General features: G+C 51.6%; 1 protein-coding gene across 27 annotated transcripts; it reads right to left on the bottom strand.

Annotated features, from left to right (window-relative positions):
- Positions 1-17858: 17858 nt before the first annotated feature.
- PSEN2 (presenilin 2) lies at positions 17859-43826 on the bottom strand. Of its 27 annotated transcripts, none has more exons than XM_080824721.1 (13): positions 43732-43777; positions 41937-42087; positions 37895-37930; positions 33561-33721; positions 31050-31264; positions 29787-29928; positions 27587-27654; positions 26778-26998; positions 25997-26095; positions 23294-23377; positions 22863-22964; positions 19506-19624; positions 17859-18551 (listed from the first exon to the last, which is right to left on the bottom strand). In XM_080824721.1, exons 4-13 carry the CDS (start codon positions 33699-33701, stop codon positions 18396-18398), a joined length of 1347 nt encoding a protein of 448 aa, XP_080680847.1. In that variant the 5' UTR covers positions 33702-33721; positions 37895-37930; positions 41937-42087; positions 43732-43777; the 3' UTR covers positions 17859-18395. The 27 variants fall into 27 exon arrangements, with proteins under 27 accessions (XP_080680847.1, XP_080680831.1, XP_080680842.1 ...); XM_080824705.1 differs by lacking the exon at positions 43732-43777 and adding an exon at positions 36051-36189 and having other exon boundaries at positions 29787-29979; positions 31050-31342; XM_080824716.1 differs by lacking the exon at positions 43732-43777 and adding an exon at positions 36051-36189 and having other exon boundaries at positions 31050-31342; positions 41937-42085.
- Between the last annotated feature and the right edge of the window lie 27088 nt (positions 43827-70914).

Raw genomic sequence — 70914 nt, 5'->3', positions numbered from 1 at the left:
ACTAGAGACCACTGGTCCCCGCTTGCCTCTGAAGGTCAGACTGACTGTGGCTCCTACGACAAGCTGCGTAAGCCTCTGGGTTTGAAAGACAGACTCAACTTGCTGCTAATCAGGCAAATGGGGAATGAAGCCGGTTCTTCATTGGGGAAAACACAAGGCAGGATTGCCCCACACTCTGACACTGTGGGGCAATTCAGGCCTCACCTGACCCCGAGATCTCTCTGTACTGAGCTAACACTTCCTGCCTTAACAGCAACTTCTAGAACCTGTGCTCCAACTAACCTGGGCTGCCATGCCCGTTGGCTGCCATGCCCGTTGGCCTCTGGGTCTTTATTCTTACTGCTCCCCTGGCCTCCCACGCTCTCCCCTCACACCGGCAAGCCTCACACTCCCACTCACTCCCTAAGACCTAATTCCAACGTTACTGGCTACGTGATGCGTCTCTGGCCCCTCAGCCAGGTGCAGCCCATCCCCTCTAACTGTTACGGGACTGCATTTTCGTACGTGCGTGCCTCTTTTCCCATTACATCCAATAGTGTATTGTAGTTAGGAGCGAACTCATCTTTTTATATCTAATACGTTGTAAACTGTATGTTTTGATATTTCTCAAAGTGCCTTGTACCTAGGAAGTACCCCTTCTATTTAAAAAAAAAATTGTGGGACGCCTGGGTGGCTCAGTCGGTTAAGCGTCTGACTCAATTTTGGCTCAGGTCATGATCTCAAGGTCATGAGACGGAGCCCAGCGTGGGGCTCCATGCTCAGCACGGAGTCTGCTTCTCTCCCTCTGCCCTACCTGCTGCTTCTGGGGCCCGCTCTCTCTCTCTCTCTCTCTCTCAAATAAACAAATAAAATCCTAAAAAAATCGCTGTCAAGGTGTAGTAGGCATTGGGAGTGTCTTTCCTACACCTCTTGCACTCCCCCTCGCTGTGTAGTCACCACCAGTGCAAAGGCCTTGGCATCACCCAGTTCCAGGCATGGTTCCCTATGCCTAAACCCATCTCAAACCACTTGCCGCAGCGATAGGTTTTTGGAGGCTGAGCCGATCCGCCCGTGTATGGCATGCCCAGAGTGCTTGGCCCTGGGTGGTCCAACCAGAATAAATTTCAGGACTTGTGCTCAAGGGCTCCTGGAAGCGAAAGCCCCACGCTCCCCAGACTCGTTGTCAAGAAATTCCAACTAAGTTGTCGAGTTCCTGCAGAGCCGCTGTTTACCAGCATCGGGGACCAGGAAGAAAGCCCGCCTAGGAGGGAATCCGGACGATGGAGGAGGACAGGGCAGAGAGAATCCGAGAGACAGAGTTGAGCCCTGGTTAAAACCTACTGGAAGCTTGCCCTAACAGTTACCTTTGGAGCTGTGTTAAACAATAAATTCTCTCCATGGTTTCTCCTACTTGTCCCCCAAGAGTCATCCTGACCAGTGTACTGGGAATGCAGTACCGTGGTGAGTACTGTGGGCTCGCACACGTGTGTGTGCGTGCACACACACACTCACACACACACACCACCTTACTGGGAGGAAAAACCCCCCACACACCTCCTTTGGTAACAATTAATAAGACATGGAACTGATGTCTTTTAATAATTTCCTGTGTTAAAAATGATTTGGGGGCACCTGGGTGGTGCAGTCTGTTGGGCAGATGCCCGACTCTTGGTTTCCACTTGGGTCATGATCTCAGGGTCGTGAGATCAAGCCATGTAATAGGCTCTATGCTCAGTGAGGGGTCTCCTTGAGATCCTCCCTCTCCCTCTGCCCCTCCCTTGGGTTGCGCACACACGCGTGCGCTCTCTCTCTCTCAGATAAATAAATAACATCTTCTAAAAGAAAATGATTATGCAATTTTAACCTGAATTCTTAAGACTATCCCAGACTCTAGCAACTATTAACAAATTATAAATTTTTTTTCCATTAAAAAAATTAATATAGGGATGCCTGAGTGGCTCAGTTGGTTAAGCTTCTGCCTTTGGCTCAGGTCATGATCCCAGGGTCCTGGGATCTAGTCCCATATCAGGCTCCTTGCTCAGCGGGGAGCCTGCTTCTCCCTCTGCCTGACACTCCCCCTGCTTATGCTTTCTCTCTCTCTCTCTCCCTCTCTCTGACAAATAAAATCCTTAAAAATTTTTTAAAAATTAATATATTGTTTGTGACCCTTTTTAGTACTTAAAAGTAATCAAATCAGCTTGGGTTTTAAAGTTTATTTGCTTATTTTTAGTCATGTCTACACCCGCTGTGGGGCTTGAAACCGCTTCCTACTGAGCCAGCCAGGCGCACCCCAAAGTCAGTTTCTACCTTAATGTGAAGTTTGTACTTTTCAACATTTTCCTTAAAAGGTGAAATGGGGGGGCGCCCGGGTGGCTCAGTGGGTTAAAGCCTCTGCCTTCGGCTCAGGTCATGATCCCGGGGTCCTGGGATCGAGCCCCGCATCGGGCTCTCTGCTCAGCGGGGAGCCTGCTTCCCTCTCTCTCTGTCTCTGCCTGCCTCTCTGCCTACTTGTGACCTCTGTCTGTCAAATAAATAAATAAATAAATAAATAAATCTTTTTAAAGAAAAAAAAGGTGAAATGGGGTTCTAATACTTGGGAGGAGATAGTGACATTTTTCTTGACTAACCCCATGCCTTGACGCTATTTACAACTTTTTAAGATTTTCCCAACCTGCTTGTTCACTTGCTTTCTTGGCGCGTGTCCCCGGGCGTCTTCTCCGGGGGCCGAGCTCCTCGTGAGCTGGGACCACGTCTCGCATCTCCAGTCTCTTTCGTAACCCCTGCTGTCGGGAGCCCCAGCGCTTCCCAGGCGCCGGTGGATGGCCCGTGGAAATTTCCACAGCTGCTGCTCGGCCCCGGCTCCCCCCACCTGGGACCTGGCCTGCGAGTCCTCCCAGCCCAAGGACACTGAGCCTGGCACCGGTCAGGCTCTCAGTCTATTTATGACTTTTTATCTCAGGGTTTGTGCCTTGGTACTTTGCACTCAGGAAACCTCCCCCTCTCCACACCGGTCAACACGCACGCTTATCTGGAACAGAGGAGAACAGCGGGTCTGATAAACTCTCTCCCTCCGTGGCCGCCTGCATGGCCCCAACATCTCCAGGCTTTGAGCTGGGGGCCTAAGTCCTTTGATTGAAACGAAGGACGTTTCTGACATTCAGACGAGATAGCTTTAGGACCCTAACGAGCTTACTCCTGGATCTGTTTCTTTTTTTTTTTTTTTTTTTTTTTTTTTTTTTTAAAGATTTTACTTATTTATTTGACAGACAGAAATCACAAGTAGTCAGAGAGGCAGGCAGAGAGAGGGGGGGAGGCAGGCTCCCTGCAGAGCAGAGAGCCTGATGTGGGGCTCGATCCCAGGACCCTGGGATCATGACCTGAGCTGAAGGCAGAGGCTTTAACCCACTGAGCCACCCAGGTGCCCCTCCTGGATCTGTTTCTTAAGTGCTTCTCTTCACTGGGGAACGTTGATCTCCCTGGGGCGGGGGGCACGGAACCTCTTCCTTACTCACACCATCCATACCCCTGAGCTCTGAGCATCGACCCCTCAAGGGCTCTGTGGGAGCCACTCAGGGAAGAGCTGAGTCCACGAGCGCCCGGGAGCCCCCGGGCCCGGCGGAGCTGGCCCCTTTCTACCCCAGCTCTCTCCTCCCGGACATGGAGTGAGAACAAGGGGCCGGGAGCCAGAGAACCTGAGAACAGAGCAAAGCTCTGCCATGGCACCAGGACAGACCCTCTTGGGCCTCAGTGTTCTGAGGCGCCAAATACCTCACTACCTACCTAATCCTTGGTTTTACCTTATGATATTATGGGGTTTTTTTTTTAGCAATGGCTAGGTTGATGGCGTAACTCAGATGTCAGCTGAAGCCTCCCTAAATAAAATGGGTTCACACGTCCCCTCTACATCCCATGGGACTCCAAATCCTCCCCGAAAAGTTTGGCCAGAGCAGAAGGTAGAAGAAGGCTCCCATCCACGTGGTCACCTTTGGCCCTGAGCTCTGGCAGCCGCCAAGTCCCGTCAGCCTGTGGGCCGTCCTGCTCTCGGCAGGCTGTCCCCGTCCAGAGCCGGCCAAGCCCTTTAGGGGAATGGAGGAGCTACCTGACGGCTGCACCATTAGACCCCTCTGCTCCCCAGGATTCTTCGGCCATCCCTTCCTCTGAGGGCTTCTACCAGCTGTCTCCCCTCATGGGGTGGTCCAGTTTTTTCCTGTCCTCCCCTGCCCATTTCTGCTAAATTCTTGCCACAGGGAGAGTTCCATTTCTTAGAAAGCAGAGAAAATGAAGAGGAGCACCGTTTCAGATCAAATTCCACACAACCAGGGGTGTGTGTCTGTAAGGTGAAGTGAGAGAAAGCTCACGGTCATCCAGGAGTCTGGGATAGCCAGGGGAGGGCCTACTGGACGCTCCAGTGTGTGCCAAGACTTAGGACAGAGAATCCCACGATATTTGGAGAGAAGGTAGGTGTGATTGAGCTCATGATCCAAGAAGAAAGGAAGGACCACTCAAGCAGGACTAAATGAAGTTATAAATTGCAGATGGCCCCAAAGAAGGAAAACCACCAAACAGAACGGTAGGTAGGTGAATGGGTCGGGAGGTATGCACACCCGTTGGCAAAAGGGCTGGCATCTTCATCACGGGACTTCCGGGGCCGCCCTGGGAGATGTGGCCATTCCACAGAGCAGGTTGTCACAGGCCAGGCCTGGCAGTGGGTATGGGCTCTTCCACTCATGTGCCATCAGCGGGCGGTCAGTCACACGGCCACCCAACCGCGGGGATGTGGGGTATATAGTCCGGGTGTGTGCTCAGAAGCTGGAGAAGAACGCGGATTTTGTCCAGTGGTTGGCAGTCTCCGCCACATGCTCGTTCCACTGTCCTTACTAGGGTGAAAGAGACACCAGCGTGGAAAATGGAAGAACCACGTGGGGAAGAAGAACTGAAGCTCCGAGGACAGAAGGAGGCAGCAGGACGGCCTGGGATGAATGTACGGAGTGGATTCGAGACCTTCTGACCGTGGAAGTGCTGCTGGAGGACCGAAGAGACAGAGGGTCACCCTGATTTCAGAAAGGCTAGGGAACTGGGATCACAGAAGCAACCTTCTCGAACATTTGGAGGAAAGCATGGGCCGCAAAGAGCCAGCATGTGGTGCAGGCCAACTTTCTGTCCTCTCTTGCAAGAATTCACTCTAACGAGGTTCCTATCCTTAGACTTACTAATACCCCTTCAGGAATCAATGCCAATTATGAACAAAGCTATTTCGGTCCAAGACGTGTTATCGTCGCTTTATTTACAATAGCAAAAAAGTTAGATACAACCCAAAAGTACGGCAGTAGGGGGATGGTTGTGCAAAGTATTCGTCACTAACATAATGAACTACACCACGGCATTTAAGACTGTTTTGGAAGAATGTTTAATTAAAGAAAGTACTTATGAAATGCTGTTAATGCCAAAAAGTCAAGCTGCAAATGTGAGAGAAGGTACACTCTCAGAGACGAGAAAGATACCACCGCAGAAAGAAGATGAAGTTACGGTGCCGAACTGGGAGTGGTGGTTGTCTCCAGCGGCAGGTTTGCTGGTCATTGTTAATTTCTTCGACGCGCTTTCCTGCATTTTGCCACTGCGGGCATGAATGACTTCTACAAATAGAGGAAACAACAACTATTTTCCTTAAGAAACAATCACCAGGCTTGCAGTGCTGGGCAACGGCACGTATATGGGACCTGTGGATTTCAGGAGGCATCTGGCAAAGTCCGCCACTCTGGAAGTGCAACTCGATCTCTCTACGTACAGGTGGCTGATAAGCACGGAACGAGCCTCTTCAGTCTGGAGTTGGGTCTCCAGGGCCAGGAGCAGCCCCTGTTCTGCTCAGAATCTTTACCTCTGCATCAGGAAGACCTGTAGGTGTGCGCTGTCCCGTGTGGGACCCGTTAGCTGTATGTGACTATTAACACTTAATCAGGGATCCCTACACTTTATAACCCAGGTCTCAGTCGCACTAGCCTTATTTCAGGGACTCACGAGCCACTTAGGTAGGTACCACGGTCTGCAGCTTAGCTGTAAGATGCTGATCCAGGGGTAATGCCTATCAGTTTTGCAGAGGACACCAGGCTTCTCCTTCACCACCAGCCTCCCAGAAATTCCCCGTGGGCTGGTGCAACGACACAGGTTTAATCAGACGAACTTGAGCAGATGTAAACATACAATCTGGGGGCTCTAAAATACACTTGCTGGTGTATTGCAGAATTGTGGGGAAATTGATTTTGGTTAAAGACCAGCTCCATATAGATCTGTGGGGGTAATGCAGCTCCCCCAAACGATGCGCTCTTGGGCTGAATTAATGAAGTAGAGGGCTTGGAACAGGAGTCAAATCGGATGGAGAGTGTCAGTGTTTTTCCCTCAGTGGTGTTTTCAGAACTGGAATTGGCTCTAATGATTGAAGGGAAAAAAAGCAATTTGTGTCACTAGGCACTGCTATGGGTTATAAGCAGATCCCAGCTGCCCAGGACAGGAAAGCCTGGTAAAAGCTCAGCTGCTAGGTTTTAGGGCGCTGTGGCTTGTTTACCAAAACGATGAGTCACAGGGGTAAACGAAAGGGCGAGCCTGGTGAGAAGCTGCAAACCAGTGCTTGGGTTGGGGGTGGGGGACCAGGGGGCAGGGCAGAACAGCAGCCGGGAACCTGGTGAGGCTGAAGGTTCTAGAGCAACACCACTGGAGCTATGAAAAACAGCTGTCATCAGAAGTCTTGATGGGAAAATTTTGTTATTGTGCGTCAAGAACTTTCTATCCTGTAACCTTGTCCAAAAAAGGAAAATTCTTCTGTTTTTTGATAATGCGTGACTTCCTACAAGGGCAAGTGTCGTATGATAGTGGAGTGGACAGAATGGTGTTCGGTTTTGAGTATTACAGCGCAAAAGGGCTGCCGAGTTACCTAACGCAAAAGAAAAGGTGGATAAAGAGTGGATAAAGCTCCAGGAACAACGAAGACCAGAGGGTGTCAGAAGTGAAACTGAGTGTGTGCCCCGGGGAGGAACGGGAGGAATGGAAATCAGGCGGCAGCTTGAGCCAGGGAGGACTGTCCAGCAGGTGACAGGGGCAGTGGGAAGCAGCACTGATGGGTGGAGATTCCAGAGCCAGGCTGATCTGATTTTGCATCCTGGTGCTTTCTAGCCTTGTGACCTCGGGCAGATTACTTGGCTCTTCTAAACCTCAGTTTCTTCAGACTCAGGAGATAAGGATGCTTGCGTAGTGTTACTGTGAGAATTAAATACGATAAGGCACACTTAGTGCTTTTATGACGGCACCGGGTATGCAACAAACCCTGCTGCCTATGGTGGGGATAGAGCGCCTTGTCACTGGATGTCCCCACAGAATCATTATGATCACTAACGGGAAGAGTCACAGGACAGACTACTGCGTGGTTAGGAGGTGTTGTGCTGATACTAGCAACCCAAAAGTTAGAAGGGATCATGTGCAAAGGTCCTGTGGTTGATCAGTCTGATCAACTCTGGAACGATCAAAGTTGAACAGTTTCTTGACCCTGTGCCTTCTCTGAGCCTTTAATATATGACCTTGAACTTTAAATGCCCTGTCATCCTTGGCCACAGAGCCCTTTCTCACAAAACATACTGAGGGAAGAAAGCATTTCAAAGGCACTTTAGAAAACAGTGAAATCAATGACTTGAGGTCCTTTCTGACTCTGGAATCTGAAAAAGTTATGAATTTCAAATGCAGTTTCCATCTGAATGTTTCCAAGTTACTGTTTATTGAGCACTTACCAGGAGACAGGCACTGATTTAAGCCCTTTAGAGACGAAAAGCCATATGATCCTCCGGCAAACTCATAACATTCTCCCTCATTCCCTTTTTACTGGCGCCAGGGAGAGGGGATACTGAGACCAGGGTGAAGCCAGTTGGCCCAAGGTCACAGAGCTAACACCCAGTGGAACTAGGACAATAACCAGCCTGCTCCTTCAACCGACCCTGAGCCACTAGGCCATACAAAGGTGAGGAATCAGGCAGATGACTTGCTGCTTTCTAGTGTAGTGTTGGGCTAATTATATACAAATACTGAGGACAAAATCCAGCGTGGGGTTGGCATTACAGGCAAGAGGGAAGGAACGTGGCGTCGCAGCCGGGAGTCTCGGGCCTTGGAGACCTGTCTCACAGGTGTCAATCGCATGATCTTTGTACCAACCGACACTGGAGCGCGCTGTCCGGGCCAGGGAGCTGTACGGTTGTTAGGAGAGGAGAGGCCAAAAGGAGGGGAGGGGATTATCTGTGTGGTATGGCCACAGGCTTCCTTCCTCATTGCTAGAGGTGATGAGAAGCCCGGAGCAGCAGGTGGAACCCCGCAAGCCGGCTCCGGGAAGACTCTGCTGCCCCCGTGTGGCCATCCCGCGCGGGCGCCGACGGAACGGGCCGGCCCAGACCCGAGGGCCACTGAGCCGGAAACCCCCAGATGGAGGCAGAGGTCCTCCCACCGTTTTGGTTCAGGACCCCTGTACACTCATGAATATTCCTCAGGACTCCAAAGACCTTCTGTTACATGGAATAATTCTATCCTCTTTAGAAATCACAGCTAAGAATTTTTTTTTAAGTAGGGACATATCTAATTCCTTAAAAAATAACAATGTTTCATGTTAGCATAAATAGCATGGTTACAAAAAATAGCTGTATTTTGATGAAAAGAGTGGCCCTTAGTTATATTTTTGCAACATGAGAGTCTGGTAGTAAGACAGCTGGGTTCTCCTCCCTTTCACCTTCCATCCCTTCTAATACTGCGTCAGGCAGTTTCTGGAAAACTCCGGTGCTCACATTCATGTGAGGAGAACATACGGAGGAAGAGTATCTTAGCGTTATTATCACACCTCTTTTAACTTCGTGGGTCCCGGGACCACACTGGGATCCAGCCCTGACTGGGTCCTCTTCAGAGGAGGAGATGCTAGGAAGGGAGGCGGGCTGGTGAGGGGACAGCTCTCTGCCCCCCTTTCCTTTCATCCCTACTCACTGGCTTTCAGACTGAGTAGCAGCCCAGGCCTCTGCTCCAAGAGACTTCTGTAGGAACAGACAGTGGGGGCTTCGGTGTTTCTGGCATGGGTGTCTCTGAGGAGCCCAGCCTCCATGTGCCCTCATCTCCCTCCTCAGGCTTCCCTCCCAGGAGGTGGGAGAGCCCCACATGACACAGGGGACCCAACCCCTCCTGCTTGTCCTATCAAGACGTGGACACTCCAGAGTAGAGGTACAGGCAGAATCCAAGACCCCCCTGGGTTTCCTGCAGCCCCAGAGAGCAGCGCCCTTCCTGCATCCCCACGATGGGCGCAGAATCCCACAGACGGGCGGGGACGGAAAGACTGACGAGGTGCCACAGTTGGGACAGGTGGCTCCGGCGGTCAGAGGTCACCTCAGTTAAAACCAAAGCAGACCAATGACGACCAATCCAAAAAGGAAATTAAGAAAATAATGCCATTCACAATAGCATCAAAAACACTTAGGAAGAAACACTTAGGAAGAAACTTAACCACAGAGGTGAAAGGCTTGTATGCTGGAAACCACTAGAAGAAATTAAAGAAGATATAAATATACAGGTAGATACCCCGTGAGCATGGATTAAAGAACGTTAAGGTGTCAGTATTACTTAAAGCAATCTGTAGATCCAATGTAATCCCTATCAAAATCTCAATGACTTTTTTTTTAGCAGAGATAGAAAAAAATCCTAAAATTCAGTATCTCAAGGGACCCCCAAAGAGCCAAAACAAAACAATCTTAAAAAAGAAGAACAGAGACGCCCTACACTTCCTGATTTCAAACTTTCTATAAAGCTATTGAAACAACAGTGTGGACAGACCAATGGTACAGAACAGAGAACCCGGAGATGAACTCAGTGTGAAGGGTCAAAGAATAAGGCATGTCAGGACCACTGAACAGGGAAAGGACAGTCTCTTTGACAAATGGTGCTGGGAAAACCGGATCTCCGCATGCAAAAGAATAAAGCTGGACCCTAATCTTACACCATATGAAAAAATTAGCTCAAAATGGATTACAGGAGACCTCAAACGATAAGACTCCTAGGAAAAAAAACATAGGGAAAAAGCTTCATGACATTGGACTAGGCAATGGTTTCCTGGCCACGACCCCAAACACACAGGTGAAAAAAGCAAACATAAACATAGACAAATGGGACTTTATCATTCTGAAAAACTTCTGTGCCTCAAAGGAAACTATTAAGAGTGCAAAGGCAACCCACAGAATGGGGGAAAATACATAATTTAAAAAAATATTTTCTTTATTTTTTTGTCAGAGAGAGAGAGAGAAAGAGCACACGCAGAGGAAGTGGCAGAGGGAGCGGGAGAAGTAGGATCCCCACTGAGCAGGGAGCTGGATGGGGGGCTCGATCCCAGGACCCTGGGATCTGAGGTGAAGGCAGACGCTTCACCAACTGAGCTGCCCAGGCACCCTGGAAAAATACATAATTTGATAAGAAGTTAATACACACGGGCACCTGGGTGGCTCAGTTGGTGAAACGTCTGACTCTTGATTTCAGCTTGGGTCATAATTTCAGGGTTGTGAGATCGAGCCCCATGTTGAGCTCCATGCTGGGCATGGAGTCTACTTAAAAAAAAAAAAAAAAAAAGTTAATACCCAGAATATGCAAAGAGCTCCTACAACTCAACAGCAAAAAAATCCGATTTAAAATGGGCAAAGGACTTGGATAAGACATTTCTCCAAAGGAAATATAAAAATGGCATACGAACTCATGAAAAGATGCTTGACATTAGTCATCATCAGGGAAATGTGAACCCAAAGCACAAAGAGCTACCACCTCACAGCTGTTAAGATGGGCACAGTCAAAAAGAAAATCACAAGTGCTCGAGCGGATGTCGAGAAAGGGGAACCCTCGTGCACGGGCGGTGGGAATGCAAACTGGTGCAGTCGTTGCCTAAACAGTATGGAGGCTCCTCAAAAAGTTAGACGAAACTACCCCAGGATCCAGCCGTCCCACCTCTGGGTCTGTATGCAGAAGGACTGAAAGCAAGATCTCCAAGAGGTGTCTGCACACCCATGCTCACTGCAGCAGCATTCGCAGCGGCAAAGACGCCATGCAGCCCAGACGTCCACGGACAGCTGAACCGAGGAAGAAAATGTGGTCGGTCGACACCATGCAATGCGAATCAGCCTTCAGAAGGAAGGAGACACAGGCTAAGATACACATGAGCCCGGACGACACTATGCTGGGTGAAGTCGGTCAGTCCCCAAAACACGAATCCCACACAACTCCACGTATAGGAAGGACCTAGAGCAGCCAGGATCATACAGACAGCAGAATGGTGGCTGCCAGGGGCTGGGGGAGGGAAACAGGGAGTCGCTCACTGGGTAGAGTTTCAGTGTTGCAAGATGACAGAGTTCTGGAGACCTTATTCGCAACTGGGTGAGCTTCCTGACACTATCCCAGGGCAAGCGTGAGATGATTAAGATGATACGTTGTATGGGACAGGGGTGTCCCAGGACCCCAGGCACCACCCCCCCATCACGCAGGCGCTATTCCCAGGAGAAGAGAGCAGGCCACAGCCCACAAAGCTGAGCTGGCCAGTTTATTTTCTAACGCTGAGAAAAATGGGGCGGAAAAGTAAGAAAGTTACCGTAGCAGATGCTGGTGCTTGCCAACGTATGTAGAGCCTTCCGCACTCTGCTCTCATTCCTGCCTCACAACACAGCTCTGATTCTACTCAGGTGCCCATCCTGCCCCCATGAAACTCAGGGTCACGTCCCAACTGGTGTTTGCTGGCCCTGACAGCCCCATACTCGTCGCCTAGGGAAGAGACACAAATCCCACCAATGGGATTCAGGGGGAAATCTGCCTGGGGATGATTTTCACCAACCTCAAAAAATGACATGGGAAGGTTCATTCTTCCCTTCTCCGTCCCCTCGTCTCTGCACACCTGGCTCTGTGCAGGGGGGAGGAACGCTGGAGAGGGAAATGGGAAGAATGAGGGAATTATCGATGAGATTTCACTGAACTGAATAAACCAAATCAGACCAGTGCACCCCATTCTTGTCACGGGAGAGACACTCCCGACTGCGTCAGCCCCCTGGAGCCCAAACTAAGCCAAGGCTTCACTAGTTTAACCAATCTGTGACCCTCCACTAGGGCGTGAAGGTGCCTGCAGCCCAAGCGTCCAGAACACCTGACTTCTTCACACCTGCACACGGGGGTTGGTTGAGTCCCCCCACGTCCCGCAGCATGGCCTCCTGGAGTCAGGGAGGCCGGCCTCCCCACACACCCAGACACCCCCCCAGCTCTCCTCTGCTGCTGGTTTTGCCGCCCTCTTGCCTCTGGCCTGGGCTTCTGGAAACTAAAAATTCTCCCAGTGGACCAGACTCCAAGCCCCTTGTGACCAGACACTTCGCATTTCTGCGTCTTCACGCTGCCTAGTTTACACCAAGGATGGGAACGTTCTCTAGGATGAATCAGTTAATCGCCTCCTGCAAACAGATCAGATGGTGCCCAGAAGAGCCCCCATCCATGGTGACGAGTTCCCCTCCGCCCAGATTAGCCCCTGCAAACTACCCTGGACACACGGGGCCCCCAGTAGGGCCAAGCCTGGGGCAGCAAAGTCCTCAGCAGGAGGCCGGGGTAGGGAGAGCGCCCCCTGGGGGGAGGGTCCTGGCCTCGCTTCTCCCAGAGTTCCGTGTCCCTCATCCACCTTGTATTTCATTCTGGTACAGAATTCACTGCACGTTAGTTGACCACTGGAGCAGCCTTGCCCGAGCCTCTAAAAACCATTAAAGGTGACCTCAGGGTCACCTTCACAACAGTTCAAATCACTAGCCGTGGAACCACTAATGTGTGGGTGCTTAAGATTTTATTAGAGAGAGAGAGTGTGTGTGAGCAGGGGGAGCAGAGGGAGGAGCAGGGGGAGCAGAGAGAGAAGGAGGGGGGAGGGAAGAAGCAGGGGGAGCAGAGGGAGAAGGAGAAGCAGACTCCTTGGTGAACATGGAGCCTGATGTGGGGCTCGATCCCAAGACCCCGAGATCATGACCTGAGTAGAAACCAAGAGTCAGATGCTTAACCGACTGCGCCACCCAGGCGCCCCTGTCACTACTGTGTTTTATGTCTTTTGCTTTATGCATGAGAGAAACTGAGGCCCAGAGAGTGGAACTGGACAGCGGGTGGCGGCTATTGGTGGCAGATTAGGAATCAGCCTTCAAGGCACCAGACTCCGATGTGTTTGATTGTGTTCGCTCTTCTCTTGTTAGGGAACCGTGACTAGAGGGGAGTCCCACCTGCATGGTGGGTTTACTTTAGGAAAGCCTTCATCGCCTGATGAGAAGAGAGGGGGCCACGGGTTATGTGGAGGCGGGGCTTGTCTCCACCTGCCCCTCACCCCATAAGCTCACCTGGAGTGGGACTGGGAGAGGAAGCCAGGTGGGAGGGAGGGGGCACACCTGAGCAGCCCCGCCCTCCAGGTCCCCAGTGCACAGAGATGGGGTGGGGGTCATGCTCAGCACCCTTACTGGTTCCTCATCCACAGATCCCACCCTTGGCCATTTGAGAAGATGTAAGAGAGGGAAGGACGTGGTGGACCACTGCCATGACCGTGGAGAACACGGATGGGATTCCGGGAATAAAAATGACTTTGTTTTTCCTGGAGATCCAAGACGACATTGCCTGTGTAAAAAGTGTCAAGCCAGCTGCGGGAGGGAGCAGGTAGAGAGGAAGGGTTTGGGACGTTTTAGAAACAATCAGCTTTCCTCGCACACAGAATCCTGTAAGCGTGTCACAGCCAGCCGGACACGGGGTGGCAGTCACTGTGGAGCACAGGCGAACAGCGAGCCCCCCTGCTGCAGCTTGTCCGTCACAGTGACGACACCCCACTTAGAACCACATGATAGCTGGGGCTCTCGGACCGCTCAGTCCGTGGAGCGACTCTTGATCTCAGGGTCATGAGCTCAAGCCCACGTTGGATAAGGAGCTTACTGAAAATACAGATATAGAATTGTCCCCCCCCCCAAAATGCTGCGAAACTGAAAGGTAGGTTGTAGAATGTGGGTGGGGAGGGGACACCAAGGGATGGAGAGCAGAAGAGAACTGCTCGGAGAAGACCAGAACAGTCCGAGCAATCTGGCCGAGGTATCAAAGAAGAAAACTCCCGCAGAGTGAGAGCAGAGGAAATCCAAGCAGAACGTTTCCCGACTGTGAGCAGAGGCACCGCTCCCTCCGGAGGACGGCGGGGTTGTGGACCACGGGGGTGAGGAACTCTGGTCCCTGGCTTCTGGAGTCCTCAGTGCACACACGGGCAGGCTGCGTCCACGGCACTGAGTCTGGGGGTCCGGTCAGGTCACACCTCAGCTCCTTTCCCTCCCTCACCACGCGGATGCTGCAATTCCTATCCAGGTGATGTTAGCACACCTCCGGGTGCAGGAGGATGAAAGGTATTAACCACACGAACTCACGAAGCATGCGCCTGGGGGAGGGTCTGCTGCTGGCATCGCCTCTCTCCGGGAAGTCCGTGGCCACTGCCTCAGGCCCAAAGGCACCCCATGTCCCCGTCCCCCCCTGCCCCCGTCCCCACTCCTGGACTTCCTCGCAAACCACTGCCAAGCCCTCTGACCTTTTGCTCAGACTGGATCCTCCCTCTCCACCACCATACAAAGCTGTCTGGAGGTCCTGTGTCCTACACGTGATCCTTTCTGAACAGCCAAGGGGAAGGTGGAGATTTGCAGGGCCCTTCCTTCCCGGTAGATGGCCCAGGACCCTCCCTCCTCCTCAACTCAAAAGAAACCCCCATTTCCAGATCACAGGCCACAGGTGTGTTTCTACACCGGATGGCTGGTCAGCTTGCCCTCCGGGGGGCCTGTGCTGCCTGAAGCAGGACAAGCAGGGTCCGCAGGTTTGGACCCCATCCCGCATAACTGCAAGCCACGGGTGGGCACCCCGCCTCGCCTGGATGGCAGCATGGCTCACCTCCGTCTCTCTCGCTCCCACCTCGTTTTACTTCCAAGATGACCGTCTACCTTGGTCCCCCTGGTTACCACCCAGAGCCCATTCCCACCTCCAGGACCCCGGGAACGAATGGACATGCTCAGGAGGGGCCCCAAGCTCTCTTTTCCCCCAGGAACTTCTCTGTTCCACCCACTTCGCAAGGTGTCGGCCTGGGAGAGTTCACATACCTGTGGGACAGGACGTACCTACCTGTGGGCCGCTCCCCCGGCCCAGGGAAACCTGGCAATGTCTGGACAGTTCTACAAGATGGCACAGAAAGGAGAGGCTGTTCGATAGAGAGGGCTACAGATAGAGACAAATAAAACTCAGTCCCCCACCAAATACAATACATACACGTAAGTTTCATATGTATAAAATGTCCTTATAGGAAAATCAAAAATTTTTTTTTTTTTTTTTTAAAGATTTTTTTATTTGACACAGAGAGAGATCACAAGTAGGCAGAGAGGGAGGTAGAGAGGAGGAAGCAGGCTCCCCGCCGAGCAGAGAGCCCGATGCGGGGCTCGATCCCAGGACCCTGAGATCATGACCCGAGCCGAAGGCAGAGGCTTAACCCACTGAGCCACCCAGGTGCCCCGGAAAATCAAAAATGTTTTAAAGATTTATTTATTCGTTTCAGAGACGGGGGAGGGGCAGAGGAAGAGAGAGAATCTCAAGCAGACTCCCCACTGAGCACAGAGCCCTATGTGGGGGCTCGATCTCAGGACCCTGAGATCATGACCTGAGCTGAAAACAAGAGTCAGATGCGTAACCAGCTGAGCCGCCCAGGCGCACTGAAAATGAAAATTTAGGCTTTTAGAAAGACTCAAGGGTCGGGAAGGATCTCTCAGAGAAGCCTCAAAGGCATAAGCCACCAAAGATAAAGGACGGACACGCATAACAATAGAAACATTTAAACGTGACTTTGGCGCCACCACCTGGGAGGCACGTTCTAAACGCACGTCACTGACCAAACATTAGCATCTCTCCAGAACATATATTCTAACAGACGTAAATACCTATAAGGAAAAGGCAAGTTGTCCAAGTGGAAAGTGCGTGAAGGATGAACAGATACGTGAACTCGGCACAGCCAGAACATACCATGAGACGAGGCTCAGGCTCGGGGCAGACTCAAACCTCAGGGACAGAACACCCTCCTGATCAGCAAAAATGAAAAATCCGAAGATGCCGAGTGCTGGGGAGCGGTGGGGGGGATACTGCCAGAGGACAGAGGGTCCCATGACCTTGGGGAGCAAGCATGAACATGCCATCAGCGAGGGGACTGCACGCACTCACCCGGGACACCTGAAACAGCTCTCGGCGCAGTCTGATTCTAACACAGAAACCCCGCCGCACCCACGACATCTGTCAACAGCGTAACAGGTGCACGGCGGACGGTCACACAACGGAATGTTAAACAGCTCAAATAACTGAACCAGAGCGTCATTTATGTCCATGAACGCCTCAAGAACCAAATATGAAAATTTCAGAAGTCGTCAAGTGAGTATGGTGTGGAATGTGTTGTTTCTGTCAAGTGTAAAGAATGTGCCGGCACGCAGAGCTGTGCTGAACGTGGAGGGACAGATATGAGTTGTGTTCGGGACAGTGGAAGGTGGGTAGATGGCCCTGGGGCTGCAAATGCGACTTTGGGATGATAAGGTTTTATTTCTAAAAACAAATCTGGAGCAAATATGCAAAAACACTAGGACTAGTTGGCTGATGACATGGGGGGTGGGATGGGGCTTGGCACATGCATCCTGTTCTCTGTTCCTTCCAGAATATCTGAATCACCTTTCCGTCCTCCGCCCCCTGCCCCAGACTCTGTGTCAGGGTCCCAGACTCCCAGCCCCTGGGACAGCCTCCCCAGGCTGGGTCTCCTCAAGCAGCTGTTTCCCCCGAAAGGGCTTGCCCTCTGGGGCTGCTCACATTCACCGGCTTTCCCGTCTTGGCCCTTCCTCGTGGGCACCGTTCCTCTCTCCTTCCTGGTTGATCGCTGGGACATGGGGCCCCCCCACCCTCTGCTTGTGCCCCCAAATGTGGCTTGCAACCCAGCACCTTGGCCAGTCCTTTGACAAAGACGTCTCCACACCTAACAAATCAGAACTTATCAAAGCTCATCTTTGGGGGGACCCCCACCCCCCAACTACTGTTTTGAACAAATTGAACAAGTTAATCCCAGGTCTTCCTCCCCTTTGCCACCAGGGGCCAGCCCTCTTCTTCTGAGACTCCAACCTACTGTCGGCTTTCCGGGCTGTGATGCCATCACCCTGGGCTCTGACCATGACCATGAGTCAGTTAGCAACGGCTGGTGCCTGGATCCCAATCGCCCACACAGAAAACACCAGCCCCGTCCATCTGCACCTGGCCTCCAGGCCCCCACATTCCCTCCATGCTTCTACCAACAGTCCAAACTGTCAGAGCTGCAAACACGGGCCCTGCGTTGGCTCAGTGGCTGCCTGGCCACGCTGCCCTGCACCACCAGCGGCCACCAGCGCTGCCTCGAGCACCTGAGCCCCGGCCAGATGCATCACTGAGATTCTCTCCCTGTCCTGGGATGGTGGGGGCAAGAAAGGGAGAAGCCGACCGGTCCACGCCCCGGTCATGGAGCCCAGAGATGGACACGGGAGGGATGACAGTGGGTTCCAAATACTGTCAACACTGCCCCTTCCCGGCCTCCCACAGTGCACTGGTTTGCCAAGGAGTGATGCTGCTTGTCTTGGCTCTGCGCAGCCCGGCTCAGGAAGCCTTGGATGTGGAGAAAAGACGACAGACAGACATGAGCCGTGAACCGCTCTCCTTTGCAGTGGGGCGAATCTTCCCCCGTCCTCTCCCCACACATCCTCCCAGGCAAGGCCACGAGACGCAGCGAGCAGGGTCCACACCCACACACACGCCCAAGTCCAGCATTCCAGGAAGATTCACTGATTTATTGATATTAAGCCACTTCCCAGCAGTAACTGCTGGAACAAGAACAGGACTCGGTTTCTAAAGGTAATAAAATAACGATGACATCACAGACAAAGCGTTGGGGACGTTCCACGCAGGGCAAACTGGCTTTCTTCTCCTGCCAGAGCGGGCAGGTGCTAAGTGCCATCCCGAGCACGAGCTCCTGGTCCCTTCCTTCGCCTTGGCCCTCGGAGCATCCTGGGCTGTGGCATGGGGTGGGCGACCTCGCCACACCCTCCCCTCGTGGCCCAGCGGTCTTGGGCGCGTCCAGACCAACTCCTGGTGCTTCCAGCCAGTGAGCCGTGGTCAGACGACAAAACCACGAGCACCAGAAAGTTGGTTCTTCCTCTTCGCCAAGTAAACACGACACTTTTTTCTTTTCTTTTTCTTTTTTTTAAGGAAAGAAAAGTCTTAAAAATATATGGCACTAGAGTGTAGAACTACGCGAGGGCCCCCACGACAGCCTCCCATGGCTGCCAGCCCCGTGCCCGGCCCCATCAGATGTAGAGCTGATGAGAAGCCAAGGTGTCCATGAATGGACGCACCAGGTTGTCGGTGGAGAAGTAGAAGATGAGCCCGAACGTGATGGAGATGGGGAGGGCGGGCAGCGCCTTCTTGAACACAGCAAGCAGCAGGAGGGTCAGACACAAACCCTGCGGGACACAGAGGGGAGGGGGGTGGTGACCGCCGGTGCGGATGGTGGGCAGCGGCTGAGGTCCAACCCCCGGGCTCTGGTGCCAGCAAGGGGCGTGTCGGACAACAGCCCCGGACACCCAATCTTCCCAGGGCCTCTCAAAGCTCTGTGCTGTGCCAGAGGGGGAGCGCTCACCCCGTCTAACACCCTGCATGCTCACGCGGGAGCCTCCCGACTCCCAGACCACCGCCCCATCTGGCAACAGCAGTGACATGCGTGACCAGCGGCCTCCCCTTAAGGGACGTGTATTTGTAAAGAGCTGCACAAGCTCCATGGAAAGGCCGGGGAGGGTCTCAGCAGTCAGCACCTCGAGGAAACCAAAGATGCCCTGTGACCCATCCCCTTGGAAGTGGCCGCCCATCCTGCCCCGCCCTGGCCAACGGGGGCAGTGGTGCAGGGAGGGGACAGGGGACTAGAGCAGCTGCCCTGTCCCTGGGGAGGGCAGAGCTTCAGGTCAGTCTGGGGGTCTGCTACCCGATCCCTGACACGCCCGGGGACACCCAGTTTTACGGGGGTGGAACGTGGAGCACAGGCCACTCGGAGCCTCCACTGTCCAGATGCAACCTTCCTGGGCACTTCCCGCATTGTGGGTGTCCGGCCACACCGAGTCACCACTGGGGTTCAAAGTGACAGGGGCCCCTCCCTGCCTCACAGACATCATGAGACCACACACAGTGTCGGCCAAGCCTCTGCACGGCCACATGTGTGGTCCATGATGCCGGAGTCCCTCAGCCACACCTGCCCGGGCCGGACCCTTCTGTAAGCCTGGTCTCATCTCCAGGGGCTTCCTGGCAGCCCTGCCCAGCCCACAACATCCTGCCCCTCCAAGGGACAGCAGCCTCTGAAACTCTTCTTGGATCCAGGTCCCCCCCCAAACCAGGGAGACAGGGCAGGGTACACCCAGCCCACTCACAATGAGGATGGCCACGAAGCATGCCAGCGTGGTGTTCCAGTCCCCGCTGCCCGTGGCCGCCGCCTTGCCCACCAGCACACTGTAGAAGATGAAGTCCCCCAGGCCGAGCTTCACGCCCCCTGTGCAGGGAAGACAGAGCGAGCCCGTCAGTGTCGGGAGCCCCAAGAGGAAGGGGTGGAGAAGGCAGAGGCCAGCCCACAGCCTAGCTGCTCTGCCTGCTCCAAGGGACCCAGGGGACCCGGGACCAGAGTCCTGAGGCCCGTGGGGTCCAGACAGGGCAGGGTCACTGCCAGCCCACCTCACCTGGCCTCTGGGGCAGGGACTGGTTGCCGTGGAAAGCCAGCAGCCAGGGGGAAAAAGGGGCCGCTGGGCTGGGCCACCTGCCATCCAGGCTGTGAAAAGCTAGCATTTCTGACAATTGGGGTAAAACTGGTACTTGACACTTAGTTAAAAGAGCAAATAAAATGTACTTGCAGGGGTTGGTGGGAGGCTGTACAATTTAGGGCTAAGTAAGAAATAAGTTTTAGGGAAGTTAATTTCACTCCTCTCCAGAGTACAATGTCGCCAGCCCCTTGGGAGACCCTTCCTGGTAACAAGAGATAAGCGTATTTGGTAATTAGCTTATCTCCTGCAGACCGTAGCCGAGAACTGACAGTGCCCACGACACTTCTGTCTCCTTCGGGCGGGCCTGCCCCACGGAGTCCTCCTTCACAGGCCACGGCTCCAGGCAGACGTTTACCTAACAAGGCTGCCCGCACAGGCCTGCTGCCTGTCCGCCCCTCTGCTGCCTCCCGTGGCTCACAGGGGCTCCCTGGTCAGGCGAGACCCCCGCAGGCTGGCTCCAGCCCCCAGAGAGGAAGCAGGCCTCCGGCTCACCATCTCTCGCAGCCTGCTTTCCTTCCTTCCTCTGCTGTCTGTCCATCTGTCTCCGCCACGCCCCTTACGGTGGTCTGTCAGTGTCCCTCTCGCTCACACCCACCCCCTGCTTTTCCAGCCCTGCTGTGAGGCTCTGCCCTTCCCTCTCAGTCACGTCTCTGATGAGCTCCACGCTCCCATCCTGTGCCTGTGCGAGGCCCAGAAGGCCCAGGTCCCCCGGCAGCCAGTGTGCAGCGGGAGGCAGGCACACGGCCCGTGGATGCCTGCGGCCTCCAGCTGCTCCCGGCTGGGTCCCCTGTCCTCCTCTGGTCCTCCGCCGGTGTCCTCCCTTCCTCCTCACCATGTAGACCCCGGTTGGGCCCCTGTCACTATTCCAACCTGAACCGCTCCCAGGCCCCGCTTCAGGCCCAGGTTTTGACGTGTATGGGATGCTCTCAGACCCTGGCCTGGGACAGCCCACGCCGTCCTTCCATGTGGCTGCCGCGTGTCCCCCTGCGGGTCCCGAGATGCTTCCAGCTGCCCGCCCTGCGTGCCCCACGTGCCCCTGGCTCACCCTGCACTCCCGCCACCCTCTCCTCCCAGCCCCAGCCTGCTCCTCTCCTCCCTCGCCGGCGCCAGGGGCCTGGTCTCCCAGCGGCCTCAACTCCTCCCGCAGCCAGGGTCTACCTGAAACATTAGCTCACAAACCCCTAAGGGCCCCCCACTGCCTCCAGGGCAGAGTCTCAGCTGCACCCCGAGTGCGAGTGCGAGTGCGGCATAACCCCCAAGGGCTGGCCCTCCTCAACTGCTCCCTGCACTCCCCGCGGCTCCCTCCTCCTTCCTCAAGCCGGTGCCAGGGCTGCTGGGACATGAAGAATTTTTCTGGCCTTTGTCCCTGGTCCCTGGGAGGGAGGCTACATCCCGGAATTTCCCAAGTGACAGGAGCATCTGTTACTCAGGAGGCCCAGAACCCTAAACCCTTGAGTGAGAGGACCTGGAGGGGCTGCTCCACCAGAAAGACCGACCTTGTGAGAAGGGGGCCAGGACTAGGCCCAGCTGGCCTCTGGGGGGACAGGACAGGCCCCGAGCGAGGACTCAGGCACATCTATGTAATGCAACCTGTTAGACTCTGACCCCTGAAGCCTGATGAACGTATCCACATGCTGGGTAGTGGGTGGTGGGTGGTGGGTGGTGGTGGGTGGTGGTGGGTGGTGGTGGGTGGTGGTGGTGGTGGTGGTGGTGGTGGTGGTGGTGGTGTGTGTGTGTGTGTGTATGTGTGTGTGTATGTGTGTAACCCGCCCTCATGCCTCCTGAAGAGAGCTCTCCACAGGGAGAGTTCAGGACCCTCCCACACCTGCGCTCCACATCCCTTCGCAAGGCTGGTCCTTAGTTATCTCCCTTACGATAAAACTGTAGCTGTAAGTACAGGGCTTTCCCGGCCCCCGGAGTCGTGCTAGGGGACTACTGCAACTGGAGGGGTAGTGGGGCAGAACTGGGTAGTGACCCCCAGGGAGAGACAGGGAAGGGCCTGTGTGGAAGACGGCCTTGACGACAGGTCCAAGGGCACACGGCCAAGGAGGATGAACACAGTCTTTCCACCAGGACACAGACGCAGCCCACCTGCTTTGTGCCGAGTGGCGCATGGGACCCTGTGTCCCACAGCCCATGGCGGCCTGAGCATGGGGCAGTGCTGTTAGTGGCTGTCCAGCCCAGCCTGCCTGAGCCCCGAACCCATACCTTGTGCTCCCACAGCTACACTGGGCCCTCCTACAGGCCATATAAATGCATACTGGGATGGAATTCTCCACAGCCTACGACCCTGCTCCCACTGGGTCATGTCCTTCCTCCCACAAAACTCAAAACCCTCCGGCGGCCCCCCCCACCCCCCCGGGCATGGTGCACAGGCCGGACCCTCCACTTCCCTCTGGGAGGCCCTCTGAGCGCCCATGAGCCGCGCAGTCCCACGTCTGCACCTCTGATCTACGGTTCCTTCCTGGCCTTCCTCTAACTCACCCTGGACTGTGGGCCCCTGGCCTCTGTACCCCCACTCCCACCCGTGTCCCCTGCTCCCGGAGCTGAACCCCTAGAGCTCAGCTCAGAAGTCCCCCCTCAGGTAACTTCCCCAGGGCCCCTGAGACCAGGTCAAGGAGCTGGGTCATTGCGCTCTGCCCCCCTTGTTCTCCCGCATGCTCCTCCCGGGCCCAGTGGGGGCGATCAGAGCCCACGGCAGGTACACCCGAGCCAGGCCTGGATTACCGCTCGCACCCAGCACAGTACAGACACCAACCACGCCTGCTCCTTTCTGGTAAGCGGGAAGAGCGCCCGTCGCAGCCCGGCGTAGCCAACAAGACACCACCTCTGGCAGGCTGGTCCTGGAACTTCTGTGCCCACCTCTGAGGGGGTGCTTCTCCCCCACACCCTTCCCTGGCTTCAGGGAGCCCCAGCTGCACCCCTGCCCCCACCACTGGGCCCACGCAGACCCTCTGGGCCTGGGCAACTTACTTTCCTCCTCTTCTTCCAGCTCGTCCCCTGGGTAACCAGGCAGGGGGGGCTCAAAGACTTCCGGGTACGAGGGCTCCCCAAAACTGTCATAGGAGTCTTCTTCTGTGTGTCCGCGAAGAGAACCGAGAGCCGTCACGGTGTGAGGCGGGGACGGGGGGAGGGAGAGAAACAAAACTCTAGTCAGAGGGATCTCTGAGCTCAGGGCTCCCCCTCTGAGCTCACGGCTCAGCGACCCGAAAGACAGACAGAAAAGCTCTCTGCTATGTGTCACGAGGAGAGGGGGGGTAGCTAGACGTCCCCCCACCCTTGCTCAGTCCCCAGCACGCGCCCGTCCAGGAGCGTTGCTTTCCCTTCCGCCCCTCCCGGCTCTGCACCCCCCAGAGAGGGCAGGCGTGGCGGACCTGGGTGCAGAGGCAGCCCCTGACACTCACCCATCTCAGGGTCGTAGGGCAGCTGAAGGGCTCCCTGGGAGGAGGGGTCCAGCTTGGCCATGCCCACCGTCCACACCATGGCGGCTACAGAAGGAGAAAAGGTTGTGCGTCAGGCGCTGCTGAGTGAGGCTGCCCCCAGGGCCCGGAAGGCAGCATCCCCAAAAAGCCCGCACAGGACTGTCACCTCCAGTGGGGATGCATCTACGCCCCTTGTTTGGGGGCCCCTGGGGAAGGGGTCCAGACTCAACAGATACGGGCATACAATGCCCTTTCTGGGCTTTTTTTGTACCCACATTGTTGGGAGACACTCCAGAACTGCTTGTCTTCCGGCCCTGAAACTACCCTTCCCCCGCCCGCCGCTCCCCCATTCTAGCTCCCGAGTCCTCTAGACGCCCCACACAGGTGGCAGCCCCGGCCCTCCATGACGCTTCGCTCGCTCAGCGTGGTGGCCTCCAGGCGCATCCATGCGGCCCGTGGCCGGACGCGTCCCTGCTCAGGACTGAACGACGCTCCACGGTGCGTTCATCGAGTGTCGTTCACTCGCCCGGCGGTGACAGACATGGCGTGACTGCACCCCTCGGCGACCACATGTGATGCGGCTACGGGCACGGGTGCGTGGGTAGCCATGGAGACCCTGTGTCCGGCTCCCCTGGCTTCCGCCCAGGGTGGGATCGCTGGGTCGGGAGCACTGTCTGGGCTCTCTCTGGCCCGGAAACTCTCGCCTCAACTCCCATCACACACATGTCTCCACGTCTCCACGTCTCCACGTCTCCACCTGGCGGCCCCGTGAGCGTGCCTAGAACATTCCCCACGTGGCCATGGCAGCCACGGTGGCCCCACCCTGTCCCTCTCACTGCGTGGCACCTCCATCCCTGATGTTGCTCAGACCCCAGGACACATGGATGTCCTTGACTCTTTCTCCTGGTCTGTACCCCAAGCATCGCAAATCCTGCCAATTTGGCCTCCAAAGTATCTCCAGAACCCGTTGGCGTCCTTGGCCTCTACTGCTGCCCTGGGGCCACAGCCGTACCCCCCGACTCCCGGGCTGCTAGTCACCCCCAAACCTGGCTTCTCTCCCACTCTCGTCACCATGCCGTTTCCTCTCCCCTCAGCAACTTGAGTGATCCTGCTAAAATATTCACGTCAGCTTGATCCAAAGCCTTCCAGGGCATGAAGCTCACTCAGGAGTGAAAGCCGAGTCCTCGCCATGGCCTGCAGGGCCCAGTGCCCCCTCACCTGCCTCTCCTCCCGTCTGCCCCCCACTGGCTTTAGCTCCCCAGTGCTCCTAGACCTGCCCCTCCTTTGTGCTCCCTGCCAGCTTCGGATCCCCAGCACACCTAGACCTGCACCTCCAGACCTGCCCCACTCAGCTGGCCTCAGCTCCTCAGTGCCCCCTGACCTGCACCCCCTTGCCTGTCCCTCCTCCTTTCTGCCTCCCCCAGCAGCTTTGGCTCCCCAGGGCTCCCTGACCTGCACCCCCTCACCGCCCCCTCCTTTCTGCCCCCCCCACAGTGACTTCTGCTCCCCAGCGACATGCACCCCCTCACCTGCTCCCTCCCCCCTTCTGCCCTCCAGTGGCTCCCCAGTGCCCCTGGACCTGTGCCTCTGGAAGGGCCCCCTCCTCCCTTCTGCCCCCCGTGGCTTCAGCTCAGTACTGGCTGTATCCACCTCAGGGCCTTCTGCTGGAACTCTGCCCCCTGGGCTTCCTAACACAAGCCTGGGGTCAAATGTCACCTTATGACAGAGGTGTCCTCGACCACCAAACACAAAACAGCACCCGCCCTCCCCCCGAAGTCCTCGGCCTCCCTGACACTTCATCTCTGACCAAGCACGTCTCCCCCGCAAGAACGTGTGCTCCCCCACAGCACAGAGACGGCGAACACAGGTAAGAGCCCCGTCTCGGCCCACCACACGTGGTCTCTGCTCTTCCTCAAAGTGGCCTCGAACCTGATTTAGGCTGTGGGCCCCCTGCCAACGGCTCCCACTCCAAGCTCCATCCTGCCTCTGCAGACGATCCCCAGCACTCGGCAGTGGGTCTGCACCTGCAGACAGCGAGCCCCAGGCATTCAGGCTCACTCCTCAAACACGCCCATCGACAGATGGGAGGGCAATGGGACCACAGGGCTGTGAGCCCCGAGATGCCCGAGGCCACGTGGGTCTTATCTCCTGCAGCACCGCGGAAGCCCAGCACAGTGCTTGCTGCAGAGTGTGGGTCTGACGCTCGTCTGTCAAACGCACCCATCAGTCCAACTCCCTACAGTCCGGCCCCCGCAGCCGGCAGCAGCGCCGGGTGCCTTCCCTTCAGAGACCTCCACGAGCCATGGAGCCGTCGAGGAAGCCCAACAAAGAGCAGGTCCACCTGCGCCCCCAGACCCCCGCCCTCGAGAGCCCCTCTCCGAAGCACCCTCTCAGGAGGGTGGAGGGCCAAGCGGGTGGCCATGGGCAGTGCCCACCATGCGCCACCGGACGCTGGATGGGCCACAGCTGGGGGGGTGGACCACGTCCCCTGCTGCTTTGGGCGGCCCTAACTCTCTCAGCATCTTCTGTGTGAAACCAAGATCCAGCCAGTCTTTGTCCCTGGCAGGCGGGCCACCCCGGGATCACCAAGGCCACCCCCTCCTCTTAGACCAGAGAACTCTGAAAGCCGTGGCCAGGAAGCAGCCCCCAGTTTCAAACTCGGGAGGAGACGTAGGGGTCACTCACAGGAGTATATCAGGGCAGGAAATATGGGCTCGTTCCTCTCCTGGGCGGTCTCCACCAGCATCCTCAGTGGCCCTTTGGGGCACAGCACAGCCACGAGATCTGGGAGAGCAAAGATACCAGGGTATGTGACCCGTGACATTTGTTCCCAAGCAGCCCCCAGAGAGGGGAGCTGGCCCGTGAACACTGGGGCAAATGCAGCCCAGAGCCCCAGAGTGAGGCTCCGAGTGTGCCCTGCGTGCCTGCCCCCGACCCACCGGCTTCCAGCCCTGACCTGGAGAACCCACACTGGCTGAAGCCCAGAACGGAGTCTAAACGGGTGGACTGGAAACAAGGAACCGCCATGTGGCTCAGGGACCCCAGTGGTGGGCTTGTTGTCCGGAACCTCCCATTCCCTACCCTCAAAATGGAAGTGATGGGGAAAGAGAACCACATAAACCCTAGTTACTGAGCTGCTAATGAGCAGTTCCAGGCACTCGTGATTCACGGCCCCGTGCCTGACCCTACGGCTGCTCTGAACAGATCTCCCAGTGTGTCCAGCGCTCACCAGTGTGAGCACTCCACAGACATGCAAACAATAGTGAGCACGCCCATGGCCCCGGGCCCCACAGCCCCCGTGTCTCACGAAGGTGAGCCTCTCAGAGGGGAGACCGTCCAGCATTCATCGGGGAGGGAGGCCCCTTTCAGCCCCTGCCACCTGTGGGCACCAGTGAGGAGGACTCGACCCCCGGACACAGCCCCCGCTGCCCACCACCAGGCTCAAAGCCCACCTGCATCCGCCTACCGTACACAGAGATGGCGCCCAGAATGACCCAGGCAGACCATTCCGGGAGGTACTTGATGAACACCAAGGCCATGAGCGCACTGATCATGATGAGGTAGGCCTGCTGCAGCACGAGGGGGCCTTTCCAGTGGATGCACACCATGCCCACCGCCCCGAAGTTCCAGACGGTCAGGAACAGGGTGGGGTAGTCCATGGCCACGTTATAGGTCTTGAGCACTTCCCTGTGCGACCAGAGTCAAGCATGGGCGGGAAAGTCAGTGGAGAGGTGAGACCCCCAACTAGACACAGTTCAACATTCCCTGCTCCTCAACCGCTAAGCCCCCAGCTGGGTCCTTCCGACCTCTGGTTTCATCACTAGCACCCCCTTCCCCGGTTCTGTGGGTCCTACAACGAACCACATCAAGTATTTTCTGGAACAAACTGGTGACTGTGCCAATGTCTCATCCTTGGGTTGGTTCATGTCAGCGTGCACTGGCACAACCTGGAAGACCCTCTGCCCAAGAGAAAGGTCCCCCTGTCTCTCCAGTCTCTCCTGGGTCAGGCCGCCATTCCAGATCGAAGGCAACAGAGCAGATCACTTTTCCCACAAACGAGCAAGCACCCAGGCCCAGCCCAAAGATGAGAATGTGAATCTTAAGGGGTCTACACCCCTCTTGGGTTCACAGAGATCGCCCTCCATGTGGACTGTGCTCCTTTAAATCAAGAACGAGAAAGGGAGGCGTGGCCTGCCACAGGGGCCCAGGCGAGGAAGGACGGGGTCAGAGCAGCGACAAGGGCAGAGTCTGGAGCCTGGTGGGAGGGCGACTTACCCGAGGTAGATGTAGGTGAAGAGGAACAGCAGCATCAGGGAGGACATGATCAACCAGCCGTGGATGAACTAGACAAGAGAAACAGGCAGGATGGACACAGGCCCCAGCTTTCCCGGGACCGGTGCCCAAGCTTCCAGAATCTCCGGTGGGCTCCTCCATGACCACGCTGGAAGGTACGGAGTGGCCACGTGACTGACAAAGAGGGCAGAGAAATCCACGGAGTCCTCCCCAGATCCGCTGGCAAGGGCGTGGAGCAGGAACCCTCAGGTGCGAGCAATCAGAGCCCTGTTCCCTCACTGAGGGTGGGTGTGCTGGAGACCCCCCCCCCCCCCGCACCCAGCGTGAGGGTCGCAGCTCGTGAATGTATGTACATGTAGTCAGGTAGTCACAGGTACGAGAAAGGGAACGTCAGGTTAAAGTGACGGGAGACTCGCTGGGGTGCTATCTTAAAGGGGTCACGGCTGTCTTTGAGGGAGCTTTCTCTGGTCACCCCAGGAACAGGCCTGCCACCTGAGGGTCTACTCACAGGTCCTTAGAGAGACATGTGCCTCCTGTCCTGGCCAAAGAAGCAGATCAAAGATGACTGTAGGCTGGTCCTAAGCCAGTCCCCTAGCCAGCTGTCGGGGGCACGGTGGAGTCACTGCCACCAGCCTGCCCCCATCAGTCACCTGCTTGGGCCACTGGGGACCTCAGTGGGAACCTGGTCTACCTGGAAGGCAGGTGGTGGCCTGGCTGCCTGGGGATGGGCTGACCCTCCTCGCCCAAGCCGCCTCCACCCCCCAGGACCACCACCACTGCTCTCCTGAGTGTCACAGAACCCGCAAAGACACCTTGCCAATCTGCCTCCCGTCAGTCCCGGGACAGGTCACCTGACAGCTGCTGACCACAGCAGTGCTGTCTTTCCGTAACCCCTGAGCCCCTGACTGGCTTGTTTTCACAGGCCCCGTGGCCTCTGCTCCGACCACACAACCCCATGATGTTTCCTGGCCCCACTTAAAACTGCCTTATTTCCACAAATCATCATTCACCGGTCAGCCTTGGCGTCCCAGCGCTTGGAGCAGCCCTCCTGTTGTCCACCCCCTGGTGTCATCCCGGCCGGGACAGGCTTCTGCCCTTGGGCTGAGCCTTGTCTCTGCTCCCCACCTGTGCCCAGAGGGTGGCAGCCAGCGTAAGGACCGCTTCCAACCAGCCACCCCCAGCGTGTCATTCTTTCAGGCCTCAGGGGTTCAGACCCTAAAACCTACAGCCGAAAGCTCACAGCCTGCCTGGGGAGGGACAACGCCCCTGCTTGGACCGGGGTGGGGGGGGTCCCCTGGGCTCCCAGGGTCCTCACAGCAGCTAGGGGTCTACCAGTCCCCCAGGCCTCGAAGACCTCAGCACGGCACCTGCATAGCCAGCTGAGAGGGAAACAGGGAGGTCGAGTAAACCTGTGGGGAAGTGTGGGGCGCAGGGACCCTAAAACAGAACATCTCCTTTCTTCTGAAGCAGCAGCTAAATAAAATTAACTCCCGAATGTGAGAAGGGGCGTGAACGCTACAGTCAGGGACCGGGGCAGGCGGGGTTCTGAACAAGCCAAGGATGGGGCAGCGGGCAACCCCCACAGGGGTAGGGGCTGGGGGGCACGTCTAACAGCAGCGTCAGCTCCCTCTCGGGCAAGAGCCTTGGCAAGCCTGCAGCAGCAGGGGGCCGGGAGGACAGGACGGGGCAGTGGGCAGGGCGGACAGGATGGGGCAGCGGGCAGCAGGCAGGATGGGGCAGTGGGCAGGGTGGACAGGATGAGTCAGTGGGCAGCGGGCAGGGCAGACAGGATGGGGCAGTGAGCAGCAGGCAGAATGGACAGGATGGGGCAGAGGGCAACAGGCAGGACGGGGCAGCGGGCAGGATGGAGCAGCGGGCAGGGTGGACAGGACGGGGCAGAGGGCAGGGCGGACAGGACGGGGCAGCAGGCAGGGCGGACAGGACGGGGCAGCGGGCAGCAGGCAGAATGGACAGGATGGGGCAGAGGGCAACAGGCAGGACGGGGCAGCGGGCAGGATGGAGCAGCGGGCAGGGTGGACAGGACGGGGCAGAGGGCAGGGCGGACAGGACGGGGCAGCAGGCAGGGCGGACAGGACAGGGCAGTGGGCAGCAGGCAGGGCGGACAGGACGGGGCAGTGGGCAGGGCAGATAGGACAGGGCAGCGGGCAGGGCTGGCCCTCACCTTGTAGCAGCGGTACTTGTAGAGCACGACCAGGAAGATGGTCATGGCCACGATGACACTGATCATGATGAGGGTGTTGAGGACGGAGTTGAGCAGGCGCTGGCCCACGGAGGGCGTGTCCTCGGTGAATGGTGTGTAGATGCTGAGGGAGATGGCGGGCTGCAGACTCTGCTCCCTGCCTGCTCCATAGGGCCTGCCCATGAGCCACCCAGCCTTAGCCTGATGCCTGAGCTCTGAGCAGAAAAGGAAGGGGCCCCCCCCAGGCCACCCCCTCCCCGAGGTGCTCGCCTGCCCTCCCTGAGGCCTCCCTCCCGCACCTCCCCCTCCCCCAAGCACCCCCCTCCCGCAAGGCCTCCCTCTCCCCGAGGTGCTCTCCCCCCACTCCCACCAGACCTCCCTCCCACCAAGGTGCTCTCCCCTCACTCCCACCAGGCCTCCCCCACCCCGAGGTGCTCTCCTGCTCTCCCCTCTTCCCCAGGCCAGGGCACCCAGCAAAACCCCACACCCATACCCGACCCAGGGCAGGCCAGGAGCAGAGGCACCTGCAGCCAACAGAGGCGAGAGGCCGTGCCCTAGACCCCTGCCCTGTCCACCCTGTCTGCCCTGGACTGCGGAAACTTCCTGCCCCTGAGCACTCACCTTCCCTCAACACTGTCTGCTGGGGCCCCTCCCACCCGCTCTGTGGCCGGCCCAGAACAAGCCTGCCCCTTTCTTTGGAAAAATCAAACCAAAGGGAAAGGAAACTAATTAGAAACCAAGTTCGGAGAAGATAGTCAGAGGCGGGCGACTGCCCCAGAGCAGCGGGCCAGAGAGCAGAGGGGGCTTCCCACTTGTCCATGCTGCTGCCTTCCACTAAAGGGATCCAAATCTCGCTCCCTGGGCTGGAAGCCAACTAAGAAATCTCCTGGCCCCATGCGGGTTTCCGGCCACAGGAGTGGCAGCCCAGAGAGGAAACCAGCCGTTCAGTCACATGGGGTGACACCCTGTGCCCGGGACCCCACACCCGGAGCCTGCCCTCTGCCACGTGGCGGCAGCCACGGTTCTAACTCGCCCTGTTCTCCTGGGGTCAGACCCATTATATAAACAAGGAAACTGAGGCAGAGAGCGGTTAGGGAAGGGCCCGCGCAGGTCACACCGCTGGGAGGCGGTGGACGGAGCAGAGCACGGAGTCAGGCAGCTCTCAGCCCAGCTCTGCACAGGCCCCTGGCATGGAGCTGCGGGTGCCGAGACCCTCCCCCGGCCCTGCCCTGCTCCCCAGCTTACAGCTGGCCGTTCTTCTCCGTGTAGAAGCGCACGGACTTGATGGTGGCCACCACCACGACCATGCACAGCGTCACGGGCACAAACAGCATGATCACGTGCTTCGCCCCATATTTGAGGGTCAGCTCCTCCTCCAGGCCCGATGGCTGCCCGGGGACCCCACTGCACATGTAGCGGTCCGCATCCTCGTCGAGGTCCTCCTCGCTATCCTGGCTTCTCTGCGGAAAACCGCTCGGTGAGGGCCATGGCACGCCCCCGTGGTGGGCTCTGCGGTGCCGGGCACGGGTATTTTGGAACTGGAAGAGTGCAGTTTGAGTGTTGCTTTCCAGATGGAAGAACCAGCCTAGGGGGCTGCGGTCTAGATGCCGCAGGGCTGGGACGGCAGGGCACTGGGAACATTTACGAGATCAACCGGAGACGCTTCAGAGCTAGCACACACCACCGCAAATGCGGGAAGGGGCCAGAGCAGCCACGGGAGAGGGCAGCTTGCGGGCCCAGGACGTGTGGCTCAGGAGCCTGGAGCGCATCTAGGGATCTCCCCCCTCCCTCCATTCAGGGATTCAGATGCCACTCAGTTCTGTTCAAGCAGCCACATGGATTCGGGAGGAGACTGGCCAGGTGACAGAGGAGGAAGACAGATTACACTCACTAGAAGAGTCAGCACCCATGAGTACCCTCTGACTGCAAGACACTGGGAATTTGCAGAGGAAGAAATTGCTTGGAACTCCCCTGACATGTGCAAAATTGGGCATGGAGAACTGGATGCCGTGAACCAGACTCTGATGGGCTAACTGGCACCAAACTCCTGGTAGGGTGGGAGGGCAGGGCCTCAGCACCTGCTGCCCCAAACCCATCTGCAAGAATTTCTGTTTGGGAATCGTGCCAATTTAGGGTCACTCGCGGCCTCGTTAATTACATTAACCGCCAGAGCCAGAGCCAAGCAAAACACACATTCAAAAGGACCGCTGCTTCAATACTGGTTCTTTGCAGAGAGAATTCCAAGTGAGACTCTCAGCTAAGAAAAGGAGAAGTGCAAAGGAGGGGTTAGGAGTGGTTGGTGGTGGCGTTGAGCTGAAGAAACTGGAGACCAGCTCACTGGGAATTCAGAGGATGAGAGAAATGAGCTCTAATTTCAGCAACGGAGACTAAGGCTGGCTGGCAGGAAAAATTCCCCATGAAAGGTTTTAAATACTATAACAGGCAAAATGGAGCTGGGGTTTCGGGCAACTCCAGATGCTATTTTGCCTTGCCGGGGTGGGAGGTAGTAAGGCTAGGTGACTCTCCCCCCGGGCACCCCGACTTATGATGTTTTAACCTCATGTCCTGCAGAGATAAGATTGTAATGTGTGCATGCCCCCCAAATTCACACATTGGACCCTAACCCCCCAATGTGATGGAATGTGAAGGTGGGGGGGGTCTTTGCGAGGGGACTGAGTTGTGAGGGTGGAGCCCTCCTGATGGGATGAGTACCCTTACAAATGGGCCCCAGACACCTGTACCCTGATGTTTATAGCAGCAATGTCCACAACAGCCAAACTACGGAAAGAGCCCAGATGCCCACCGACGGATGGATAAAGAGGTGGTATAAATCTACAATGGAATATTACTCAGCCACCAAAAAGAACGAAATCTTGCCCTTTGCAATAACGTGGATGGAACTAGAGGGTATGATGCTAAGCGAAATAAGTCAACCAGAGAAAGACGACTATCATATGATCTCACTCATATGTGGAATTTAAGAAACAAAACAGAGGAAGATAGGGGAAGGAGGGAAAAATAAAACAAGACAAAATCAGAGAGGGAAGCAAACCACAAGAGACTCTTCTTAATCATAGGAAACAAACTCGGGGTTGCTGGAGGGGAGGGTGTGGGGGGGATGGGGCGGCTGGGGGACAGGTATTAAGGAGGTTGCTTGACATGATGCGCACTGGGTGCTTTATAAAACAGATGAGTCATTGACCTCTACCTCTGAAACTAAAGAAATAAAATTAATGGGCCCCAGAGAGCTCCCTGGCCGGCCCACCACATGAGGACCCGGAGAGAAGACCCAGAAGAACCAGATGCTGGATCTGTCGGCCCCTTGCGCTCGCACTTCCCAGCCTCTAGAACAGTGAGGAGACTTCCATTGTCTCTAAGTGCAGCCAACCCAACCGTCACACACGACTGAGGTAGGTGCTCATCCCCTGGCTCCGGGTCTGGCCGCCGACCCTCCATGGTGCTTCCCCTGCCACCCCAGGCCTGGGCTCCCCTCCCAGCATCCCGCTGCATGGCGCTTGTGCCAGAAAGGCGAGCCCGCGGGGGCTGGGGACAGAACCATTTAGTCCGCAGCAGACTGCAGACGTGCCATCCAATCCAGAGCCCTCAGTGACCGGGACCCACCGCCCACCCTGGGGGACCTACCCTGGGGGACCAATTCTCACCTCTACTTTCCCCTCCCTCCCGCATCAGGGCGTGCCTGGGTTCCAACCATGAGGACCAGGAGCCTGGGGCCTCTGACCGCTGGCAGAAACCTACCCACTGGGCAGCACTCTCTCTGTCCTCCAGGCCCTGCCGGGCCTCCTGGCAGCAGCGCGGTGGGGGGCTCTCAGCCGACATCAGGGACGTTCTCTCGTCACACACTTCTTCCTCACTGTCAGAGGCCATGAACGTGAGCATGGCCCTGCCTCGGGAAGCGCCTAGAGAAAAGAGCACAGGGTATCTCTTGTCCATCTTCCTGCAAAGCAAAGGCAGCAGAGGGCTGAGGGGGTGGCCAGAGGTGGCCTGAAGGCCTGGCCACAGGTCCTGCCTGACAACCACCCATGATGCTTGGGTCGAGGGTCTGCTGGAAAACAAGGCTTCCCAGGAGTTGCCTCTATGGCAGCCACCAGAAGGAATGGCCGAGGAGACCCAGGCCTCCGGAGAGAGGCCCGACTAGAAAAGTTGTGGCTACTCCAAACTGTCAGCACGCTCATTCGTTCAATCAACAAACATCCATCGAGCGCCTGTGGTGGGACAACCACCACACTGGGATCTGGGGATAGGAAGATGAGCAAGAAATACATTTGTCCTTAAAAAAAAAAAAGAAAGAAAGAAAGAGAGACAGAAGGAGAGAAAGAGAGAGAGACACACCTCCAGGTGGCTCCAGTCAGTGAAATGTCTGCCTTGGGCTCAGGTCATGATCCCCGGGTCCTGGGATGGAGCTGGGCTCTCTGCTCAGTGAACAGCCTGCTTCTCCCTCTCCCCCTGCTCACGCTCACTCATTCTCTCTCACAAATAAATAAATAAAATCTTCCAAAACCAAAACAAAACAAAACAGACCAGCAACCATCCCATGTGACCAATTATGTGATCTAAGTGTTCACCAAGAGGTACAGAAGCACGAAGGAGGGTCACTCTCAGAGATCAAGAATGTTTTCTAGAGAAGATACCACCCCTGGCAGAGACAGAATTTTCCAGGTGGGAGGAAAAGGCAGAGGGCATGAAGAACAGACACTCCAGGTGGGGCCTGGCACTGCCGGGGCAGGCGGGGGGGCTGTGGAGATGGGAGGGCCTCCCAAACTGTGTTAGGATATTTGGCAACCCTGGAGATGGAAAGGAAGGAGACCGTCTTGTCCCTGAAGACAACCGTGGGAGGGGGACAGGCTCTGCCTCAGGGGCAACAGCTGGACGCCAGTGAGGGGGGCATTGGGAGGACACCCATCCGCTCTGGATGTGGGGGTGAAACAGGTCAGAATCCAGGATGACAGCCAGGCACAAAGCCGCGGGCAGGGGACAAGCATCTCAGGGGAAAGACAGAGTCTGGTCCAGGAACCTGCTGAGTGAGAAGGGGTGAGATGAGTTAAAAAGGGTCAAGGAGTCTGGGGCGCAGGGGAGCAGCGAGACCAGGAGAGGTGGGGTCAGTGTGTGTCTGGTAGGAAAGTACAGCTGAGGGACCCAGCAGGAAGGCCAGGCTGGAGGGTGCGAACCGCAGGGAGGCTCGCCCCCAGCTCCGCTGTTCTAACCCAAGCACGGTGTCCACCCGGCAGCAGCTCAAGGAAGCGAGGGCGGCGGAAGGGCCCGGAAGAGCTTCTGACAACGCCTGGCGGACCTCGCTGTCCCTGCCAGCTTCCCGGGCAGGCCTGCTCTCCCCGCAACGCCTCCCAGAGGCCCTCGGGGCTGAGCTACGGGGCACCGGGGAGAGAGGACCAGGCCTGGCCTCTGCTGAACGCATGCTTCCATGAAAGCTCCCCGCCGGAGCGCGTGACCTCCCAAGGAAGCAGGCAGGTTCCTTCTCTCGTCAGCCAGCTCTGCTCGCCCTGACAGGGATGCAGCCCAGGCTGTGGTGAGGGTTACTCCTGAGCGGACCCCCTCACCTCCACTCCCCCAGCTGCAGGCCAAAGGCAGAGCCCGCATCTGCTTACCTCACGGATTAGGACCTGTGACAAACGGCTCCCGGTCAGTCTCACGGGGGCCTCAAAATGAACCAGCTCCAGGGCTCCCGGGGGGGGGGGGCTCAAGTCAGTTAAGCATCTGCCTTTGGCTTGGGTCATGATCCCGGGGTCCTGGGATCGAGCCCCACATCAGGCTCCTTGCTTGGCACAGAGTCTGCTGCTCCGTCTCCTTCCGCCCTTCCCCCCACTCATGTTTCCTCTCTCCTTCTCTCTCAAATAAATAAACAAAATCTTTATTAAAAAAAAAAAATGAACCAGCTCCCCTGATGCAGGGCAGACAGACCAGAGCAGGAGTCGAAAGAGAAATACCAGATGATGTCACTCGCAGGCAGAATTCAAGAAACAAAACCACCCAGCACACAAAGAAACAGGTCCCTAAACAGAGACCCACAGGGTGGTTTCCGGAGCGGGGAGAGGGGCCCACAGGTGGAGGCGAAGAGACGCTTCTCGTGATGCATGCTGGGAAACCTGCACACCAGAGACTAATACCACAGAGCCTGTTAATTACACTCAAGTAATAAAATAGAAAGACAAGAGCAGGAGGACGAGCAGAGGAAGAGAGAAGACAAGTGTCAGGACAGGGATGAGGCCCGACCTCCTGCAGTGAAGGTCAAGAGGAGGAGGAGTCCGCCAGCCGCTGGGTCTGGTTGTTGGGGGGTCCCAGGTCTCAAGGATTCGGAGGGATGGAGGCCAGGAACAGCTTCCCAGGTGGAGACCGGGGGAGGCAGGGCATCCTGGCAGAAAGATGTGAGGGATGGGGGACCTCCCAGACCTGCCGCTAGAGTGTGGGGACCTAGCAAGTAGCAGGAAGTCTGGAGGCCCCAGAAGGCCGGAACCACCCTCCACCCCTAGGGAGGGGCAAGGGCTGAGTCCCGCAGGGAGGGGCCAACCAAGGCTTCCGGACAGAAGAGGGGTGTGAACAGAATGAGGGGAGGGGGCGCCTCCCTCTTCACTGCAAGCCCCCCAGTACCAGCCTCAGCTCAATGCCACGGGAGGGCAGCCGGACCCGGGACCCGGCACAGTGAACCTGAGGGAGCCCAGTCTGAGGGGACCTGAAACGGGGGGGGGGGTGCTCTCAGCACCTTGTTTTCTAGCTCACCACTTCTGCTTGGGGTAGGAATTAATAGTAGAGTTAGGACCCCTCTTCTCTCCCTCTCAGGCCCCTGCGGAGCCTGCAACTGATCTCCACAGTGACTGGAGGAACAGATCCAGGTCCCAGGATGGAAAGCCTCATGGCTGCAGCTCCCTCCCCCTCCCCCTGGGCTCCCAATGACAAGCAGGAGGGGAATGGACAAACAGGGGGCACAGATGCTTCTTGAAAGAAGGGGAGCCACGGGGGAGAGTGGCGACACAGAGGAGGGGGCCAGTCCTTCCAATTTCCATTTCTTCAGCCACTTGTCAGCAGCTAACAAGACAGTCCCCAGAGGCCACTTCTGCCTCCCAGTGTTTCCCTGGTGTCCCCAAAGGACGCCTGGCAAGGTGAGCTTGAAGAAAGACTGTCAGAGCTAATTCAGGCATGGCCTCCTCGCCCGAAAACAAAGGCTCCCTGGGCAGATTCCTCCCAAGCCTGCCCTGATGCAGGGCACAAGACTCCCAGGACCCTGGATGGCAGGCCCCGAGGGGGTTGTGGCTGCCAGCCACCAAGGCTGTCAGAACACGGGCTCTATCCAATCCCAAACCTCTGGGCTTGCTGACTGGGTAGGGACAGGTGAGGAGCCTTCAGACCCCTGAACACCAGACAGGGTACTGAGTACTCAGAAAAGGCTGGGTCCCTTAACATGCTATTTCTCAAGGGTCCCGGCCATCTGGGGCAGGGCTGTTGGGCCACCACCCCTGAGCTCTGAGCACGTACTGCATGCAGTGACAGGGGAGCTGGGTGCTGCTCTTCCTGCCCATTTTACAGATGGGGAGACAGGTCTGCAATGTGATAGGTTCAAAGTCACCCTTGTACCCAGGCAGTCAGGGTCTGTAGTCCTGAATGCTATGCTAGACCACTTAGTGAGCATGGATCCCCAGCTCCATTCTGACCAAAGGTCCAGGGCTCTGCACCCTGAGATGGCCCCCAACTGAGAGTCTCTCCTGGGGCTGCCCGGCTCTGGAACCCAAGCCCAGCCAGCCCCCAGGCCCCCAGCTCAGGACTCTAGGACTCCTGTTACAATCTAGCCCCCATCCCCTGGCACTGCTCAGCACTACTCGCTCACTGGATCTGGAAGTGAAAGAAGAACGTGCCTTCTCCTGAAACCCTCTCTGCTCAGAGAGCCCCGAGGCTCTCTCTTCCCACCAGGAAAGCTGCAGGGGAAGAAGGCAGTTCCCAGACACAGAGGGTCCCCAAGTAATGCCCACCACTGCCGAGGACGTGGAAAAACTAGGTCTCCGTGGTCCAGCACCACCAACCTTTCTGAAGGCCATGCACAGGGGAAGCTTTCAAAACATTCGTACCTTTGGATCCTGAACTGCTACTTCTCGGAACCTGCCCTAAGAAAATAATAAAAGACTTTCATAAACACGTTTGCTGCGGTTGTTTACGATGATCCAAAAAGTGAAAATTACTAAAATCCCTGACTCTGGCCTAGGACGCGTCCAGTGTTCAATGTAATGGATCTAAACGTTCACATTCACGACCATCTGAACATTCTTCGAAAACGTTGGTATATGAAGGGCTGGCAAGACAGATCACAAAACACCGAATACAGTTAACCTCTGGACGCTGAGACTGTGGGCCATTTTTTCACATTTTCCTGCATTTCTAAAACCTTCTGTTATAATCAAGGATTGTGCCAGTAGGCTTTTTTTTTTTTTTTAAGCCATTCTTTTTTTTTTTTTTTTTTTTTAAAGTAGGCTCCGACATGGAGACTGGGGCTTGAACTCACAACCCTGAGATCAAGACCAGAGCTGAGATTGAGAGTCAGATGCCCGATTGACTGAGCCACCCAGGCACCCCAAGCCATTAATTTTGTAAAGGGAAATATGGAATATCAACACTGAGACAGAGTTCCTCCCCATCCTGCCACTCCTGCGTGCCCTCAAGGGATTGGGGGGGGAGGGGGACAGGTGGACGCGGCCCCTCTTTTTACCTGGGTCCTGGAGAACAGAGCAGCTGGGAAGTACTCCTCTTGCTTCCAGGTTGGAACCAATGCCTGACGGCACCCCAAAATCTCGGGAGGGGGAAACCACCCCCCAAATGGATGCGGATCAACAATCTTACTCGATATTTGTCCACATCAGGGCGCCAGTGACGTCAGGATCGCCCGTGGGAGGAGGACTGGGGCGGGCGGGGGCGGGGCGCAGAGGCTCTCACTGCCACCCCCTGGCAGGTCCTACCAACCACATAGCAACCAGCCCTCCTCCAGCTGGGAGGGGGCCGAGGAAGCCTCCAACGGCCGACGGGAGGAGGGGCAGCCCTTCCCAGGGACTGCGGGCTGCCTGGCTTGCATTAGGGCGCAAAACCCACACAGCCAAAGAAGCCACCACTTCCTCCCATTAATCAGCTGAATGAGATCGAAAAGCTGAATTAGCCAAACCCGGTGAGTCCAACCCAGAGAATTCCCCCAGAATGCCTGTGTCAGCGGCTCCTGCGGTTATTAAGGAAACCCCGTGACCCATTTTCCTTGACCTTCTCATTCCAGAGACAGACTGTAAAACGCCATAGTAACCAAGAGCTCCTCCTTGGAAAAGATGTAAATCGCTCCTCCAGAAGCAAAGTGGGAGTTACCGCATTTACCTCGAACAGGAGGGCGACAGAGGAAGGTCAGGGTCCTGCAGCAGGCTGAATTGAACCAGGAGTCCTCACTTTCAAAGGGGGTGGCTCAGGTTTGCACAGACCCCTCTCTAGGGTCACCCATACCCGGCAGGACCCCCGGGAGGTTCTCACTGCCTCCCTCATACTGGGGAGCCGTTTGCAAGGGACAAAGTTCCCTTAGGAATTCCCGTGCCTCCTTGTCTCCCCGTGCCTCCTTGTCTCCCCGTCCCCCCTGGCCCAGGGCAGCCGACCTAGTATTTGGTCCTGGTTGGCATTCATCCCTCTCTCTGTCCACCTCAGCCCAAACCGGGATGCACCATCATTCACCAGACGGTTCTCCCCAACCCAGGGAGGTAGCCTTGGTCAGTGTGCCTCCCCGCAGGCTGCTCCACGCTCCCAGACCAGAGGCCCCAGGGGGACCTGACGGAGCCTCCCAAACCTGGACCCAGGCTCTCCATCTACCACTGTCTGCCGTCTTATACTCAAAAGTGCCCCGAGCCCAGGCTGACCTCCCTCGTGTCCTGCAGTAACCTGGAGAGGGGGCAGTTTGGGAAAAGTGGCAGAGGCCATGGCCCTAACATGCCACCTTCGAGGAGGGCCCAGGATAAAAGTGCTCTTTTTAAGAGAGAAGCAGCGATCCAGTCACCTAGCTGTGGAACTTGAACACGCTCCCTGGCTGCGTGGCCCGAGACAATAGATTTACTCATCTGGAAAGGAGCAGAATGGACACACCTTGCAAGAGTCCTGCGAAAACGAGGGATAATATGTAAAGTGTCCGGCACAGAGCAGGTGTTGGGAAATAGCAGTTACCGTGAAGACGGAACACAGGCAGCGATACAGCGGGACGAGTGCGAAGCTGTTGATGCCCCCTTGGAAAGTAGCATGTGCGCTAAACCACCAGACACAAGAGTTCAGCAGCCAAGGTCACCCCTCACGCAGGCCCCGGGGAGACAGGGCTTCCCCCTAGCCCCAGCCTCTGGCAACATGAGCGCTTTGTCAAAGGCCAGGGCACATCCACAGGACAGACGCCAGAGCTGGCACGGACCTTAAAGGCCATCTGGTCAGTGCCCTAGTTTGTAGTTAAGGAAACTGGAGCCCAGAGGGGCCAAAACCTTGGCTGCAGTTCAGGTCGGCCAACTGCCCGTGAGCAGCTATCCCCCCGCTCACCCAGAGTAACGCCTGAGACTCGCACACTCTGAGTGGCCCAGAGCCATGGTCACACAGGCGCGGCACAGCACCCCAGGGGGGCTCTCTGGGGGCACTCTCACCCTTACGAGGCATGTCTTTGATATATAGCTTCTCCAAAACACAGACAAGAGGTCGCGGAATTACAAACGCCTCCTGATTAGGGCTTCACTCCTCTCTCTCCTGCCCCCAGCCCCTCTCTCCTGCTTGGGGGCTGCTCTGCCTTCCGTCAGTCTGCTACTAGGGCTCCACATGGTGGGGAGGGGGCTGGAGTCTGCAGGCTGCTTCTCTGGGTGGGTTCAGGGTGCTAAAGTGTCCTGCTACACACTAGTCAGATCAATAATGACACGCTCACGTTCTCTATACGCAAGAATACCCATGAAGGGAACATTCTGAAGATGGAACATTCACAGAAAAAAATAGGACACAAAACTTCATGCCCAGCATCCTGCCTCCAACACTTTCATAAAGAATTCTATGTATGTGCGTGAACTGCTGTAAGGAAGCGTATGCTGACGGGGGGGGGGGGGGAGGGTTATCTTTGAGCTGCGAGCAAAGGGAGGACCTTTTAAAAAACAGTTCCTAAACATGCATTATCTTTATCTCCATAAAGCCACAGATTTTCTGGTTAAGGTACAGAAGAAAGGTGAGCACCCTTTCCATTTTCCTTCCTGTGCTCCAGAAGACCATACTGCGGCAAAGGTGAACGAGCAACCCATCCTCCCAGGCAATGAAGAAGCTGGACGAGGTTGATCTCCTCCCTGACATCTGGTCTTTCCCCAGACTTTACCATGGCAGCCTCGAAACCTCCCGGCCTGGAGGTCAACACTGGTTACACAAGGCTTGAGGCCCATGTCCGATCAAGCTCCCCTCCCGGGCCCTGGCTGTGGGAAGCCTCCGCCAGCCTCAGGGCCCTGACATTCCCTCCACCCGCCCTCCCCGCAGCCACTGGAGTTGGGGAACAGGTGGGAACACTTGCAGAAACACTGGTTGTCTTGCCTTCCCCCAACTAAACAGCATCCCAACCTCAAAGCAAGAGCTGTAAACCAGCCAAAGATACCTTCAGTAGAAACACGCATGGGATCTACCCACACACTGCTTTGGTCTCTTTAGAAAAAATTATTTAGGGGCACCTGGGTGGCTCAGTGGGTTGAGTGTCTGACTTCAGCTCAGGTCGTGATCTCAGGGTCCCGGGATCTTTGAGTCCCATGTCAGGCACCCCCCCTCAGCGGAAAGCCTGCTTCTCCCTCTCCCTGCGCCCCTCCCCCCACTCGTGCTCTCATGCTAATAAATAAAATCTTTTAAAAATTATTTTTTATTGCTTTGTCAGGTAGCTACTAACGGAGAGCACACAGAAATGTCCAGGGCAGTAGGGCAGGGACACAGGTTGGGAGTGAATGTGGGAGGCCTCCCTCTGCAAAAACCCAAAAGATTAAGACCCAGCCAGCTGGGTTCAAATCCTGGTGCTCTAGTCACCAAAGGCACCTAATAGGACAAGTGGCTTAGCCCCCTGAGCCTCAGTTTCCCATTACTGTAGTGGGTAAAAATAATAGCTACTTTCGTGTGGCTGCAGCTGTATATGATACTCTTCAAGTTCACCATCAGTAATGCTTGTGGCGCCCAGCTGGCTCCGTAGGATGAGCTCTTCATCCCAGGTTGTGAGTGCAAGCCCCACGTCGAATATCGTGATTACTCAAATAAATAAAACCTTAAAAAATAAAAATGAAAAATAACTCAGAGGCCAAGGGAGGGGAGGCCTCCCGTTTGGCAAACCCGTGTGTGCGGTGGGACTGGGAGCAGCCGTCGAGGTGCTGAGGGGCAGGTGACAGGCCTGGCAACACACACCAGACCTCCAGGCATGCGAGTGGCAGCCTCCAGCCAGGTGCTTTCTTATGCTGCTCCTTCTCCAATAGACAGGAACAGGGCATTCATTTCATCCATCCTCCTGCCCCCTGCATGCACCAAGACCCTAGACTTGGCGCAGAGACACCTGAACACCAAGCCATGCAGAATTTTCCCTGAAGCCCTGAAATGACTTCTAGCCCATTCTGCAGCAAATGTTCCTCCAAGCCTTCCACTTTCAGCCCTAGACCTAAAGGCTCCTTCCTTCCACCCCAGGAAGGAATCTGGACTGCCAGCCTGCCTGTCTGCCCACTGGGTGGCTCAAGCTGCAGCTCCGAGCTGGCCCCAGGACCCCTGCCTCCTCACCAGCTGGGTCCAGAAAACACAGCTGCTGACACACCTGCCTGCTCCCACACAGCCACCTTCAGGGAGAGGGCCTCCTGAGGCTCCCACACCTGAAGCAGCTTATCCAGAGCCTTTAATTACTGCTGAGAGCACTGGAGGCTCAGGTGTCTACAGAATGGACATCGAGGGCACCACACCAGAAGCCAGGGTCGGTCCTGATCAAGTTACTGTCCCTGCCGCCCCAAAGCCCAGGCTGACCATTAGGGCGGCTCTGCAACTGCTCTGGAGGGGATCCTCTCAGGTTCTCCATCTGTAAATGGGGACGCCGCTAGTGCACGAACCCACAGCTCATTCCTCAAAAAGGAAATACTCATTAATTCAGCAGGCAGAAGCATTTCATCCAACTCCCCAAGGGCTGAGGTCTGGTGCCAGGGCTGGAAAGCAGACTTCCCCCTTTGCGGGTTCTGAGCCTGGCTCTGCTCTATCCCACCTGGATGGCCTTGGACAGCTGCGTTACCTCTGTGGGCTGAGTTTCTTCATGGATAAAATGTGGGGTGGGGACCGGCCTCTGTTTCAGTTTTCTTCAGCTTCAAAAGCTTGATTCTGGGAGTCTCCCCACCGCTATAAAACGGCCAAGCACCGTTGATAGCGAAATCGTCAGCTCCAGGCCCGATCTGCGGTCGGTTCCCCACCCTGGCAGTCAGACCCTCGCCTACCCCTGCTTCGAAGGCCCGTCCGCCCGAGAGACGAGGCGGCCCCAGCGCGGGGAGGACGCCGTGCCCGCGCCTCCCAGACCCACGTGCGCTGCTTCTTTAAATGCCCGGCCCTCCAGCGGGCCGCACCGCGCCTACCACCGGCGGGCTCGGGCCGCGGGGAGGCAGACACAGCCCCGCGCAGGCCCAGGCCTGGGGGCCGCTCCCCGCACTCCTCCCATCCCCGAGGTCCCGGTCAGCCCCCGCCGCCGCCGCCGCTTCCCCGCGCGCTCCCCTTTCCGCCCCTGCGCCGGCCGCAGAGGCCGGACAGGCGCGCGCAGGGACCGCAGCCCCGCGCTGGGGAAGGGGCCACGACCCGCCGCTGTGAGCGGCTTGCGGGGGGCCAGCACCCCGCTCGCGGGTCGCTGCGGGAGACCAAACCCCGCCCGCACGCCCCAGACCCGCCGGCTCACCTGCTCCGCCGCGGCGCTGCGGCGGTGTTTACGCCGCTGGCCGAGCGCCCGTCCCTCCCGGACCCCCGCGCCGGCGCAGACCCCGCCCCGGCCCCGCCCAGGTCCCGCCCCCGTCCCAGTCGGGTCCGGCCCACGGCGCCAGCCCCGCCTCCCCTGGAGAGGGGCCCGCAGGGCCTGTAAGTGGCGCGCGCTGGGGCCTGACCTGCTCTTACCGCGGGGTGGGGATGCGGGGGCACACCTGACATCCGTCCGTGCACTGACCTTAGAAGGAGCGGAGGCCGGGCCTGTGATCGCACAGGGGCCTGGGAGCTCCGTGGAGCCGAACGCATTTGCTTGGAGGACACTTCTTTCCTTGTAGTGTTGGGTCCCCGGTCTCCCCCTTCCGCCCTCCCAAACCCCCAAGGCTTTGCTCCCATTAAGATAGCACTAGTGGCCTGCTGTGAGCTAACATCATGAGAATATTCCTGCTCTATTTTCTAGAACCTCAAAGCCACCAGGAGTTCTAGATAAAATTGTACAGGGATGAAATTACTACCGATGACCTGTGAGTAGGCCAAAGCAGTTATGACTCCTGGATTTGGGGGTCCGTGGGGCAAGCTGAGATTGTGAACAATTTGACATTTCTGAATGGCTTGCTTTTTTAAAAACTAAGGTAAATTCGCATAACATAAAATTAACCTTTTAAAAAAAAATATTTTATTTATTTATTTGACAGACGGGATCAGAAGTAGGCAGAGAGGCAGGCAGAGAGAGGAAGGGAAGCAGGCTCCCTGCTGAGGAGAGAGCCCGACGCGGGACTCCATCCCAGGACTCTGGGATCGTGACCTGAGCCGAAGGCAAAGGCCCCAACTCACTGAGCCACCCAGGAGCCCTAAAATTAACCTTTTTAAAGTGTACAGTGGCCTTTAGTACATTCACAGTATTGTGCAATCCCAGCCACCTGTCCCTAGTCCGGAAACCTTCCCGTTACTGGAAAACCTCCTACTCTCATACAGTTTTTTCATCCCCTTCTCCCCCAGCCCCTGACAATCACCAATCAACTTCTCTCCCATGGATCTATCTATTCTGATGTTTCATATAGATAGAATCATACAATATGTGACCTTGGGGTCTAGCTCCTTTGATTAGTATAATGTCTTTGAGGGTCATCCTTCCTGTGGCCTGTTTTAGCCTTCATTATATCATAAATAATAGTCTGTTGAATGCACGTCCCACTATTTGTTGATTACTCACTGATGACATCTGGGCTGTTTCCACCCTTTGGTTATTGTCAGTCCTGCTACTGTAACCATGTGTGTGCCTATGTTTGTTTGAGCACATTTTTCAATTAAGTGGGGTACACAGACCTAGGAGTTGACTTTCTGGATCATATGGAAATCCTATGTTTAACTTTTTGAGGAACCACCACACTGTTTCCCACAGAGGAGGAACCATTTTACATTCCACAGAGGATAAAATATTTTACATCAATAGAGAGTTCCAATTTCTCCACACTGTCCAACATCTGTTATTTTCCATTTAAAAATTATTATTGTTATGATTATTATCGCCTTCCCAGTGGGTATGAAGGGGTACCTCATTCTGGTTTTGGTTTGCATCTTTCATGGGCTCATTGGCCATTTAAGTATGTTTTTGGAGGGACGGCTATTCAAGTCCTTTGCCTATTTTTTTTCCTTTCCCCACCTTTAAATTTGGTTATCTTTTTGTTGCTGAGTGGTATGAGTTCTTTACCCATCTGGATACCAGACCCCATCAGTACACAGTTTGCAAATATTTTCTCCCACACTGTGGGTTATCCTTTCACTTTCTGATAATGTCCTTTAATGTACACATGCCTTTAGTTTTATTAGTTCCAGATGATATTTTTTCTTTCATTGCTTGTACATTCAATGTCCTATCTAATAATCTGTTAATAGTCAAATCCAAAATCATGAACATTTACTTCTCTGTCTTCTTCTTAGAGTTTTTATAAGAGCTCCTATATGTAGGTGATTGATCCATTTTGAGTTAATTCTTGTATGTGGTGTGAAGTCTGGGTCCTTTTCATTCTTTTACATGTGGATATCCAGTACCATTTGTAAAGAGATTGTTCTCTCCCTAGTGAACGGCCTTGGCCCCTTGTCAGAAATCAATTAGCCATAGACAAAAGGGAAAAAAATGTTTTTCTAAAAGCTGCTTCAAAGCGGGGCACCTGGGTGGCTCAGTTGGTCCCACTCTTTATTTTGGCTCAGGTCATGATCTCAGGGTTGTGAGATTGAGCCCTGCATTGGGCTCCTTGCTCAGAAGGGAGTCTGCTCAAGATTCTCTCCCTCTGCTTCTCCCCTCCATGCTCTCCTTCTCTAAAATAAATAAATAAATCTTAAAAAAATAAGAAAATAGGGGCACCTGGGTGGCTCGGTCATTAAGTCCCTGGCTTCAGCTCAGGTCATGATCCCAGGGTCCTGGAATCGAGCCTGGTGTCTGGCTCCCTGCTCAGCCAGGTGCCCTCATAGTATTCCCTTCTAATCCTTTCCCCCACTGCAAGCATTATAATAATGTCCCCACTTTCCTTCTTGATTTTAATTATTTGCATCTTCTTTCTTTTTTTCTTAGTCAGTTTTAGCTAAAGATTCATCAGTGTTGAGATTTTCAAATTTTTCATTTAATTTGTTGTACATTTCACCTCCAGAATTGTTCTATTTGGTTCCTTGTAATAATTTCTATCTCTCTTGATATCCTCTGTTTGTTTATATTTAGTTTGTTCTCTAGCTTCCTTTAGTTTTCTGCCCAAAGTTTCTTTCAGCTATTTGAGCATATTTTTAAAACATTATTTATTTATTTGAGAGAGAGAGTGAGCATGCACACAAGTTGGGGAGGGCAGAGGGAAAGAGACAAGTAGACTCCCTGCTTAGCAGGGAGGCTGACTTGGGGCTCAATCCCAGGACCCTGGGATCATAACATGAGCTGAAGACAGACACTTAACTGATGCAGCCATGCAGGTGTCCTGCTATTTTATTTATTATTGGTGGGCAGCAAAGTTTATTGAGTGATAGTAAAGTTTATTGAGTGATAGAGTACAAAACTCCTGAAGAGGGGAGGGCACCTGAGAGGGTTACCCAAGATACTTCCTTTAAAGTCTTGGTCTTAGGAAGTCCAAAATCTGGGCTACTTCCAGGATGATTTCTGTCAATTTCTTTTTCCTCTGAGTACGTTATGCTTTTCTTTTTCTTTGTTTGCTTTGTAACTCTTTGTTGAGACTTGCACATTTTGAATATTATAATTCTGGAAATTAGATTCTGTTCCCCCTTTGAAAGTTTGGCTGTTATTTCTCATTAGGGGTTACAGTCATCTATTTGTTTAGTGACATTTCCAAATTACTATTATTAGTTGCATCCTGTATTCCTTATCATGTGTAGTCACTGAAGTCTCTGTTCCATTATCTCATCAGTCAGCAACCGACCAAACAAAGATTTTCTTAAACACCTGGAGTGTTTAAACAAAAAACAAACTAAAAGAAAACACTCTTGGTCTTTTAAGATTGTCTCTGAGCTGGACATTTCTGCTGCACCTAGCTAGGACACCTGCCACTTTGCCTTAGCGTTTACTTCCTACTCTCATGGGTCACAGAGAACAGCCAAAGGTGCAAGCATAGGGTCCTCTCGGGTCTTCTCTGAGAATGTTTCTGGCCCTGGACACATGTTTTATAGTCTAGACTCCTTAGTATATGAAGTAGCCCTTCAAAGCACTTCCTTCCCCAGTATCTTCCTCCTCGGTCTCCTTTTCCCCAGTCTTTCTGGTTTTTCAGTTGCTTACCCCATCTGCCCTCCCTTGCACAAGACAGCTATGGGTAGTATATATCTCTAAATGCTTTCAAAAGACACTACCTGGAGAGCTGCTCCAGCCAGGGGATGAAGCAAAGGTCAGCAGTCCCTCAGAGAACTGCCAGCCAGGTCAAAATGCACAACCACATTTTTGAGAGCAAGTTCCAAATCAGGGCTCCAGGGACTCTGGCTGTTGTCCCCAGGGCTGTTGCTGGGCTGGGGAACAGGAGATGGTAGGCAGGTAAGCAAAAATGTTGCAACATTTTCTTACTGAATTTAGCTGGGGTTTTTTTCCCTTCATTAATCATTCCCCTGCTTGCTCTAGGTTTTTTTTTTTTTTTTTTTTTTTTTTTTTTTTTTTAAATAAGATTCCAGAGTTCCAAAAAGAAAAAGAAGGAGGAGGAGGAGGAGGAGGAGGAGGAGAAAGGCTGATTCTATCAGTGTTTGCCAGCTTAATGGTTGTTTACATGGAGGAACTGATGCTTGGAACTTCTTATCTGCCGTTTTCCATGATATCTTTCTGAGTAGCCTGACTTTTTTTTTTTTTTTAAAGATTTTATTTATTTATTTGACAGACAGAGATTACAAGTAGACAGAGAGGCAGGCAGAGAGAGAGAGGAGGAAGCAGGCTCCCCGATGAGCAGAGAGCCCGACGCGGGGCTCGATCCCAGGACCCTGGGATCATGACCTGAGCTGAAGGCAGAGGCTTTAACCCACTGAGCCACCCAGGCGCCCCCTGAGTAGCCTGACTTTTAGCGCTGGTCACTATAGATTGCAATTTTGTCCTGGATACTGTGTTCTCCTTATTTCCCTTCTGTCTTGTGACTTCACCTCCTCTGCTCATCCTTGTTTCCAGGCCTTGAGGGTTGTGGGGGGTGGGGGTCCTGACCTTACTGTGTAAACTCTTCTTGGGAAATCCAACCACTCCTAGAGCTGCCACCTCTGTGTTGATGAAGCCCACCACTGAGTCTCCAATTTAGTCCTTAGAGCCCCGGACGTGTGGATAACTGCCCACAGACTGCTCTGCTTAGAAATCCCACAGGCCATTCTAGTAAATCCATGGAAGTTCTGCCTAATAGGATGGAACAAGAAGGGGTATGTCCTTACTCTCATTCTTCTTGCTCTCTAGAGTACAGAGGTGGTAGCCAGAGCTCAGGCTGCCATCTTGGAGTGTGATGACCATGAGGATGGTGGAACACGAAATAGAACATGTTCTGATGATTGTGGAGGCGCTAGCTTAGAACTGCTTACCTCCTTAGACTGAGGGACTGAAAAATAACCTTTATCCTGTTTAGGTAATTGTGATTTAGTGATTCTCTCACAAGGAGCTAAACAGACCTTACTTAATTAATATTCCAGGCTTTTTCCGCCTCCTTCCCCTTATGCCACTGGCTCCACCAGCACAACGTTTGCTGCAAGCTATTACAAGGGCCTATTCACTTGCCTCCCTCACTATCTGAGAACATCTCCAGAGCAGGGACTGTCCCTTTCTCAGATTCTTACCATGTGATCATCTTCTTTAAGGCAAGAAAGGGAGGGACTGAGAATGGGCATTGGCTGGATCCCAATTATATGTGCTTTACAATTTATTTGTCCTGATTGTTGGAGCAACTCTGTGAGGGGTGGTGGTGCATCATTCTTGTTCTTTTACATATGGGGAAATGGAGGTTTGCAGAGATGAAGCTGTGCCTCAGATGTGCGTGAGTGATGAGTGGCAGCACTAAGTGTGGAACTCAGGTCTGCCTGGCCTGACACAGCAGCCCTTTCTCCCCAGCTAGAAATTTCCATGTCAGGGCAGTGGCGCGGGCTTGAGTGATCCCTGATGAATTAATTCCCTTTGTGGTTCTCCTTTGAGGTCATCGATGTCAGCTGCTTTTCACATGCTGATCTGTGAGGGATAGGGAAGCTCCTTCCTGAGCCTGCTCTCAGTCTGGGATGGGATGGCCTCTGCCTCAGGTTTTGGTGTTGGGGTGGGGGGACTGTGTTTTCTTTTCACCCTGGGAGATGGTGAACTTGAGAAGCAGGTGCACCTGGGTTTGAAATCCATTTCTTCCACTTATTATTGCATGATCCAGGACAGGTACTCAGCCTCGCTGGGCCTCCATTCCTCGTCTGGGAGGGGGACAATGATATCTGCAGAGGACAGTGGGGAGGATTAAAAAGGAAATATGATAACATCGGCCTCCAGCAAATATGAGCCATTCTCCTGCCTCTACCGCCTGCCTCTGTTGGAGGTGGGGATTGGACAGACTGTATTACTGTTCAAAAATACTCTGCACCACTCAGTTCTGGGGCACCATGCCCTTCTGTCCTGTTGAACAGGACTGGCCATGTGACCTTGACCAATGTCAACAGAAGGGCTGTGTGACGGCTCTGGACAGAAGCTCTAACATCCTGGGCACGTTTTCCCCACTCTTATCTTTCTGTAAGGAGATCAGCTGTGTTCCAGAAAGAAGCAGCTCCACTAGGCTGGACCCACAGCTAGCATACAAACCCACGTCCTTCTAGCAGTAAACACATTTGCATTGTCATAAGCCACTGAGACCCACTGACATTCATTACTGTAGAGTAGCCTAGGCTGATCTGATTGATACTTTTGACATTTAGCATCCTACAGTTCCATACAATATTTTTCTTTGTAAACTTTTTTTTTTAAAGATTTTATTTATTTATTTGACAGACAGAGATCACAAGTAGGCAGAGAGGCAGGCAGAGAGAGAGGAAGGGAAGCAGGCTCCCCGGTGAGCAGAGAGCTCGATTCGGGGCTCGATCCCAGGACCCTGAGACCACGACCCGAGCCGAAGGCAGAGGCTTAACCCACTGAGCCACCCAGGTGCCCTTCTTTGTAAGCTTTTGTGGAAGGTTCATTTAGTTCATTTATGGTTTTGGTGGTGGGTACTTCAAAAATAAGCAATGACTTCTTGTTCTAGAACAAGCAGTTTTCTTGTTATAAAAATTGTATTCTTTGTAGAAGACACTCTTTCCATCTTGGGTCTTTTTCTATTATTTCTTCCGCAATTTTTTTCCATTCTCACCTGGACATGTGCTCTTTGTTCCGAGTGATATATGCGGTCTCTAATGAGGTTTTCAGGGCACCTCACATAGTAGGGGGTAGCATTCAGGTCCTGAGACATCTCCATCTTATACCCCAGATAGTTGTATAACTAATGTGACTTTTTCTGGTCATAAATCTATAGAGTCTAGGTTTGTTTAATGCTGAAAGAATTTCATCACTAAGCACTCCGCTCCTAGCAAATACCGAGTTATCAGCGTACTTATGTGGAGATTAGACCAGGTCACCAGCTTTCTTTCTTTCCCTGGGCATGTCCTCCCATAATTGGAGGAAGAGTGGGTCACAAGCCGGCTGCTTTACTTCCTTCTTCCCCATTTTCCAAGGCAGCTGTTTTTTTTTTTTTAATTTTTTAAGATTTTATTTATTTATTTGACAGACAGAGATCACAAGTAGACAGAGAGGCAGGCAGAGAGAGGAAGGGAAGCAGGCTCCCCGCTGAGCAGAGAGCCCGACGCGGGGCTCGATCCCAGGACCCTGGGATCATGACCTGAGCCAAAGGCAGAGGCTTTAACCTGCTGAGCCACCCAGGAGCCCCAGCTGTTTGTATTTTAATATTATGGGGGGAATTCTTGAAGTTTAAAAAAATGTTTACTATAATTCAGGGCATTTCTGGTTACGATAATGACAGAACAGCCTATACGAGTCTAATCTTCTAACAGACAACAATGATATCTCAAGACAAAATATTTTAAAAATATATTGTGTTAAGGTACTGAGGAGTAGCTAGAAGCAGACAGAAACTTGGGGGATATTTGACTCTCAAGAAAAGGAATTGCACTATGAGATGTTTTCTGTGGTTTTCCCCGGGAGGCATCACCAGTCTGTGACAGCATAGGGTGACTAAAAGTCAAACAGGAAGGCTTATGAACCTCAGGGAGGTACCCAAAACCCAAGGGAGGAGCCACAAGGGTTGAGCCCCCAGATCTACATATAAATTCCCTTCGAATCCATGGCTGTGCCCCCAAGCTGTATTACTAAGTTACCAGAACTGAAGGACCTTTTATCATGATGAAAGAGACAGTTCATCAGAAAAACATCACCCTCCTGTGTATGTTCCTGGCCAGAGAGCTTCTAAGCACTTGAAAGAAACACAGAGAAGTGAAGGGAGAAATAGAAAAAAATCACAGCAGGGGTTCTTGGGTGGCTCAGTGGGTTAAAGCCTCTGCCTTCGGCTCAGGTCGTGATCCCGGGGTCCTGGGATCGAGCCCCACGTTGGGCTCTCTGCTCAGCGGGGAGCCTGCTTCCCTTCCTCTCTCTCTGCCTGCCTCTCTGCCTGCCTGTGATCTCTGTCTGTCGAATAAATAAATAAAATCTTAAAAAAAAAAATCACAGCAATGGTTGGAGAGCTTAAGAGATCTCTCTCAGGAATTGATAGAATGAGACACGCGCACACTCACACACACACACACACACACACACACAGCAATAAAGAGAAAGATTCAAAGAGCCCTGGGTTGATTTCCCACAGCCACTAGAACAAATCACTACACACACAATGGCTTACAGTTCTGCAGGCCAGAGATCCAAAATTAGTTTCACTGGGTCTGCTCCCTGGCCTTTTCCAGGGTCCAGAGTGGCCTCCTTGGCCTGTTAGCCCCTCCCTCCACCTTCAGAGCCAGAAGAATATTCTTCCTGTTCCTTCCTTCTTCTCTACAGTCCCAGGTGCCCCTGCTTCTTTCTCACGAGGATACGTGTGCTCACATTTAGGGCCCACCTGGATAACCCGTGTTAATCTCCTCAAGACCTTTCACTTCCTCTCGCACACAGCATCCCCTTTGACAACGTACGCTACTCCTGTGTGTGCCCTTTGCTCTCACAACACATTCACAACCCTTCTGACATCACCTGTGTGGGAGCTTTCCCCACACCCAGAAGTTCTGTGCGACCCCAGCTGCGCGCCCTACACTGTAACTCAGTTCTGACACTGTCTACCCAGAGATCACATCAGACCCCACAGGTGAAGGGGTCAGACCTGGGAGACCACCCCCCCTGCAGATGCCAATCACAACCAGTAGATCCCCAGGTGACCCACAACTTCTGCCCACCTTGGCTGTAAATAGAAGGTTCTTGGGATCTCCTTCCCCTTGGACGTAGTTATTCCCCTGAAGAGCTCACAGGGCTCAGGGAAACACTTATTTACATTTGGCAGTTCATGACAGGAATTGATAAGGGGTACAGATGAACAGGCAGGTGAAGAGATACATAGGGCGAGGTCTGGGAGGGTCCCAAACACAGGAGCTTCTGTCCTCGGGAAGTTGGGGTGAGTCAACTTCCACGTGGATGTGCTCACCAACCTGGAAACTCTCTGAACCCCAAACTATTGAGATTTTTATAGAGGCTCCACTACGGAGGGGTGATCGATTATGAACTCCATTTTCAGCCCCTCTCCACATTTTCCAAAGAAGGGAGTCTGGTGTCAGAAGCATTGTGGGTGTGGTAGTGGGGAAGGAAAGGGGAACTGAGCTTTTCTTTAGCCGTTTAATGTAACACTCAGGTTGCGGAGATTAGGACACGGTATCATGGGGGGCTTTATTCAGCTTGCTGCAGATCAACCTCAGCTATCAAATATTCAATTCTATCCCACATGCAACACACTCGCCCCATTGTGACACCCCCCCCCAAGTCTCAACCTGTGACAGCATCGACTCAAGCCCCATGTCTAAACACCATCAGTTCAGAAGCTCCAATGTTACCGTGTGTGTCATTTTAATCAGGTAAGGGTGAGACTCGGCATGGTCCATCCTGGAACAAAGTTCCTCTCCACCTGTGGACCGGTTAAAACTATAAAATGAGTCATCTGTTCCCAAAATACAGTTGTGGGACAGACACAGGAGAATAGGCGTAGACATTCCCATTCTAATCGGGAGAACATGGAAGGAAGAAAGGAGTCACCAGCCCCAAGCAATTGGGGGAAAATCCGACTGGGCATACTGCATTGGATTGCAAGACCCAAAGGGGTCCTTTGTGACCTGAGGCCTCCCAAAATCATGTTCTTTTTTTTTTTCTTTAAAGATTTTATTTAAAGAATAAATTATTTAAATTATTATTTAAAGAGAGAGAAAGAGAGAGCATGAGCAGGGGGAGAGGCAGAGGGAGAAGCAGGCTCCCCGTTGAGCAGGGAGTCCAATGTGGGTCTCAATCCCAGAACCCTGGGATCATGATCTGAGCCAAAGTCAGACACTTAACCAACTGAGTCACCTAGGCAGCCCTCACGTTCCTTTTTCTTGAAGGATAGCACATGCTGGCAGCTGAGTGGTTTTACCAGCCTTCTACTTGCCTGTGGAATGCAGGGGGTCTGACAGCCTTCACTCATGGAATCCTCTGTCCCTTTCAGTGGCTAAGGGGACACACGCATCACACATTTGGTCTCTCCAACACCAGCAAGTGGTTTTCCAACCACAGCTGTGGCCTCCTTTCCAGAATCCACTTTCTGGGCAGCAAGCAACTCTCTTAATTTTAGCATCTTTTGCAAACTGGGTAGGTAGCCTGAGAGTTTCCCAAGTCATCCAGTCCTGGCTCTTTATTTATTTATTTATTTTAGTTTATTTAGTTAAGCAAATCTCTACCCCCAGCACAGGACTCGAATGGGTCTTAAACTCATGGCCCCAAGATCAAAAGCCACATGTTCTACCAACTGAGCCAGCCAGGCACTCCACATGTTGGTCTTTTTATCTTAACAATTCTCCCCCTCAGTGTATCTGTTACCTCTCACATTTTGCTGTAAGCAGAACTTTTTTTTTTAAACAAATATTGTCTATTATAGATATTGAATTCCCAATTTAAACATCTTCCCACAAATACAACTCCAGGGCCAGATGGTTTCCCTGGTAAATTCCATCCAGCATTTAAGGAAAAGATAATGCGAATCTCACCCAAACCCTTTCAGAACACAAAGGAGGAAGGAGTAGTTTCCAATCAGTTTGATGATGCCAGTAACAATCTTGAACCCGAAATATGACAGAGATGCTACGAGAAAAGAAAATCACAGACAAACACCCCTCGTGAACACGGATACATACATTTTTTCTTAGATCTGTATTTATTTATTTGTCAGAGAGAGAGAGAGCAAGTGAGCACAAGCAGGGGGAGCAGCAGGCAGAGCAGACAGAGGAGAAGCAGGCTCCCTGCTGAGCAAGGAGCCCGATGTGGGACTCGATCCCAGGACCCTGGGATCATGACCGGAGCCGAAGGCAGACACTTAACCGACTGAACCACATAGGCGTCCTGGATACATATATCCTTAACAAAATATTAACAAATGGAACCCAACAATATATAAAAAAGCAACGCATCATTCTGAATGGGATTTATCCTATGGGTGCAAAGTTGGTATCATACGGGAAAACAATTGTCATTCATTGTATGAACAGAATAAAGAGGAAAAAACCATGAGACCATCTCAGTAGATGTAGAAAAACAATTTGAAAAGTTCAGTACTCATTCATAATAAAAATCTCAGAAACCTAGAAATATGAGACAATTTTCTCATTCTGATAAACACTATCTATGAAAAACCTATAACAAATAAAGGTAAAATGTTGAATGTTTTCCCTTAAGACTGGGAAGAAGGCAAGAGTGTCTCTTCTTAATTCTGTTCAGCCTTGTGCTGGAGCCCCTGATGTTTGCAATCAGGAGAAGAGAAATAAGCATAAGGTATAAAGATTAGAAAGGAAAAAGAAAAACCATAGCTGTCTCTGACATATCCATCTATAAGGTGTCTACAAAATAACCACTAGAACTAATCAGTGACTTTAGTAAAATCACATAATACAAAGTCAACATACAAAAATTAAGTGTATTTCTATATACTTACAGCAAGCAATTAGAAATGAAAATTTTAAAATCCCTTTTTAATAACACCCAGAACAAGAAAAAAGTACTTCGGAAAAAAAAATTATCAAGATACACACAAGAGGGGACGCCTGGGTGGCTCAGTTGGTTAAGCCGCTGCCTTCCGCTCAGGTCACGATCCCAGCGTTCTGGGATCGAGTCCCACATCAGGCCCCTTGCTCGGCAGGGAGCCTGCTTCGCCCTCTGCCTCTGCCTACCACTCTGTCTGCCTGTGCTCTCTCTCTCTCTCTCTCTCTAATAAATAAATAAAATCTTTAAAAAAAAAAAAAAGATACACACAAGAGCTCTACCATGGGAACCATGTGACAATCATGAGAAAATTCAAGAAAACCCACATAAATGGAGAAATGTATCGTGTTGTTGGATTGGAAGATGTTGATTCTCTTCAAAGTTATCTATAAACTCAATGTCATACCAATTACAGTCTCAAATAAAAAACTGTTTTGGTAGAAACTGACAGGCCGGTTAAAGAAATCCTAATAGAGAGGGACCTGGGTGGCTTAGTCAGTTGAGCACCCAACTCTTGTGTTTCAGCTCAGGTCATGATCCCGAGGTCATGAGATCCAGCCTGGCATTGGGCGCCATGTTGGGTGTGGAGCTTGCTTGGGATTCTTTCTCTCTTTCTCCCTCTGCCGTTCCACCAGCTGGCAAGCATACATACGCGTACTCTGTCTCTCAAAAAAAAAAAAAAAATTATAATGGAAATGTAAAGAACCTAGAATAGCCAAAACAATCTTGAAATAGAACTACTGATTTCAAGACTCCTGTAAAGCTCTAGTAACCAAGACAAGATGGTATTGACGTATAGGCAAATGGATCAATGGGCCAGAATAGAGTCCAGTAGACGATTGATGCCAAGGTAATTCAATAGGGAAAGGAAGGTCTTTTCAACACCCGGTGCTGAAACTATTGGATAAATATATGAGAAAAAATGAACCTGGTCCTCTATCTCATAGACTTAAATGTAAATGCTAACACTAGAAAAAAGTTAAATGATTATTTTCATGACCTTGGAGAAGGGAACGTTTTCTCAGAGCAGACACACGCACAAAAACATTAAACATAAAATTAAAAATTTATTAAATTGGACATTTTTGAAATGAAAAATTTCTGCTTGTTGGAAGACACCCTTAATAAAACAAAAAGACAAGTCAGATTGTTGGAAAATATTTGCAGTACATTCTATATCCAGAATATATAAAGGACTCCTACAAACAAATAACAAAACTCCCAGTTAAAAATAGGCAGAAGATTCGACCAGATACCTAACAAAAGAAAATATAAAAATAGCTAAAAAGGGCATGAAAAGATGTTCAATATCGTTAGTCGCCAGGGAAATGCAAGTCAAATCCACAAAGAGATACCATTTGCTACCCTCCAGGATGACTAAAATTAAAGAGAGTGACAATGGCAGATGTGGTAAGGATTCCAAGCAACTGGAACTCTCAGACTGGAAGGAGGATAAAATGAAAACTTGGAAGGGTAAAATGAAAACTTGGAGAACGTACACTTCCATCTGTCCTATGACCCATACTTCCGTTCCTAAATATTTATCTAAGAGAAATAAAACATTCCGTCCAGAAACAACTCTTGAACAAGAACATTCATAGCAGGTTTATTCATAATTGCCAAAAACTGAAAACAGCTCCAAAATCTATCATCAGAATGGATAAACAGATCTTTGTGGGATACTTAGCAATAAAAATAATGTCATGACAGGCACCTGACTGGCTCAGTGGGTGGAGTGTGTGCTCGTGATCTTGGGGTTATGATTTGAGACCCGCACTGGATGTAGAAATGACTTTAAAAAAAAAAACCCTTAAAAAACAATAATGTAGTGATACCTGTGCAACAACATGAGTAAATCTCAAAGATCTCCGAGTGGAAGGAGCCAGACACAAGAGTACTTACTGTACTCTTGTGTACAGTAAGTACACAGTACAAGAGTACAAGAGTACTTACTGTACTCCATGTATGTCAAGTGTAGGAATGGGTGAGAACTATCTATGGACTAGAAACCAGAGCAGTGATTTCCTGGATGGGTGCAACAGAATGGAAAGGGGCCTTCTGGAACTTTTAAGCCATTAGAATAGTACATTCTGTCAAGGTCGTGGTGGTATGGGTGTATATACACTTACCCAGATCCACTGAACCGTATATTTAATACCTGTGTTTCACTGTATATAAAATTTAACCTATGAATTACAGATAAATATATGTAACATATAAAAATATATATAACATATATTTTTATTTGTTATGGGCACTTCAACACCTGAAGAAGTACTAGTTAAGATACAGATCAAAAGCAAAATAAAATACATCTCCCTGTGATTTTTTTTCCTCTTTTCTTGGCCATTGTAAACATACGATACCTTAAATTAAAATACATGATGAGGATTTTCGAATGTTTTATGTTTACTTTCCTTTGACCTTTTCGTCTCCGCAATCTAAGCTTAAAGAGTTTTTGCCCAGACAGAAATTTGAAAAAAAAAATTAATTTTTTTTCTTCCTATTTCTTCTTAATCTGTCCAGAACCCATTTGGAGGGGAGAATGGCTGACTGTAATGGGAGAGAGAAAAGGGGTTTCTTTTCACAGTGACGTTCCCTCCCTCTGGCCCCTTGCTTCTAGGTGTCTCCTTCTGGCCAAAGAGAAGAGTTGGCAGCTGTTGTCAGAGCTTGAGAGTATCAGCCTCTCCACAAAGGGGCGCGTGTCCCTTTCCTGCATGTGACCATCTTTCCCTAAATGGCCTCATTTTCTGATAAATACAGCTTGAAATTAGCCTGGTTCCTTGAAATGAAAACAAAGGTACAGTTCTGAAAATGCTGAGAAAAGGACAAAACAGAAATCATCACCTGAAAAAAAAAAAAAAACCACCAGGAAAATCCTCTAAATGGAAGAGAAGCATCTGGTAATATCCACACAGCGTTATACATGTGATATACGCAAACCATAGGGGCAGTGACTGTTGGGTGATCGGCTCCGGTCTGTGGCATTGGACGCAGGAGCTGCGGTGCACGGAAGCAGTCGCAGTGAGAGGGGCCCCAGTCTGACTTAAGAGTTATTTCAGTGCTGGGCTTAGGGACACCTACACTATCGTCCAGCTACAGAGCAGCTGGTCTTGGCATTAGTTGAAAAGAACACTCATGTCTCAGAGCCTTTCCTGAAGCCAGGTCTGCGTGGTCACCACTGCCAGCAGCAGCAACTGGTTCAAGTGCAAGAAGCAGCCAGGCAGTCATTGCTGACCTCCCATGGATCTTTCCTTTTCTTTTTTTTAAAAGACTTTATTTATCTGACACACAGAGAGATATAGAAAGAGAGAACAAGCAGGGGGAGGCAGAGGGAGAAGCACACTCCCCACTGAGCAGGGAATCTGATGTGGGGTTCAATCCCAGGACCCTGAGATCATGACCTGAGCAAAGGCAGACGTGTCACCAGCTGAGCCACCCATGTGCCCCTGATCTCCCCTGTATCTTCCCAGCACTCTTCTGCAGGGTGCTTCCAGCTGTGAGCCAGGATTATTTGGAATTGGGGAATGTTGGAAAAATCATCTACAAGTCATAGCTAAATGGCTGTTATCTGCTTTATTCAGTCACTAGGAAGGGCACTGCATGGACGTCTGGCTTAAAGTACTTTCTGGATTTCTTCTGTTAAAGATGCTAATAGAATCGGCACATGATCCACAAGGTGGACTGCAGCTGGGTTTTCTTCATTCACATTCATTGGCTTGTGAATGACTTTTGGCTATTTCCAAAAATTCCATCCATCCCTGAAAGAACAAAGATCTGCCAGCAAGGAAGAAAGGAAAAGAATGTGCTGGGATCACTGTCTCGAAAAGCTATGAGCATCTCCGTGTTCATCAAAGGATTATTTATCTAGCCACAGCAACAACCTAAGTGTCCATCCACATATGAAAAGAAAAAGAAAATGTGGTGTATCCAATGTATATACACCAATGTGTACACACACACACACACACACACACACACACACACACACACACACGGCGGGGGTGGGGGTGGGGTGGGAATATTATTCAGCCATAAAAAGGAACTCCTGCCATTTGCAACAAACAGAAGGACCTTGAGGACGTTATGTTAAGTGAAATAAGTCAAAGACAAACACGCCATCCTAGTTTCATCTGGAATCTTAAAAAAAAAAAAAAACAAACTAAATTCAGAGATGCAGAGAACAGACTGGTGTTTGCCAGATGTGGAATGGGGGCAAGTAGATGAAGGGGGTCACGCGGTAAAGACTTCTGGTTATAAGATGGGTAAGTGCTGGGGGTTGTAACGCATAGCACAGTGACTATTGTTAATAAGACTTTATTGCATATTTGGAAGTTCCTAAAAGAGTAGATTTGGAAAGGTCTCATCACAGGAAGCAAATCACAAGCGTGAGAGGTGATGGGCAGTGAGGGAGCTTCTTGTAGGATCATTCTGCAGTAGATACAGGTATCAGATAGGTGTGCTGTACCGCTACAACTGCAAGGCTGTATGTCGATTACCTCCCTTTCTAAAGGGGAGCGTGCTGCCCACCCCTGAATATTTGCCGGTGGAGTTTCAGATGGACATCAGGAGGTTGGTCGCTCTCCCCGCGGAGATCATTCCCAAGAGGCTTCTCTCATTTGGACACAGCAAGCCTGCTGGGCTGGTCGTCCCACTCCCCCTGCATGCCAACACGGAACATCCTTCAGGGTTTTGTCTCTGGCGAAGCACCAGGGGCTGGCCCTGGACATCACTCCCAGATTTCCCCTCTGATGGAAGTGGAAAGCCGATGTCAAGCCTGCTTTTGACATTTCTGCACTCTTGCAGAATTGTATCTTTCTCTCTGGCTCCCACTGGGTGGTTTTGAGGATGGGGGACTGATGGAAACACAATTTTCCAACCTGAAAAGTGACTACGTTCCTTCCCAGATGACTTTAGAGCCACGTTTTCCCTGTAGCCCTGATGAGGGCAGAGTTCCTTCTTTGGGCCACGCACCTCTCCGTCCCTGCGGTCCCCTCCAGGCCCCCAACAATGTTCCTTCAGAGCAAAGGCCCTAAGGTCCTGAAATGTTTAACTACCTCTACTTTCTTCCTGCCTGCCTGCCACACGTTCACTGTCTTTCTGCTAAGTGTTCTGTTCTGTACACTTTTATTTATTGAAAATTTGAATAATTATTTGTTAATATAAAATAGACTTCAAAATGTATCCAAAAAACCCCTGTAACTTCTATTTAGAACGTTTTAACTTTATTTACTTACTTATAATTAGGCATCATGTCCAGCATGGAGCCCATCATGGGGCTTGAGCTCATGACCCTGAGATCAAGACCTGAGCTGAGACTCTTGGTCGGATGCTTAACCTAACTGAGCCACCCAGGCTCCCCTACTTGTGATATTTTTAAATCCACAATATTCTAAGATTCCCAAGACAATCTCTTTCTAGCCCACCTCTCCCTCTGTTTTTAAAATATGGTTACTTATTTATTTACTTATTTATTTTTAAAGATTTTATTTATTTATTTGACACAGAGAGAGAGAGAGATCACAAGTAGGCAGAGAGGCAGGCAGGGGGAGGGGGGAAGCAGGCTCCCTGCTGAGCAGAGAGACCGATGCGGGGCTCGATCCCAGAACCCTGAGATCATGACCAGAGCCGAAGGCAGAGGCTTAACCCACTGAGCCACCCAGGCGCCCCGTTATTTATTTTTAATTGTGGTAGAATACACATAACATAGAATGTACCAGTTCAGTGGTGTGAAGTACATTCCAGCTGCTGTGCGAGTTTTCCATCATTCATTTCCAGAACTTTGCTTCCTGTAATTCCTCAGCTTAGTTTTGAGAGCAGTTTTAGGTTCACAGTGAAACTGAGCAGGACATACAGAGAGTTCCCATACATTCCTGATCCCCACACCCGCAGGTCCCCCCTGCCGCAATGACATCCCACACCCCAGTGGTATGTTTGTTACAGCAAACCGATGCTGACACATCATTACCACCCAAAGCTCTGTAGAACGTTCTTGTCTCGCAAAACAGAAACCCCTTACCCATTAAACAATAACCCGCCATGCCCCTCTCTGCCAGCCTGTGGCGACCACCGTTCTCGTTCGTTCTCTACAGATGCAACTACTCTAGGTACCTCATGCGGATGGAATCATACAGTATTTGCCCTGCTGGGTCGGGTTTATGTCACCGAGCATGATGTCTTCAAGGTTCATCCCTGTTGTAGCAGGTGTCAGACTTCATGGTTTTTCAAGACTGAAAGAATCTTCGGTCGCGTAGACAAACCACCCTTGGTCTGTCCCTATGGCTATCGTGAACAGTGCTGCTATGAATGTGGGGGTACAGATATGTCTTTGAGATCCTACTTTCAGTTCTTTGGGGGCATATACTTAGAAGTGGAACTGCTAGATTGTAGGGTGATTCTATGTTTGAATTTTCGAGAAACTGCCATACTGTTTTCCACTGCGGCTTCTCCATTTCATGTTCCCACGAACAGTGCACAAAGGTGGCAGGCAATTCCTTTCTCTGTCTCTCTCCTACCGTTCTGTGTTTCATAGTAGCCTTTCCCACGTGTGTGAGGTGGCATGCATTTGTACTTTGTAAGCTTTTATTGAAAGCCTAGTGTCTTTCAATCACAGTATCTGTTTTCTCTTGAATTCTCTGCAGGCACGTCCCTGTTCATCTGTACATTTTCTTTCTCAAAATGTGCTTCCCTCTCCGTTTTCAGAGTAACTGAGTTGGCGTCTTCAGACAGGAGGACAATGTCGCCGGCAGAGACATCTGCCTGCAGGGACAGTGCCTGGACCGACGTAGCCAAACGTCCCAGTTTGGAAGTTCCCCTCTCCTTGTGCCATTCCTGAGTGTCTGTGCCAAAGCTCTGCGCGCCCAGGAGAAGGACCTGCAGACAGATGGCACCTGGATGTATTTACAGGTGAGAATGTCACACGTGAGAATCTAGTGGTAGCCTTGATCTCCCCAAGAATAACGAGAAACCACCCTAAGCTCTGCTCCTTGGTTTACTAACCGCCAAGTGATTTTAGAATGGATTGCTGTGATGTCCACTGTTCACACCACTAGAGGGCAGCCGGCTCCTTTGTCCAGAACCTCCTTGGCAACCCAGGGAGGCCTCTTGCTCCTGCAGGTTGAGACAGGCCTCTAGCATCTGTATGTCCGCCCTTTATATCAGCTTAGGTGGTCAGGCCTGGAGACCCCACTGAGTCAGGGAACACACATCCTCTTGCGGGGATCTTGGCCCTGACCCTTTCAGGGGAGGCTGGCCGCCAGGGTAAGTAAACAGACCACCTTCCCCAGTCCACACAAGGCCTGAAACCCCCCTTCTCTGCTCCCTCACTCAATGGTGTGGTCTTCTGGTAGCACTGGAACCACGCAGGCTTTCAAAACCACCAGTGAAAAGAGCAGACCCACGGGCCCCACCCTTGGGGGAATCCAGTCCAATAAGCACAGGGTGTGGCCCTAAGAATCAGTTTTTTTGGCCAACACTGTTTGATTCTCAGGCAGAGAATCCTTTGAGAAACTTTATGCTGGACTCCTGCCCTGTGGTGTCATTTGCTGAATCTGGAGTTCAAATGTAAATTCTGTGTTCCAAGAGGGAAAGATCCGAGCTGGAGTGGCTCAAATCTTAATATTTCAGTGAGAGACCCAGTCTCGTGTGTAATGTTTGGCCTCCCCAGCAGGTCCCCATCTCAGATCTGGGATGTGGGGTCTCCCAGAAGCCCCACCTCAATTCTGACCCCCTGCTTTCCACTCAGGACCCTACTTTTCTTTTTTCTTTTCTTCCTTCCTTCCTTCCTTCCTTCCTTCCTTTCTTTCTTTCTTTTTTTTTTTTTTTTTAATTTGCTTCCCAGATTTAGTCCATTCCCATTGGAAAAGTAGGACATGGCCCTTCTGGTGGCCATTCCCATTCTCTTTCTGTCTTTTGAACTTGATCTTCATTTCCATTCTGGGCTCACGGGTTGTAACTCATGCACACAGCATGCAGAAATGGATAGACCGTTTCCACTGTGTTCGTAGGCTAAGAAAGATAAATCAGCTTCTGACAACTCCAGAAATGTTGACCTTCCTGTTCCAGAGCACTGGCTTCTTGGCCAACTAGTGGAACCCCAGGTATGGGTAGCCAGCTTGTCTCTCACCCCGGACTGCCCAAGATATTCCCCTTCGGAAGACCAGATGATTTGCCCAGGCGTGGCATGCTCCAGGGCCTCCTCAGTGCAGAAAGAGCCCTTCCAGATTCTGCCCACAGCCTGGTTCCAAACACTTGAGCCTTAGCCTGAGCAACCACCTGACAGAACTGAACTCACACACTGTCTGGATCCTCTGGTTGGAAGAGCAGGAAAAACAGCAAAGGCCAGAAGCTTTCCTTCGCTTTCTGAAGGAAGAATGCAGGCTTTTTCTAACAGGGCTGCCAGGGGTGGTCCATGGAGGTTTCCCTTTGCACAAGCCTGCCACTGTCTCTTCGTCTTGAGACAGCCAGCTTGCTAGGACATTGTGTCAGTCACTTCATTTTCAACATGATTCCATTCTCATCTTTAATGGAGGACTTTGGCTCCCCAAGTAGTTTCTTTCCATCCCTTGGATGGATGTATTCTCAATGTAGGTTCTCCCTGGGGGCCATCCAGAACCAATGTCTCAGAGCAATACCTCCTGCCTTCCACTGGGAGTTTGGCCAAGTCTATGACATTGTGGGACAGTTTGGGCCACAGGGCCCCTCTGAGCATGGCTTCTGAACTCTTTTGACCATGGCAGGATGAGGCATTGGAAGCTACAAAACAGGGAGTATTTGTGTGTAGGCAAGGTCAGAGTATTTGGGGTGGGGAGCTGCTTTCGTTTGTAGGGTAAAGGAAAACCAAGTTAGACATCTCATTCCCAGATTCATTTCATTCAATAATACAATAATAATAGGGGACTTTAACACCCCCCTCACTGCAAGGGACAGATCATCTAAGCAAAAGATTAACAAGGAAATGAAGGCTTTAAATGGACCAGATGGGGGCGCCTGGGTGGCTCAGTGGGTTAAAGCCGCTGCCTTCGGCTCAGGTCATGATCCCAGCCTCCTGGGATCGAGCCCCGTGTCGGGTTCTCTGCTCAGCAGGGAGCCTGCTTCCTCCCTTCTCTCTGCCTGCCTCTGCCTACTTGTGATCTGTCTGTCAAATAAATAAATAAAATCTTAAAAAAAATAATAAAAAATAAATGGACCAGATGGACATCATAGATATATTCAGAATATTCCATCCCAGAGCAACAGAATACACATTCTTCTCTAGTGAACATGGAACATTCTCCAGAATAGATCACATCCTGGGTCACAAATCAGGTGTCAATTGGTAGTACCAATAGATTGGGATCATTCCCTGCATATTTTCAGACCACAATGCTCTGAAGCTAGAACTCAATCACAAGAGGAATGTTGGAAAGAACCCAAATACATGGAAGCTAAAGAGCATCCTACTAAAGAATGAATGGGTCAACCAGGAAATTAAAGAATTGAAAAAATTCATGGAAATAAATGAAAATGAAAACACAACTGTTCAAAATCTTTGGGACACAGCAAAGGTGGTCCTGAGAGGAAAGTGTATGGTGATACAAGACTTTCTCGAGAAACAAGACAGGTCTCAAATATACAACCTAGCCCTACAACTAAAGGAGCTGGAGAAAGAACAACAAAGAAAGCCTCAACCCAGCAGGAGAAGAGACATAATAAAGATCAGAGCAGAAATCAATGAAATAGAAACCAAAAGAGCAGCAGAACAAATCAACAAAACTAGGAGCTGGTTCTTTGAAAGAATTAATAAGATTGATCAACCCCTGGCCAGACTTATCAAAAAGAAAAGAGAAAGGACCCATATTAATAAAATCATGAATGAAAGAGGAGAGATCACAACCAACACCAAAGAAATACAAACAATTATAAGAACATGTTAAAAGAACAACTATATGCCAGCAAATCTGACAATCTGGAAGAAATGGATGCATTCCTAGAGACATACAAACTACTAAAACTGAACCAGGAAGAAATAGAAAACCTGAACAGACCTTACTGAACCGTAAGAAGATTGAAGCAGTCATAAAAAATCTCCCAACAAACAAGAGCCCAAGGCCAGATGGCTTCCCAGGGGAATTCTACCAAACGTTTAAAGAAGACTTAATTCCTATTCTCCTGAAACTGTTCCAAAAAATAGAAATGGAAGGAAAACTTCCAAACTCATTTTATGAGTCCAGCATTATCTTGATCCCAAAGCCAGACAAAGACCCCATCAAAAAGGAGAATTACAGATCAATATCCTTGATGAACACGGATATAAAAGTTCTCACGAAAATACTAGCCAATAGGATCCAACAGTACATTAAAAGGATTATTCACCACGACCAAGTGGGATTTATTCCTGGGCTGTAAGGATGGTTCAACATTGACAAATCAATCAATGTGATACAATACATTAATAAAAGAAAGAACAAGCACCATATGATACTCTCAATAGATGCTGAAAAAACATTTGACAAAGTACAGCATCCTTTCTTGATCAAAACTCTTCAAAGTGTAGGGATAGAGGGCACATACCTCAATACCATCAAAGTCATCTATGAAAAGCCCACAGTGAATATCATTCTCAATGGGGAAAAACTGAGAGCTTTCCCCCTAAGGTCAGGAACATGGCAGGGATGTCCACTATCACCACAGCTATTTAACACAGTACTAGAAGTCCTAACCTTGGCAATCAGACAACAAAAAGAAATAAAAGGCCTCTGAATCAGCAAAAAAGTCAAACTCTCACTCTTTGCAGATGATATGATACTTTATATGGAAAGCCCAAAAGATTCCACTCCAAAACTGCTAGAACTCATACAGGAATTCAGGAAAGTGTCAGTATATAAAATCAATGCTCAGAAATCCATTGCATTTCTATACACCAACAGAAAGACAGAAGAAAGAGAAATTAAGGAGTTGATCCAATTTACAGTTGCACCCAAAACCATAAGATACCTAGGAATAAACCTAACCAAAGAAGCAGAGAATCTGTACTCAGAAAACTACAAAGTACTCGTGAAAGAAATTGAGGAAGACACAAAGAAATGGAAAAATGTTCCATGCTCATGGATTGGAAGAACAAATATTGTGAAAATGTCTGTGCTACCTAAAGCAATCTACACATTTAATGCAATCCCTATCAAAATACCACCTTTTTTTTCCAAAGAAATGGAACAAATAATCCTAAAATTTATATGGAACCAGAAAAGACCCCAAATAGCCAGAGGAATGTTGAAAGAGAAAGCCAAAGTTGGTGGTATCACAATTCCAGACTTCAAGCTCTATTACAAAGATTTAATCATCAAGACAGTATGGTTACTTCCACAAAAACAGACACATAGATCAATGAAACAGACTAGAGAGCCCAGAAATAGACCCTCAACTCTATTGTCAACTAATCTTGGACAAAGCAGGAAAGAATGTCCAATGGGAAAAAGACAGTCTCTTCAACAAAAGGTGTTGGGAAAAGTGGACAGCCACATGCAGAAGAATGAAACTGGACCATTTCCTTACACCACACACAAAAATAGACTCAAAATGAATAAAAGACCCCAATGTGAGACAGGAATCCATCAGAATCCTTGAGGGAACACAGGCAGCAACCTCTTCGACCTCAGCCGCAGCAACTTCTTCCTAGAAACATCGCCAAAGGCAAAGGAAGCAAGGACAAAAATGAACTATTGCGACTCCATCAAGATCAAAAGCTTTTGCACAGCAAAGGAAACAGTCAACAACACCAAAAGACAACTGATAGAATGGGAGAAGATATTTGCAAATGACCTATCAGATGAAGGGCTAGTATCCAAAATATATAAAGAACTTATCAAACTCAACATCCAAAGAACAAATAATCCAATCAAGAAGTGGGCAGAAGACATGAACAGACATTTCTGCAAAAAAGACATCCAGATGGCCAACAGACCCATGAAAAAGCGCTCAACATCACTTGGGATCAGGGAAATACAAATCAAAACCACAATGAAAGACCACCTCACACCAGTCAGAATGGCTAAAATTAACAAGTCAGGGAATGACAGATGTTGGCGAGGATGTGGAGAAAGGGGAACCCTCTTACGCTATTGATGGGAAACCAAGCTGGTGCAGCCACTCTGGAAAACAGCATGCAGGTTCCTCAAAAAGTTGAAAATAGAGCTACCCTATGACCCAGCAATTGCACTACTGGGTATTTACCCTAAAGATACAAATGTAGTGATTAGAAGGGGCATGTGCACCCGAATGTTTATAGCAGCAATGTCCACAATAGCCAAACTATGGAAAGAACCTAGATGTCCATCAACAGATGAATGGATAAAGATGTGGTATATATACACCATGGAATACTGTGCAGCCATCAAAAGAAATGAAATCTTACCATTTGCAACAACATGGATGGAGCTAGAAGGTATTGTGCTGAGCGAAATAAGTCAATCAGAGAAAGACAATTATCATATGATCTCTCTGATATGAAGAATTTGAGAGGCAGGGCGGGGGTTTGTGAGGGGTAGAGAAGGAAAAATGAAACAACATGGGATCGAGAGGAAGACAAACCATAAGAGACTCCTGACCTCACAAAACAAACTGTAGGTTGCTGGGTGGTTGGGGGGATAGGGATAGGGTGGTTGGGTTATGGATATTGGGGAGGGTATGTGCTATGGTGAGTGCTGTGAAATGTGTAAGCCTGATGATTCACAGACCTGCACCCCTGGGGCAAATAATACATTATATGTTAATAAACATAATTTTAAAAAAGATTTTATAAAGTTGAAAAAAAATGATAAAGGTGCCAAGTCATCAAGAAGATCCCGTGAGAACTTCAAGAATAGGCAAAGCCACCATTAAAGTCAATGATTTCAATAGCCATGTCTCAAAAGTTAATAGAACGTGAAAACCAAAAATGAGTAAGAAGACAGAAGACTTGAACAACCACTACCGATCACCTTTACCTCCAAATGAAATTCATAGATCATTCCACCCAACAACAGATACACATGAAATGTTTCCAAGATAGACCATATTCTGTGCCATAAACAAATTTTAATAAGTAGAAAAGGATTAAAATCTTCTAGAGTTATGTCCCCTAAATACAATAGAATTAGAAATCAGTTAACAGAAATCCAGATTGTGCCAATCAAGCCCATGATCTTACTTCATGGTTCCTAAAACTAAATAATAACCTTAAAAAATATTTTTAATGCCTTACAGTGACTATGCAGAGTTAACACGTTAAAATGGTTTTTTTCCAAGCATTGATGGGAATTGCGTGTGTGAACCTTAATAAAGAAACCGTCAAAATGGACAAAACCCACACTTAGCTAAGCCTACAGTGAAGACAGCAGGCCTAATTTTAAAACAATAAAAATCAGGGGCGCCTGGGTGGCTCAGTGGGTTAAAGCTTCTGCCTTCGGCTCAGGTCATGATCCCAGGGTCCTGGGATGGAGCTCCACATCGGGCTCTCTGCTCAGCGGGGAGCCTGCTTCCTTCTCTCTCTCTGCCTGCCTCTCTGCTTACTTGTGATCTCTGTCTGTCAAATAAATAAATAAAATCTTAAAAAAAAACAATAAAAATCAAATTTCTCCAACAAAAAGGCTGATGATCACACAAACTATGAACAGAGAAGGGGAGGAGGGAACATGTATATTGAGTGAGGGTTCCTCTGGAACAAATATGGACTATATGGAGACGTATATCCCTCCAAAACCTGCATACAGATTAATAGCAGCCTTATTCATAACTGCCAATTAATTCCAATTCATAATTAGAACAAACAATCAAGATGTCCTTCATCCCGTAAATGGACATATAAACCGTGGTACTTCCAGACAATGGATATTCCTTTAGAAAATGAGTCTTTTTTTTTTTTTAATTACACCTGTTCTGGGAAAAGCTCCTGCCTCCAGCACTCCCTTGCCTGTCTTCTTGTGGTGGTCACCCCACTGACAGGCAGAGCTGGATTAAAGGTTATTTGATGAAAGCCAAGGGACCACATATCCCTGGGTCAAGAATTTAAATACAGAAAACCCACAGATATTCATTCATTTATTGCAAAAATGCAGGACACACTTAGTGAGCAAGTGGGCATTCTACGTGCTCAGAACCCGGAGGTTTTGGTGCTCTATCATGTGTGTGTGGTTCTATCATATATCGTGTGTGGTTCTGTTACAGACAAAGACTTTCCATTGTGACTTATAGTGGAAGTTAAAGGTGCCATCTAAGTCTCAAGTAGAATATTTTTGCTTTTTGTGTGATCTCCCTGACCTCTAGGTGATGGAAGGTGATGGTGACCTTTTACTGTGCTCTACCTGCCTGTAATTGCTCAGTCTTGTCACAGAAGGGCAGCATGGTAATACATCCATCTACTTTTCCAGTAGGTGGCGCCCTCCCCACTCCCTGAGCACATCTTTCCATTGTTAGCCTGCCCGCAAACTCTTACCCAATTAATTTCTCTGGCAAATGAAACAGCTGAAAGCCATGTCTTTTTGAAGTTTGAGGGTAAACTTAGGGTGTCTGTAAGAGAGAGATAAAAAGTTGACCTCTTTTCTTTTGTGTAAAAATTTAGTGTACACTCTAATCTTGCTCTTATTTTTATACATGAATTTAGTATGAGGACTGGATTATGTTCATAACATTGCAAATATTTTCAGAACACTAAGATTGCTAAAATTTGTCTCCTTCTTAAAGTTGTTTTATTTGAATTTACACCAACCGTTTCTCTGAGGGGCATGGTGGTGTGATGGCTGATAGTGCTAGAAGCAGACTTCCCAGGGTGAAAATCCCATCCTTCCCAAACTAAGAATTTTGAAATTTGGGGCAAATTGTTCAAGAGACAATTTTTCTCATCTATAAAATAGGGCTGATGATTAAATGGATTAATATGAATAAAGCACTGAGCACAGTACCCGGCATATATGAAAGATAATAACATTATTAATAACATTAATAATAATAAATAACAATAAATGTTAGCTATCATCAGCAAATATTTAATATTGGTTTTTTTTTTAAAGATTTTATTTATTTACCTGACACAGAGAGAGAGAGATCACAAGTAGGCAGAGCAGAAGGCAGAGAGAGAGAGGGGGAAACAGGTTCCCTGCTGAGCAGAGAGCCCGATGTGGGGCTCGATCCCAGGACCCTGAGATCATGACCTGAGCCGAAGGCAGAGGCTTAATCCACTGAGCCACCCAGGTGCCCCTAATATTGGTTTTATATGTACATTTACATCCTGTCCTTCCCACCCGACTTCAAGATCCTCAAGGGAGGGGATCATATCTCTTCCATCAGACTGGCTTATTCCCAGACTGTCTTCTCTATTCTCCCAGACACCTTGCCCAGGATTCTGCAATTGACATGAAGAGCTGGGAACATGTCCTTTAGTTCCAACTAATACCTGTCAAAATTCCTCTACCTCCTGACTTAGATTCCTAGCCCTGA

Source organism: Martes martes, assembly GCF_963455335.1.
Source record: "Martes martes genome assembly, chromosome: 15".
Lineage (NCBI taxonomy): Eukaryota > Metazoa > Chordata > Mammalia > Carnivora > Mustelidae > Martes > Martes martes.
Note: the sequence above shows the minus strand (reverse complement) of the source record. Positions and strands in the feature narration are given on the sequence as shown.

Coding starts and splice junctions, on each gene's coding strand:
- PSEN2 (XM_080824705.1), bottom strand. CDS start 42,029: ATGAAGAGCTCATCCTACGGAGCCAGCTGGGCGCCACAAGCATTACTG. Junction 36,190..37,894: donor TAGCAGTTCAGGATCCAAAG/GTACGAATGTTT, acceptor TCTTTCTGCCAG/GATGCCCTGCCTCCCCCGGT. Junction 29,980..31,049: donor ACGGAGAAGAACGGCCAGCT/GTAAGCTGGGGA, acceptor GCTCATGGGCAG/GCCCTATGGAGCAGGCAGGG.